Source organism: Somniosus microcephalus, chromosome 29 (genome assembly GCF_052327205.1).
Source record: "Somniosus microcephalus isolate GS21.2 chromosome 29, FLI_Smic_1.0, whole genome shotgun sequence".
Taxonomy (NCBI): domain Eukaryota; kingdom Metazoa; phylum Chordata; class Chondrichthyes; order Squaliformes; family Somniosidae; genus Somniosus; species Somniosus microcephalus.
Window position 1 is genome coordinate 14,522,382 of NC_141015.1, and position 72,089 is coordinate 14,594,470.

General features: G+C 49.5%; 1 pseudogene; it reads left to right on the top strand.

Annotated features, from left to right (window-relative positions):
• Positions 1–27,231: 27,231 nt before the first annotated feature.
• Positions 27,232–30,042, top strand: LOC147098475 (syncytin-2-like; annotated as a pseudogene).
• Positions 30,043–72,089: the final 42,047 nt, after the last annotated feature.

Below are 72,089 nucleotides of genomic sequence, written 5' to 3' on the forward strand. Positions count from 1 at the left end.
GACCCACTCACCAGAGGGAATAGTTTTTCTCTCTCTACTCTTATCAAAACCTCTCATCATCTTGACAGCCTCTATTAGGTCACCTCTTAACCTGCTCTGTTCCAAGGAGAAAAGTCCTAACTTTTCCAACCTCTCCTCATAACTGAGGTCTCTCATCCCTGGCAACACCTTAGTAAACCTCCTCTGTACCCTTTCTAATGCCTTTACATCTTTCCTGAAGTGTGGTGCCCAGAATTGTCCACAATGTTCCAGCTGAGGCCTAACCAGCTGTGGCTCAGTGGGTAGCACACTCGCCTCTGAGTCAGAAGGTTGTGGGTTCAAGTTTCACTCCAGAGACTTGAGCACAAAAATTTAGGCTAACACTCCAGTGCAGTACTGAGGGAGTGCTGCACTGTTTGAGGTGCCGTCTTTCAGATGAGCTGTTAAATCGAGGGGCCATCTGCTTTCTAAGGTGGACATAAAAGATCCCATGGCACTATTTTGAAGAAGAGCAGGGGAGTTATCCCGCTGTCCTGGCCAATATTTATTCCTCAATGGCAACACCTGCCTGGGGGCCATTACCAATTCTATTATGCCACATGGGAAGTGAACGTGAGAGTCAGTGCATCAGATCCGGGTGGACCATTCACCCGTCACCCTTGTGCTTGCTGACCTACTTCGGCTCCCAGTCCCGGCAACGCCTTGATTTTAAAATTCTCATCCTCATGTTGAAATCCCGCCATGGCCTCGCCCCTCCCTATCTCTACAACCTCCTCCAGCCCTGCAACCCCCCAAGATATCTGCGCTCCTCCAATTCTGGGCTCTTGCGCATCCCCAATTTTCATCGCTTCACCATTGTCGGTCATGCCTTCAGCTGCCAAGGCCCTAAGCTCCGGAATTCCCTCCCTAAACCTCTCCGCCTCTCTATCTCTCTCTCCTCCTTTAAGACCCTCCTTAAAACCCACCTCTTTGGTCACCTGTCCTAATATCTCTTTATGTGGCTCGGTGTCAAATTTTGTCTGATAACGTTCCTGTGAAGTGCCTTGTGACGTGTTTACGACGTTAAAGGCGCTATATAAATGCAAGTTGTTGTTGTTGGAGGCAGGCTCAACAACGCCCAAGACTGCAAGCCCAGAGGAATGGAAGTGGGGATTGACACAAATGGAGGCTTGACGGGAGCTCATCACCTAAATAGATCAGTAAATGATGATGGGGCTTGATGAATTCGAAAACAACAGGAAAAGGAATCAAAGAACAGAGATAAGCAGGACAGGAAGATAGAAGAATGAGAGGCGATCTTATCGAAACATATAAGATTGTGAGGGGGCTTGATCGGGTGGATGCGGGGAGGATGTTTCCACTGATGGGTGAGACTAGAACTAGGGGGCACAGTCTTAGAATAAGGGGCTGCCCTTTCAAAACTGAGATGAGGAGAAACTTCTTCACTCAGAGGGTAGTAAATCTATGGAATTTGCTACCTCAGAGAGCTGTGGAAGCTGCGACATTAAATAAATTTAAAACGGAGGTAGACAGTTTCCTAGCTGATAAGGGAATTAGGGGTTACGGGGAGCGGGCAGGGAAGTGGACGTGAGTCTAGGTTCGGATCAGCCATGATCCTATTGAATGACAGAGCAGACCCGAGGGGCCGTATGGCCTACTCCTGCTCCTACTTCTTATGTCCTTATGTTCTTATGTTCTTATGTTAAGATGAATCAAGGAAAAGGGAAGTCTGATAAAATGCTGTTGACAAAATTCGGAGCATAATTGTTTTGGCTAACTCGAGTATTTTTTTTGTTCAAACTCGAGTATTAACCTTTTTAAGGCAAAGTGGTTGACATCTATTCAGTGACCCCTGCAAGCAATTAATTGAATCAGCAACTCATTCAGTTGACAATTCATTAATTCCACGATCAATTCAGTAACTATCAGTCTCCTCAATGATCGCTTCAGTTAACCACCAGCTTATTCAACCAGTAACTGGATAGCTTATTGCTCAATTAAAATTCTTCAGCAACTTCCTTTCCATGCCCTGATCTCCATTAGCCGTTCATTTATCTAGTCTGAAAGTCATTCAATGAGTTATGCACAGCCTATGAAGCTCAGTTAATGATTAGGCCAATCCAAATGTAATTAACAAAGAATTAAATTATTTACCAAATTAACTATTAAGCACTGTTTCTTTTGGAATATTTCTGTGTGGAACTTGAAATATTGATTAATCCTTAAAAAGTCATTTATGTTAGTAAGATAAATTGACAAGCTAAACGTTAATTAGTGGTATGGCTTGGAGTTAAGACCAAGGGGTAGAAATTAGTCTGGGCTGTTCTTGGGCTAGCAGCACACGCCTGAACCAAAAGGCCCGAGGATTGATTGAAATTGGTCCTCGGGCCTCCTCTGCAAACCCTGGGTGAGTCCGAGGCAGAAACTGCTGATGTTACGGAGATGGAAGCAACATGAGACAAATAAAAAAATGGGCCCCATGAATTTACCTGTGGGACCAAGTCCTGCGCCGATTGGAAGTTTTAGTGATGTTGGTTGAGGGATAAATATTGGCCCGGGACACCGGGGAGAACTCCCTTGCTCTTCTTCAAAATAGTACAGTGGGATCTTTTGCATCCACCTGAGAGGGCAGACGAGGCCTCGGTTTAATGTCTCATTTGAAAGACGATGTAAGAATACGTGTGCTAGATTGAATTAGCCATATATTTCTTTAATATAAAATATATATCCAGATATTAGTACTTATTCTGCAATGGCTATGTAAGGCCAGGCCTGCAACCAGTAGAGACATTACCTCATCAACCATCCCTGAGAAGATACAGTAAATCAGTCAAGTAATTGTAGGGAGGTGAAGTGGACGGACTCGGCTTGTTATGCATGTACTGGAAGGAGATAAGGTGCAAGGCAATAACTGACACCCAAGGTTTCTCTTTAATGAGTACACCGATCTTATTGCACAGATTCGTTGAAGTGAGAACACATTGGCATAATGGCATTACTTTAGGACGTAATCACGCATATAAAAAGTACAGGCGCTGGGGCTCCTGGGGACTTCTCTGGTTTTGCTGAGGCTAGTGGAAGCAGTTAATGGTAACACGCTTTCGATCTCCTGAAGGGAGTCCCTGGTGTGTGAGGTGTAATGGTATAATCGATACCTATATATATCATAAACACTGCGTGTAAAGGGTTGTGTCTTATTATCTTATTGACTTGATTTAATAAAGAGTTAATACAAGAGTTTCAATGTTTTCTAGTCCTCAAAGTTGTATTAGGGCTCTAGTGATATATGACAATATTGTAGGAATGGCTAGATTCCTAACTAAAGGACTGAGGTCGAGTCAGTCTATCAAACAAACGATGTTTAATACTAATCAACAGAGTTTAAAACGAAAACACAGGAGAACTACATTACAGGTCTGTACTCTTTGCTGGCTCCACGAGGACTGGCTAGGGTGGCTCCCCAGCCTGATGTCTTGGCGTCATCACGTTTTTCCGCAGCTGGAGGATCACGTGATCAACGTGATGACGTCATCGCGTTTGGTCTCATTCTTAAAGGGACTGCGCTATGTACATGCAATGATATGAACAAAGATACAGATTCATTCTGTAGCTAATAATTTGTTAAAGATAATTATGTACATTAGATCAGAGTCCCCCTGGTGGCTCCGCCACAATATCCTATATAAACCCAACAGACGGCACCTCTGACAGTGCAGCACTCCCTCAGCACTGCATTGAAGTGTCAGCCTAGATTATGTGCTCGAACCTCTGGAGCAGAGCTTGAACCCACGACCTTCTGTCTCAGAGGCGAGAGTGTTTGTTCTGAGATGAGGGGGCGGATTCTCCTCTTTAGCACTTGGGCATGAAGCATCACATGGGTGCAGTTCCTGCAGGTAAATCAGGCAGGGCGATGGGATACCTGTACTGCAGCCCACCTGATCAACCTGCGGGCTACATTATGGCCTCTACGCACTCCACCCATGCAGTGCTTCACGCCAAAGGGGAAGACTTGAGCTGAGATGCTTGGTTGACCAACATTGCACCTCTTTGAAGAGGTCAGTGTCATTTGGCGTTAATATCTTGATTGCAAAGTGGTGAAGGAAGGACTCGTCCTTTCCAGCTGTCAACGAGATAATGCAGTATTATTTATTATGCTAGTGGAGTTTTTATTGAACACAACCAATGTTTGGAGTTTGGTTAAGTTATTCCATAAACAGATTGGCCTAACTTTTATGCAAACTTCCTGTTTTTGTTGAGTCTATGGGATTAAAGTCAGACTTAATTTCCTTGCCAGATGTTTTAGTTTTCCCAGAATGATATTCCAGAGACATTAGTGTCAGAACAGTGGGAGGCATTCAAGGAGGAGATTGTAAAGGTTCAGTGCAAGTATGTTCCCTTCAAGAATAAGGGTGGGACTAACACATCTAGAACTCCCTGGATGTCAAGGGGCCTACATGGTAGGATAAAGATAAAAAGGGAAGCTTATGACAGATACCGAGGGCTCAATACTGCAGAAACCCTGGAGGAGCATAGAAAGTGCAGGGGTGAAATTAAAAAGGAAATCAGGAAAGCAAAGAAAGGGCATGAAAAAATATTGGCAAGTAAAATCAAGGAAAACCCAAAGATGCTTTATAAATACATTAAGAGCAAAATGATAACAAAAGTAAGAGTCGGGCCTATTAGGGACCATACAGGTAACCTGTGTGTGGAGGTGGAAGACATGGGTATGGTTCTTAATGAATACTTTGGGCAGAATTTTCATTGGACCGTGGAGGCGGGATTGGAGGCGTGTGGGGGGGTTAAAATTGCAAAAACTGGCAGGCGGGCCCAACCCCGCCTCCATCCCGCCTCCAAGCAATTTTCATTAATTCGTGTCTAATGGTCCCATCTCCGTCACGCCTCCAAGAGGTGGGATAGGCCGTTAAGGCCCTTAATGCCATTTTGAAAGGCCTTTGCGATTTTAACCCTTTTCCCACATGAAACACGCCTGTTCTGAAACACGACAATGAAAGCTGGCGGGAGCACAATTGGATTGCTGACTATCAGCTGCAGCTTAACCATTAAAGAGGAGATTTGATCAGCCATCATTTGCAGGTGGCAGGACTTTGTTGTCTCAGGTCTGGGGGAAATTTTAGAAGGCATAACCACAGCTGTGGAAGTTTGGAGCCTGACACCCATCTCCAGTGTGAGCTCCTGGGAAACCCCTCTCGCCACCTTCACTGAGCGCTTCCTCAACTGAGGCATATACCAGAAGCATGGGAGCCATTTATTTCCTTCCCTTCTGGACATTAGATGAGGATGAAGACCAGCCGCGGCAGCAGCAGAACCAGGAACAACAGCAGCACCAACAGCGGCAGCACCAACAGCGGCAGCACCAACAGCGGAAGCACCAACAGCGGCAGCACCAACAGCGGAAGCACCAACAGCGGCAGCACCAACAGCAGCAGCACCAACAGCAGCAGCAACAACAGGAGCGCCAAGCTGCTGCTCACCCACCTGAAGCTGCACAGGCCAGAAGGGGCCAGCACATGGAAGCCCGTCGGCGCAGGAGATACCCCCCAAACAGGGTCTACAGACACAGGGTCAGCTACCTCAACATGTCTGAGCAGCAGTGCCAAAGGCGGCTCCGACTTTCGCGAGAGGTAGTGGGTGACATCTGCGCAATGCTGCAACAAGACCTGGAGCCCAGAGGACCAGGTGGACAACCCTTACCAGTGGCCGTCAAAGTCACCACCGCACTCAACTTCTTTGCCTCAGGCTCATTCCAGGGATCAGCAGCAGACATCAGCAGCATCTCCCAAGCGGCCGCACACACTTGCATCACGCAGGTAACCGATGCCCTCTTTGCCATCGCGCACAATCACATTAATTTCACCAAGGATCGAGCAAGTGTCACGACGCGTGCGGTTGGATTAGCTAATCTGGCAGGCTTTCCAAGGGTGCAGGGCATCGTTGACTGCACACACGTGGCCCTTAAGACACCCCATCGCAATCCAGGTATTTTTGTCAACCGCAAGAGCTTCCACTCCCTTAACGTTCAGCTGGTGTGTGACCACAAGACGGAAATTTTGCATGTTTGTGCCAAGTACCCTGGCAGTTGCCATGAGTCCTTCATACTGTGCCAGTCTAGTGTGCCTCCGCTATTCAGTCCGCCAGACCAACTTAACGGATGGCTACTTGGAGACAAGGGCTATCCCCTGAAGACGTGGCTAATGATGCCGTTGAGGAGCCCATCCAACGAAGTTGAGGAGAGCTACAACTCCAGCCACATGTCCACCGGAGCCATAATCGAGCAAACCATCGGTTTGCTGAAGATGTGCCTCAGATGCCTGGATAGATCCGGTGGAGCCCTGCAGTACTCAGCAGCCAGGGTCTCCAGAATCGCCGTGGTTTGCTGTGCACTTCACAACATGGCACAGCATCGTGCAGAGGAGGAGAGCGAAAACGAACATCTTGCCGAGGCCCATCAACCAGCGGCAGCAGTATGCGAGAACATTGCTGCCCGGGATGCAAGGAATGCACTCATCATGGCCAGATTTGCTTAGCCTAGCCAATCAAGCACTTTTGCCTCGCAGCTTCTTACCTGAGCATCGACAATGGCCAAGGACTAGCGGATTCCTAGCAATTTGACCACCATACTGACAATTGCAAGTAATCCTAAGCCTTCAATGTGAAAGTCCCATTCGCGAAATGACACACGCCACAACTACAGCAGTAGCCATCAGATTTTTTATTTACATTATTCATCTGATGGCTTTTTCAGAGAAAACATCAAATTTCACCCAAGTGACTACCGTTGTGACTATTTGTGCAGTATCTTTCTCTTATGCATGCTCCTACGTGGTGCCTCCCTTGTGGCTTCAGCAGATGTGGAGGCCCCTTGCTCACTTTCCTGCTGCTCCTGTCTCGACACCTTTGGCGGGCGTCCTCTGGGGTTGCGAACCTGTGAGGGCTCGGCAACAGTCTGTTGCTCCTGTGGCTGTGCAGGGGTTGAGATGCTGATCTCAGTTGGGTGTGGACTCTGGTGGGGCTCTGACTGAGGGCTCTGCAGTGGCATGGAAGTGTGAGCGCTTGGAGAGGAGCCCCCACTTCCTTGATGTCTGCCACCAACTTCCCTCTCATGGGTCAGATCCCCCTCAGCGCTTGCAAGTGGCTTGAGAGCACCTTGCTGCACATCAGGGGGGCCATGGGGACCTGTATCTGCACTGGCAGTCCTACTCAGAAGGACTTTCATGAAGGTCTGGTTTCTCAGTTCAATAGATGACCATCGCTCCTCCAGAGATGTCATTCTATTCTGAACACTCACCATGTTTTCTACACTCTGGCGACTTATCACCTCCATGGAGGTTGTCATCCTTTCCTCGGTGATGCGTTCACGTGCCAATGACTCCACAAAGGCTCTGCTCATGTTCGCTATGGACTCCTCCATTTGCTCCACACTCGCAGCAACCCTGGAGACAAAACCTGCCAGAGACTCCTGCATCTGTTCCTAGAGTTCCAGTACCGCTGATCTTATGGATGGACCCAGAGGCAGAGGGTCGACATGCAGCTGAGCCGAGCTGGCAGAGTCCTGCGCCCTCCGACTGGGACTCTCCACTTCTGTCCCTGTCTCCACAATCTGCTGATGCTCACTTGTGAGCTGTGATACACCAGGTGACAACACTACTCTATGTCCCGAAGGTCCCACCGAGGTGCAAGTGTCTGCGCTGGTGCTGGGTGCGCTAAATTCTGCTGACACTGCACGCTCCGAGGTGGCAGCATCCTCTGAGGAGTCTTGAGGCTCAGGCTGTTCCTCCTGGCTAGTGGGGACGGCTGCTTGCGATGGTCCTGTGGGGGAGTAAAGGAAAGTGTCAGAGATGTGATGCCAAGGTTACATGCACATTGTATATTGCAGATGATCATAAGTTCATCTGTTAGAGCTTCAGAATTATTATCAGCGACTCATGCAATGTCAATGAGAGAGATGGAAAACTATTCTGTCACCAGCTTGCTGTGATGCACCCTTCTGTCCGTCCACCACTTACGCATCTTCCTCCACTCCTACGATCTCCAGGACCGCCTCCTCCCAGGGGGTGAGGTGGGCTACTGAAGGTGGCCCTCCTCCTGTCCTCGCTCTTTCTCGCTTATTGTGAGCTCTCTTTTCCTGCAATGAGGGAGACAAGTGGAGGTTGAGTGAGAATGAAGGAGTGAGTGTAGAGAATCCATAGCATAGATACTTAGAAGGAGACAAAGATGGAGTGAGGTGACAAGACCAAGGGCCCTCCCTGTGTGTTGTCAGTTGTTTTCATAACATCACAGTGATAGGGAGTGTGAGGGCTGCATAGTCGAATAGTTAGGTGAATGTGACCATAGAGAGAGAGGGAATGGGTAAGGGTGCATGGATGTCGGTGTCAAGTGGGATGTGGAGGAAGAGATTGCTAAAGCTGAGTGCTGGTGAGGAAAGGCAATGGGGATCAGATTGAGGATGATGGGAAATTCATATTCACTTTTCCAGTGAGCAGAAGGTCATGAAATCTCTTCCTGCACTGAATCCAGGTTCTGCGGGTTACTGATAATGAGTTGACCTCCTCTGCCACCTGGACCCACACAGCCTTGGTCTGCTGGGGAGGCTTCTTCCTCCCTGAAGAAGGGACGAGCACCTTTTTATGAGCTCTTGCTCCCTCAACTAAAGCCTGCAAGGCAACGTCATCAAACCTCGGAGCAGACCTAGGTCTCTGGCTGGTCATTCTTCCTCCAGGTCCCTGTAGCATGAAAGGCCAAAAGGTTGGCAGTCTGCAGAAGAAGCAAGGCTTGTTGCAGACCTTAAATGCAGCAGCAACGATGAGGTCATCCGAGGCGACTTTCAGATTGGAAAAACTCATTGGCCATGGGTTCCCACACGTTGGAACTCAATTGGCCATTAAGTTAAAATTGCATCAATCTCCCACATCGATTTAGATTTGGGTGGATAACACGAAATGCGGATTACACGACCCCAGCCCGCCCCTGAATTAAAATCCAGCCCAATGCGTCTGTTTTCACAATAGAGAGGGATGATGCAGACACTGCAATCAGGGAAGAGCAGTGTGAAATATTAGATGAAATAAACATAGTGAAAGAGGAAATATTAAGAGGTTTAGTATCTTTGAAAGTGAATAAATCCATAGGCCCGGATGAAATGTATCCCAGACTGTTAAGAGAAGTAAGAGAGGAAATAGCAGAGGCTCTGACCACCATTTTCCAATCTTCTCTGGCTACAGGTGTGGTGCCAGATGACTGGAGGACTGCTAATGTGGTACCGGGAAAAAATTCTGAGGGACAGGATAAATCTTCATTTAGAAAGACACGGATTAATCAAGGACAGTCAGCATGGATTTATTAAGGGAAGGTTGTGTCTGAGTAACTTGATTGAATTTTTTGAGGAGGTAACAAGGAGGGTCGATGAGGGTAGTGCATTTGATGTAGTCTATATGGATTTTAGCAAGTCTTTTGATAAGGTCCCGCATGGCAGACTGGTCACAAAAGTAAAAGCCCATGGGATCCAAGGCAAAGTGTCAAGCTGGATCCGAAATTAGCTCAGAGTCAGGAAACAAAGGGTAATGGTCGAAGGGTGTTTTTGTGACTGGAATGCTGTTTCCAGTGGGGTTCCGCAGGACTCAGTACTGGAACCTTTGCTTTTTGTGGTATATATCAATGATTTGGACTTCAATGTTGGAAGTATGATTAAGACGTTTGTAGATGATAGAAAAATTGGCCGTGTGGTTGATAATGAAGAAGAAAGCTGTAGACTGCAGGAAGATATCAATGGACTGGTGGGCAGAACAGTGGCAAATGGAATTCAATCCAGAGAAGTGTAAGGTAATGCATTTGAGGAGGGCTAACAAGGCAAGGGAATACACAATAAACGGTAGGACACTGAGAAGTGCAGCGGATCAGAGGGACCTTGGAGTGCATGTCCACAGATCCCTGAAGGTAGCAGGACAGGTGGATAAGGTGGTTAAGAAGGCATACGGGATACTTGCCTTTATTAGCCGAGGCATAGAATATAAGAGGAGGGAGGTTATGCTTGAACTGTATAAAACACTAGTTAGGTCACAGCTAGAATACTGCGTGCAGTTCTGGTCACCACATTACAGGAAGGATGTGATTGCACTAGAGGGGCTGCAGAGGAGATTTACGAGGCTGTTGCCTGGGCTGGGGAATTTTAGCTATGAGGAAAAATTGGATAGGCTGGAGTTGTTTCCTTTGGAACAGAGGAGGTTGAGGGAAGACCTAATTGAGGTGTATAAAATTATGAGGGGCCTCGATAGAGTGGATAGGAAAGACCTATTTCCCTTAGCAGAACCGTCAATAACCAGGGGGCATAGATTTAAAGTAATTGGTAGGAGGTTTAGAGGGGAGTTGAGGAGAAATGTTTTCACCCAGAGGGTGGTGGGGGTCTGGAACTCATTGCCTGAAAGGGTGGTAGAGGCAGAAACCCTCATCACATTTAAAAAGTACTTGGATATGCACTTGAAGTGCCGTAACCTGCAGGGCTACGGACCAAGTGCTGGAAAGTGGGATTAGGCTGGAGAGCTCTTTTTTGACCGGCACAGTCAAGATGGGCCGAATGGCCTCCTTCTGTGCTGTAAATTTCTATGATTCTATGATAGTCTACATCTCATGACCAGTGATCCATTGTGTTGAAGCCCAGATGACACTGATACTGACCTTGGTCCTCAGTTCTGGCTCACCTGAATGACTCACTTGATAAAACTGAAGAGTATGTACAATACTGTACCCATCATTTGGTGATTTAGGCTAATGGTCTATGAAATTAACTGTAAAGGTAATAAATAAGAATCAATCAGAATTAATTACTTTAATGTAATCTATAAATGGAAACCACTTTCCATTTTGCAATTATGTGAAAACGTAGTGAGTGATGTACACCGGTAGCTCAGACTATTATCTCCTGATTACCCAGAAAAGTTAGAGATTAAAGAATTGAAGTGGAAATATCTATGATACGTTTGTAGCATTAAGTGATCTGTGCAATGTTTACACTTTTTTTTCCATAATTTTTGCTCCACCAAAACAGCTCATATTGGCCCAGAAATTCGGGTCTCTACGGGGTGCTGACCCGTAAGCCCAATGGAAGTGCCGGTTTCGTGCATGCACTGCGCATGCGCGGGAAACCAGCACTTCCGTTCCCCTGAAAGAAGGGGTTAAGAGGTGGAACGCGTGCGCGGGAGAGGCAGCGCGTGCGCATCGAACTTACGTTTTTTTTGCAGGTTTTCCCGGGAAGGTAAGTCTCCAGAAGTTAGACATGTAAAAAGCAGTCGCAGGGCCTGCTTTTTACAAGGTAAGTGGTGAATTAATTAAAATTAAAACATTTTTTCCACAGGTTTATTATTTTTAAATACTTTAAAGAAAAGTAAGTTTATTTTTAGCCCCGTTAGAAAATAAAATTATTTTTTTTCAAAAATTTAAGTTATTGTTTAAAATAGTTATTTCATGTAATTTATAGTTTATTTTAAAAATGTGATTTAAAAAAAAAATTATTTGAAGATTTAGTGATGTTTTGGGGCTTATAGTATTTATAGGTTTGTCCTGTCAAACTTATGAATGAAGGATTCCCTGCTACTGTTGTATCCGTGTGTTAATGGAGACACGGAATGCAGGAGTTGGTTTAACAGGTGTTTACTGGACAAAGTCTGGAGGTGAACTAAAAGATATACAGGCTTATATACCCGAGTGGTCACTACCGGTATTACAGTACACAGGGGCTCTTAAAGGTACATACACTACAATTCCTCCCCTTTTAGATAATTAGTACGTAACATTTTAAGTAATCATTAATTAACATGTTTACAAGAACAATAATCTACACATTTGCTGCAGTTAATCAATTATAAGTCAGTCTCTCTGGAGGCTTCCTGACTCGGTCCGGATAATGCCTCGGTGGTGTAATAGCTTTCGGTGGTGTAGGTTCTTTTGGCAAGGTCAATTCGGCTTGAATGCCAGTGTCGGGTTCATCTGGTTCCAGTATCACCGGATCGGAGGTAGATACTATGGGTATCTCTGCTTCATCATTAGGCGTATAGAGTTGTGGTGTAGGTTGTCCCTTTTCGGATGACTCTATGATCTGGTCAGCATGGCGCCTTATTATGCTTTCTCCAATGTCCACGGTATACATCAGCGGTCCTAGTCGTGTGCAAATAGTTCCAGGCTGCCATTTCTCGGTACGGTAGTCCCGGGCCAAAACTTGTTGACCTATCTGGAAGGTTCTAGTTGGCCTTTCATTCATGCCTTGAAATTGCCGGTTCTCTACGTCCCTTCTGATGTTTGGCTTGATCAAATCCAGCCGGCATCTTAGTCTTCTATTGAAAAACATCATGGTGGGAGTTTGGTTTGTAACCACATGTGTTGCATTCCTGTACGCAACCAAGAAGTTATCTACCTTATGTTGTAGATTTATGTCTTCATTACCCATGGCCTTTATGGCCTTCTTGAAAGTCTGGACAAACCTTTCAGCTAATCCATTGGTGGCGGGATGGTATGGGGCGGACGTGTAGTGCGTAACCCCATTGTTTTTTAAGAACTTCCTGAATTCTTCAAACACAAATTGCGGTCCATTATCAGAACAGATCTGTTCAGGCAGCCCATTCCTGGCAAATATGGTCCTTAATACTGTGATGGTTTTTTCCGTGGTGGTGGAGGACATCTTTATTACCTCCGGCCACTTGGAGTGTGCATCAACCGCGATTAAGAACATTGAGTCCATAAATGGACCAGCAAAGTCGATATGTACCCTTTGCCATGGAGATGAGGGCCACTCCCATGGATGTAGAGGGGCTTGTGGTGGGGCGTTTTGGACCTTCTGGCATCCTAGACAGCTCTTGGTCATTTCTTCGATGTCTCCATCGATACCTGGCCACCACACAAACGCTCTGGCTAGGTTCTTCATTTTCACTCCACCCAGATGCCCCTCGTGAAGCTCCTTTAGCACTTTATCCTGGAGTTTGGGTGGAATCACCACTCTGGATCCACACATCAAGGTTCCTCGGCACACTGACAGCTGTTCTCTTCTTTGCGAGAATGCTGGCAACAGTGGTTCGCCATGTGCTGGCCATCCCTTCACCGTTAAATCGTAGACTCATGAGAGAGTCGGGTCATTTCTCGTTTCCTTTTCAATGGTAGAATTTGTTACTGGTAGACATTCCACTATGGTTGAGTGGAACATCTCCACTGGGTCCACTGTAGGTGCCTCTTCTACCGTTGGCAACGGTAGGCGCGATAAACCGTCAGCATTTTCATGCTGTTTTGATCCTTTGTATTCTATGTCATATTGGTGTGCCCCTAGGAAAAGGGACCACCTCTGTAGCCTTTGCGCTGTCATAATGGGAACGCCCTTTTTAGGGTTGAATATGGAGACGAGGGGTTGATGGTCAGTCAACAAGGTAAATTTTTGTCCGTGTAGGTAATGGTTGAATTTCTTCACTCCCCACACCAGGCTGAGTGCCTCCCTGTCGATCTGGGCATAGTTATGCTCAGCTGAGTTCAATGAGCGTGACACAAAAGCTATCGGCCGCTCCGAGCCATCAGGGAATCTATGCGATAATACCGCTCCTACGCCGTAAGGGGATACATCGCACGCCAGTCTGATTGGCAGTGATGGGTTGTAATGAGCCAACACTTCCTTGGACGTAATCAAGCCTTTGCATTTATGGAAGGCACATTTACAGTCTTCGCTCCATTTCCAAATTACTCCCGTTTGTAGCAGTGCGTTAAGAGGGTGCAGAACAGTTGACAAGTTCGGTAAAAATTTATGATAGTAATTTATCAATCCCAGGAACGACCTTAATTGTGAAACATTTTCAGGTGCTGGGGCTTTTATGACCGCTTCAATTTTTTCAGGTGACTTATGCAACCCTTCTTCGTTAATTATATGGCCACAATATGATATTTGTTTCTGGAAAAATTCGCACTTGGGGCGATTTGCTCGTAGGCCCCGTTCTCTCAGCCTAGTGAGCACCTGCTCCAAATTGGCAAGGTGCTCGTTGTCGTTTTCTCCTGTTACAAGGATGTCGTCTAGGTAGCATTGAGTCCCCGGAATCCCTTGCAGGACTTGCTCCATAGCTCTTTGCCAGATAGCTGGAGCTGGTGCTACTCCGAAAACCAGTCGATTGTACTGGTACAGGCCTTTGTGTGTGTTTATCGTGAGATATTTTTTAGAGGCCTCCTCAACCTCCATCTGTAGAAATGCCTGTGCCAAGTCAATTTTGGTGAAACGTTTCCCTCCGGATAGTGAGGCGAAAATATCTTCTATCCTCGGAAGAGGATACTGTACCGTGTGAAGGACCGGGTTTACAGTCACCTTGAAGTCCCCACAGATGCGAATTTTTCTCTGTTCTTCAGATTTATCATTATACAACGTTTTCTTCATGACCGGGACGATGGGTGTTGCCCACTCACTCCAATCTACCTTGGATAACACGCCTGCTTTTTCCAAATTCTCCAGCTCTGCCTCGACTGCTGGACGAATTGCGTATGGCACCGGCCTTGCCTTAAAAAACTTGAGAATTGCCGCATCTTCCACTTTTATTGAGGCGGTGACGCCTTTCAAGGTTCCTAGTTCCTGTTGAAACAATTCTTTGGCGTTAGCCAAGATGTCTTTTAATCGTTCAGGTATGATGTCATCATCATTTTTTTTCTTACTGGTCACCGTCAGTGCCTGAATGGAGTGCCAGTCCAAACGTATCTTCCTGATCCATTCACGTCCCAACAACGGTGGACCACCATCTTGCAGAACGTATAAATACAACTTCTGTATTTCCTTGCTGTTGTGTACAACAGGCACCCTTATTTTCCCTCTGGGGTATACTTTCTGCCCCGTATATGTCTTCAAGATAATGGATGTGTCTTTCAAAGGTATATGCAGAAATAGCTGCTCGTAATCCCGTTGACTTATGATGGTCAGAGATGATCCTGTATCTAGCTCCATTTTAACTGGGGACCCCGCTATCATGAGGGTAACCCAAATGGTCTGGTAATCTTCTTTGGCAATTACATTATGTAATTTGAGACAGCTTAGTCTCTTGTTTCCGGAGTCGCTATCGCTCTTCTGGTCTTCGGAGCTACTGTCCGTCATCATTTGTACCTTTCTGTACTTTTCCTTATTGACCTTTTTTCTGTCAGTGGATTTTTTTCCAGATCGGCATACACGTGCAATGTGTCCCATCTTTCCGCATTGCCTGCATGCTTTGTCCTTGAACCAGCAGTCCCTCTGGTCATGGGTGGATCTGCCGCAGCGATAACATCTCTCGAAACCCCGTGTCATTTCATGGGTGCCGAAGTCCTGTGGCTTTTGCTGTATCTCTGCAGCTCCCCTTGCTGCTGCTTCGTATGATACAGCCACACTGAAAGCCTTGTCCAGTGTCAAATCTTTCTCAGAAAGTAGCCTTTTCTGTGTTCCTTCGCTTAGGAGACCACAGACGAATTTGTCTCGTAGAGAATCTGCCAGTCCTGCCCCAAATTGGCAGTGCTTTGACAGCTTTCTTAATTCGGTGAGGTAATCAGCGTTACTTTCATTCTTGTGCTGATTCCTCCTGAAGAATTTAAATCGTTCCGCTATCAGCAGCGGTGTTGGGTTTAAGTGCTCCTGTAGGGTATCAACAATCTCCTTAAAATTCTTGTCCATCGGTTTGGCTGGAGTGATTAAGTTTCGTAACAACCCGTATGTCCTTGCGCCCATCAGATTTAAAAGTACCGATGCCTTTTTATCATCCGCTACTTCATTCGCTGTGCAATATACCTCCACTCTTTCCACATATGTGGTCCAATCCTCTATATCACTATCGAAAGCAGTAATATTGCCAGTCTTAGGCATCCTGAAAATCAAAAATGGCGCCTCCCGTGCTTTCCATTTTTCCCTGCCGAGTAAAAATGGCACCTCCTGCGCTTTCCCGCCGCTGCCGCTGCTGACAATGCTGTTCTCCATGGTTTTTATTTAGACATATATTTTTAACAGTTGGAGACTCGTTCCCGCCGGACTCTCTGGAACTTTTCCCTCCCTCTGCTTGATCCGAACGCCGACCTGCTTTGCAGCGCCGGCCGTCTCCCGAGTGCTCCACCCTGCGTCTCTGTTTGCCTCCGCCTTCTGACTCGCTGCTCGGCCCCGCTGCAGAGCCACCCGATCGAGCCCCAGCCCGCCGCCCAGGAAGGATTAGTGCAGTACCTGCCACCAGCCCGGCTAGCTGGTGAAACCACAGTTTTTTTTTCTTCGACCTTCGTCTGAGGAATCGATCTCCTTGAGGTGCTGCCGAATTGCAGGTAAGTCCGTTTCCAATTCGTCGCCACTGTTGTATCCGTGTGTTAATGGAGACACGGAATGCAGGAGTTGGTTTAACAGGTGTTTACTGGGCAAAGTCTGGAGGTGAACTAAAAGATACAAGACGCTATACAGGCTTATATACACGAGTGGTCACTACTGGTATTATAGTACACAGGGGCTCTTAAAGGTACATACACTACAGCTACCATTGGCTCTCCATGGCCCACGTGATCCAGGGGACGCATCGAACTAACTGCGCCCCTGGGACACGCAAGCACTGCGCGCCGGCATTTGGAGGAGGCCCAGGATCGGAATCCCACGTGGGCCCACAGCTCAATGGCCGGCGCGCAAGGTAAGTGCAGGTCGGAAGCTTGCACCCGCGGAAAGCCCCCGACCCGAATTTCTGGGCCATTGTTTTGGTTTATAACCAGTGTTCAGAACCTAAACCTGCTTGCATTCAGGTTCCTACCAAGTGCCTCTGATGTGAAGCTCCCTCCCAATCAAGCCCTGAGTTGGGAGTTCCCTATCTCCATCTGATCTACTCTTCTATGGCTGAAGTCTTCCCCAACAGGTAATAGAAGCAAAACCTTTGGGGTTATTTGAGCTGCAATTAAATATTGTGATTGGAGAGTTAGGGAATAAAGTTGAGCTGTGTACTCTTTGTAAGGCACTGCTTAGTGTATCAAATTCTTGCATTTTAACAAAATAATTAACAAGTTGAAATTAAATCAGTTAATAACCTTATTAAAGTAGCAAACAAGAATTTGACACCACTGTGCTATCCAGTGTGATTGGAATAATTCACAGGGGAATTTCAACCCCTGATGTGCTAGAGGGATTGGTTTTGAGGGGCTGAATTACCTAGAATCATAGAATGGTTACAGCTCAGAAGGAGGCCATTCGGCCTGTCGAGCACTTCTGCTCGTCCCACTCCCCCGCCCTTTCCCCGTAGCCCTGCAAATTTTTTACCTTCAGTTACTTATCCAATTCCCTTTTGAAAGGCACGATTGAATCTGCCTCCACCATCCTTTCAGGCAGTGCATTCCAGATCCTAACCACTCGCTGCGTAAAAAAGTTTTTCCTCATGTCGCCTTTGGTTCTTTTGCCAATCACCTTAAATCTGTTGTCCTCTGGTTCTCGACTTTTCCACCAATGGGAACAGTTTCTCTCTATCTACTCTGTCTAGACCTCTCATGATTTTGAACACCTCCATCAAATCTCCTCTCAATCTTCTCTGCTCTAAGGAAAACAACCCCAGCTTCTCCAGTCTATCCACGTAACTGAAACGCACTCCTGGCTGGTCTCCCACCTTCAACACTCCGTAAACTTGAGGTCATCCAAAACTCTGCCGCCCATTTCCTGGCTCAACCCACGTCCCGTGCACCCATCACCCCTGTGCTCGCTGACGAACGTTGGCTCCTGGGTAAGTAACGCCTCAATTTTAAAATTCTCATCCTTGTTTTCAAATCCCTCCATGACCTTGCCCTCCCTATCTCTGTAACCTCCTCCAGCTCTACAAACCCCTTCATTCTCTGCGCTCCTCCACTTCTAGCCTTCTGCGCATACCCGATTTTAATCGCTCCACCATTGGTGGCCATGCCTTCACCTGCCGAGGCCCTAAGCTCTGGAATTCCCTCCCTAAACCTCTCCACCTCTCTACCTCTCTTTCCTACATTAAGACACTCCTTAAAACCTACCTCTTTGACCAAGCTTTTGGTCACCTGTTGCAATATGGGAACAGTAGCATAGTAGTTATGTTACTGGACTAGTAATCCATGGGACTAATGATCTGGAGAAGTGAGTTTAAATCCCACCACGGCAACTGGGGAATTTAAATTCAGTTAATTAAATAAATCTGGAACAAAAAGCTAGTACTGGTGACCATGAAATTATTGGATTCTTGTAAAAACCCATCTGCTTCACTGATGTCCTTTAGGGAAGGAAATCTGCTGTCCTTACCTGGTCTGGCCTATATGTGACCCCAAACTTTTAACTTCCCTCTGAAATGGCATTGCAAGCCACTCAGTTGTTACAAACCGCTACGAGAAACAATAATAAGAATAAAACCGGACGGACCACCCGGCATCGACCCCGGCATCGACTTCGGACATGACACGGCACACCCAGCCCAGTCGACCCTGCAAAATCCTCCTCATTAACATCTGGGGACTTATGCCAGAATTGGGAGAGCTGTCCCACAGACTAGTCAAGCACAGCCTGACATCGTCATACTCACAGAATCATACCTTTCAGCTAATGTCCCAGATTCCTCCATCACCATCCCTGGGTATGTCCTGTCCCACCGACAGGACAGACCCACCAGAGGTGGCGGCACAGTGGTATACAGTCGGGAGGCAGTGGCCCTGGGAGTCCTCAACATTGACTCTGGACCCCATGAAGTCTCATGGCTTCAGGTCAAGCATGGGCAAGGAAACCTCCTGCTGATTACCACCTACCGCCCTCCCTCAGCTGATTAATCAGTACTTCTCCATGTTGAACACCACTTGGAAGAAGCACTGAGGGTAGCAAGGGCACAGGATGGACTCTGGGTGGGGGATTTCAATGTCCATCACCAAGAGTGGCTCGGTAGCACCACTGCTGGCCAAGTCCTGAAGGACATAGCTGCCAGACTGAGCCTGCAGCAAGTGGTGAGAGAACCAACACAAGGGAAAAACCTACTTGACCTCGTCCTCACCAATCTACTTGTCGCAGATGCATCTGTCCATGACAGCATTGATAGCAGTGACCACCACGCTACCCCTGTGGAGATGAAGTCCCGTCTTCACACTGAGGACACCCCCCATTGTGTTGTGTGGCACTACCACCGTGCTAAATGGGATAAATTCAGAGCAGATCTAGCAGCTCAAATGTGGACATGCATGAGGTGCTGTGGGCCATCAGCAGCAGCAGCAGAATTGTATTCCACCACAATCTGTAACCTCATGGCCCGGCATATCCCTCACGCTACCATTACCACCAAGCCAGGGGACCAACTCAGGTTCAACAACGAGTGTAGAAGAGCATGCCAGGAGCAGCACCAGGCGTATCTAAAAATGAGGAGCCAACCTGGGGAAGCTGCAGCACATGCATGCTAAACAGCGGAAGCAGCACGCTATATACAGAGCTAAGTGATCCCACAATCAACAGATCAGATCAAAGCTCTGCTGTCCTGCCACATCCAGTCGTGAATGGTGGTGGTCAATTAAACAACTAACTGGAGGAGGAGGCTCCGTGAATATCTCCACCCTTAATGATGGCGGAGCACAGCACGTGAGTGCAAAAGACAAGGTTGAAGCGTTTGCAATCATCTTCAGCTAGAAGTGCCGAGTTGATGATCCATATCGGCCTACTCCTGAGGTCCCCACCATCACAGAAGCCAGTCTTCAGCCAATTCGATTCACTCCGCGTGATATCAGGAAACGGCTGAGCGCACTGGATACAGCAAAGGCTATGGGACCCAACAACATCCCGGCTATCGTGCTGAAGACTTGTGCTCCAGAACTAGCCGTGCCTCCAGCCAAGCTGTTCCAGTACAGCTACAACACTGGCAACTACCCAACAATGTGGAAAACTGCCCAGGTATGTCCTGTCCACAAAAAGCAGGACAAATCCAATCCGGTCAATTATTGCCCCAACAGTCTACTCTCAATCATCAGCAAAATGATGGAAGGTGTCGTCGACAGTGCTATCAAGCGAAACTTACTCACCAATAACCTGCTCACCGATGCTCAGTTTGGGTTCCACCAGGACCACTCAGCTACAGACAGCATAGAAACATAGAAGATAGGAGCAGGAGTAGGCCATTCGGCCCCTCGAGCCTGCTCTGCCATTCAATGCGATCATGGCTGATCATCCAAATTCAGTACCCTGTCCCTGCTTTCTCCCCATATCTCTTGATCCCTTTAGCCTTAAGAAATATATCTAACTCCTTCTTGAATATATTTAATGAATTGGCCTCAACTGTCTTCTGTGGTAGAGAATTCCACAGGTTCATCACTCTCTGGGTGAAGAAATTCCTCCTCATCTCAGTCCTAAATGGCTTACCCCTTATCCTTAAACTGTGACCCCTGGTTCTGGACTCCCCTGTCATCGGGAACAGCCTTCCTGCATCTAGTCTGTCTAGCCCTGTTAGAATTTTATAAGTTTCAATGAGATCCCCTCTCATTCTTCTAAACTCTAGCGAATATAAGCCTAATCGACCCAATCTCTCTTCATACGTCATTCCTGCCATCCCAGGTATCAGTCTGGTGAATCTTTGCTGCACTCCCTCCATGGCAAGAACATCCTTCCACAGATAAGGCGACCAAAACTGCACACAATACTCAAGGTGTGGTCTCACCAAGGCCCTGTACAACTGCAGCAAGACATCCTTGCTCCTGTACTCGAATCCTCTCGCTATGAAGGCCAGCATACCATTTGCCTTCTTAACCGCCTGCTGCACCTGCATGCTTACCTTCAGCGACTGGTGCACAAGGACACCCAGGTCTCGTTGCACTTCCCCTTTTCCCAATCTATTGCCATTCAGATAATCATCTGCCTTCCTGTTTTTGCCATCAAAGTGGATAACCTTACATTTATCCACATGATACTGCATCTGCCATGCATTTGCCCAATCACCCAGCCTGTCCAAATCGTACTGGAGTTTCTCTGCATCCTCTTGGAGATATTACATGTAGTCCCTCGTCTAGATCATTAATATATATTGTGAATAGCTGGGGTCCTAGCACCGATCCCTGCGGTACCCCACTAGTCACTGCCTTCCACTCGGAAAAAGACCCGTTTATTCCAACTCTTTGCTTCCTGTCTGCCAACCAGTTTTCTATCCAAATCAGTACTGTGGAAATGTGAATAAAATGGATGATGAATTGGCTTACAAAAATGGCTTCGCACAAGGGAAGTCTAGATTAGATTAAAGAGCAGCCCCAGCTTTGCAAAGTGCAAAGCTAGCAGAAAAAAGAGACACCTGCCCCAGCCTGCGGCCAAGTGTTAACGAGCAATAAAGGTCACTGAAAGGGCTTAACTGCTAGCTAGAAGATGATTGACTAGCTATTGTGCGGTGCCCAATCACGATCCGGTACTTCAGGAAGGCATATGCAGCAGTGAGACAAGTCAGGACTTACCCGCCAGACTGAAGACCAGACCATGGCCAAACTGAAAGGGCTTAAGTGATCCCCATTGGAGAACGCTTGTTGCCAGGGAAGTGATGTAATGGCCCTTGTCCCACTGTATAAAAGGGGCTTCCCTACCGGTATTCGCTCTTAGCCAGAAGACGTGTGGATCATCAAGAGAGTCAGACACCTCCCGGGGACGTAAATGCTGGCAACACGTGCCTAACCCGGTGTGACTCTCGGGACACGAATGTACCGTAAAAGACCTCAATATACTGTGTGACCACTGCGAACAGTTGGAAGTAATAAAATGTTGTTTTAACTCTCCGAACCCTTGAGCCTGAAATCATTCTTCGTACTACGGAACCCAAGACGAGGACCAGGAAAACCCGGTTCTAACAACTTGGCGTAGTCGGCAGGGTCGCAAGACATCAAGAAAGGGGAAAAAGGTAAGCACTATAATTTATTGTGCCCTTTTTGCACCCTGTCTCTGCGATCTTTATTGAACGAACCAACCGGGTAGCGTACCCTCTGGCTGGTGGTTAACGGAGCACAGTATCCCATTGCTAGCACGTGACAGAGTCCGGGACTCTGATCTATCGATAAACTTATTCGTTAAGTCTACGACCTGTGGCAACATGACAGAACCAAGTAAAAAACAAACGACGGAAAAAGGAGGCAAAGCCCCTCCTGAAACCACGTTAGAAGAAATAGTAATCCAACTTAAACAGTATATAGAAAGTACATTCGATGTCCCACAACATGAATATAATATCGAACAAAAATTTGGTGCCTCAAAAGGACAATGGTCCCTTGATGATATAAAAAGAGCATGGGGCAAGACCACCCGTATGAAAGGAGGGAAAAGAAAAACGGGCTGGTTATTGGCCACCTTGAAACAGTGTAGGCAGAGAGGAGAAATAACTCGGAAGGCGGCAGAGGCCAAAGAAAAAGAACAAAAAACAGCTCTCCATGAACAAATAACAAAATACAAAACCGAGTTAGAGAAACACCAAAAATGCCTTGAAAAAGCAAACCAAAGAGCAGAAAAGTGGAAGGCAAAAATCAAGAAGGAAAGGGAGGCACGCAGGGAAAGCCCAAAAGTGGTGACGATTACCCCGACTCCCTTGTACCCATCCTATCCTGCAGCACCCCCTACAGCCCCTCCGGCATATGAAGAGCCCACGCCCCAACCCCGATCAAACGAAGCCCATATTGCTAAAATAAATACTCCTCTTACGGACTCATCAGATGAAGAAGATATAACCGAGAAACCACCCCCACGCCTTGCCCCCATCAGGTTACAAAAGCATGAAGTAGGCGGCCGAAATCTCCGAATTTATACCTATTACCTGGCCAACCCAAAAGATATAGATCAATGGGCAACTGATATGCTGCACCCAAAGAAAAGCGGAGTAAAAGCCTGGCAGTTCTTGGAACGAAAAAGAACAATCAATAACCTGCACCCATTTGATGGATGCCAGGTTATAGCAATAGTAGTTAGCGCAAGAGAGTCGGCCGCCCTGACGGCAATAGTAAATATGGCCGTCACCAGACGAGCAAACGCCCTACTTAATGCAGCCAGACAAGCACACCAAGCGGCATTAGCGGCGCATCAAGCAGCCAACCCACCTCCAGCTGCCGGAGCCGCACTCCCTGCCGTACCACCTCCAGCTCCACCAGTCCTAATAGTCCCCCCTGACCTAGCTATGATAGAATCAGAAGCTGATAGGACAGAAGGGTGGACGGCCATTAGAAATTGGCTACAGGAAAGGGGCCCGACCAATCCAGACTGGTCCAAAATAGCCTCCTGTGTCCAAAAAGAAAAAGAAGACCCCAATGACTTCGCCGTTCGTTTCGCTAACCAGTGGGTAGAGTACTCTGGCATGGGACAGAATACCGAAGCAGAGGTGGATGCCTGCACCCATGAACCATTGAAAAACGCATTTATGAATGGTTTGAGACCTGACCTGGCAAAATTGGTAAAATTAACAATGGCAAACTGGAAAACAAACGCAGTTTCTTTTGCGAACCTGACCCAACAAGCCGTAACCCAGGATAGAGAACACTGTGCCAATCTCCGAGTCATGAAACTAAACCCCCCGGAGCGAACAAGCTCTGCACCCACCTCGGGAAACCCAGATAAGAAACCAGGCACTTGCTACAAATGTGGGAAAGAGGGACACTGGGCTAGAACATGCCGAGTGGGCAACAGGGGTAGAGGAAGAAGCAATAACGGAGGAAGAGGTGGGGGAGGACAATGGCAAGGACAGGCAGTCCCAGATAATCAACCCGGCACAAATCCGTGGCAGACCCTGGGTGCCTCCGGCCTGTATGACACCCAGACAGTTACCCCCTCCCCACCGACCCTTAGCCCTGGAGAGATGGCGATGGTAGAAATGTACCGGAACTCAAACTCCACCGGAAGGGAAACCTTCGATAGCATGGCCCGACAGCAAGTAAAAAACCAATAGACCCCACCAACGAACCCCCGAAGGTAGAGGTACCTTGGCAACTGAGAGCTTTAATCACCCAAGCCAGGGACGGCCTCTATATGACTTTGTTGGTGGGAAAAACAGATAACTCACCCCCACTGAAAGTACGATAGCAAAATACTGCAGATGTTGGAAATCCGAAATAACAACAGAAAATGCTGGAAAAACTCAGCAGGTCAGGCAACATCCGTGGAGAGAAATTTGAGTTGACGTTTCGGGTTTGACCCTTCTTCAAAACTGAAAGTAGACTGCCTATTGGACACAGGAGCAGAATTGACGGTCTTCCCCACACAATATGCCCAAGACTGCCCGCTAGATGGGAAAACTGAGAAAGCCTTAGGGGCCAGTGGAGAAGACATCATCTTACATAGAACCCACAAAATGACCTTGTGTTTCGGCCCCCATGAAACAAGGGAACATATATGGATTGGACCCGTCACCACCCCCATCATAGGCTTGGACATATTGACAAAGCTAGACTTTAGCCTACACTTCACTGGGAATGGAGACATAGGCTGGACGATCCAAAACAGCCCCCGCAGGATAAGAGCTGTGAAAGAGAATAGTAAGGATGAGTGGGGACTGAAGGACCATCCTATCTGGGCGCGAGATAAATATGAGTGCGGAACCCTACGGATAGACCCCGTAACGTTCACAGGGAAGCCGCCACCTTCCACAAAACAGTACCCTATAAGCCCCGCCGCCATCGCCGGCATTTTGCCTATAATCGAACAATTAGAAAAACGAGGGGTGTTAATTAAGACACACTCTGCCTCCAACAGTCCCGTGTGGCCAGTGGTAAAATCCAATGGACAATGGCGACTGACCATTGATTATCGAAAGGCCAACGAGTGCATAGAACAAAAGACCCAATTGGTGGCGGACCCATCAGTTATCTTTAACTCCTTGGGATCTGAGGAAGAAATCTTCTCAGTAATAGATATGGCCAATGGCTTTTGGGCCGTACCCTTAGCCAAAGAGGTGCAGCCGTGGTTCGCCTTTACGGTAAACCAACAACAGTACACCTGGACAAGGATGCCACAGGGCTTCCACAGTAGTCCTACGGTGTACCACCGAGCGATACAGATGGACCTACGAACACTGCCCCCTCTGGAATCTACGGTGATCCAATATGTAGATGATATCCTTATAGCCTCAAAGACAAAAGAGCAACACCAAAAAGACCTTCTGATAATCCTAGGGCACCTAGAGCGGGCAGGACACAGAGCAACGTGGGATAAAGCACAGATTAATAGAACCACAGTCACATACCTAGGACAACAGATATCCAAGGGAAATAGGGGACTGACGGAGGATAGAAAAAAGGCAATTCAAATGGCCGCATGCCCACGAACCATAAAAGCCCTGAGATCATTTCTAGGCCTGTGTAACTTCAGCCGCCTCTGGATAGAATCATACAGCCAAAAAGCGCAGCCTTTGACCAAACTGCTAAAGGACAATCCGGGTTCCAGGGGTCAGATCGCATTAAACCCAGAGCAAATGCGGACGTTCGAAGAACTGAAGCGCGCCCTATGTAGCGCACCGGCTTTAGCCATTCCCGATGCGCGGATGCCATTCCGCCTCTATGTACACGAAAAGGACGGGTATATGACAGCAGTACTAACCCAGGCCCACGGAGATAGACACAGGCCCGTAGTATACTATAGTACCCAGTTGGATTTGGTGGCCCAAGGATGGGGTAACTGTCTGAGAGCTATGCAAGCAACCTGCCTAGCAATAGAAGTTACAGCCCCGGTAGTTTTATCACAAAAGTTGGTGGTCCAATGCCCGCACACCGTCCATGCTATGTTAGGAATGAATAAGGTAGCTCAAGTGACCGCCTCTCGATGGACCCGATGGACCACGATTATGGAAACAGATAATTTGACCATTACTAAATCCGGGCCGGGCAATCCAGCAAGCATGATGCCCCTGACAAACCCCGAAGAACTAGAAAGTGATCACGACTGTGTAAACCTGTTAGACGCCATGCAGCAGAGGGCTGAGACGCAGGAACTACCCTTACACAATCCCGAAATGGTCCTTTACACGGATGGGTCATCCTTTGTGGAAAAAGGAACCCGATTGGCAGGGTGGGCGGTTACAACAGAATTCGCAGTAGTACGAACAGGAAGTATGGGAGGAGGGGCCTCAGCACAACAGGCAGAACTAGTCACCCTCACCCAAGCCTGTCTCTATGCTCGAGACAAGACGGCCAATATATATACCGATTCTAGATATGCCTTTGGCATCGCTCATGACTTTGGACAACTATGGAAACAAAGAGGTTTTCTGACAGCTGCAGGTACACCCATAAAAAATGGAAGAGAGGTAACAGCATTAATGGATGCCATCCAGTTACCCGAAGAAGTGGCCATACTAAAATTTAAGGGCCATAACAAAGAAGATACCCCTGAAGCTAGGGGCAGCGCTAGGGCAGACGAAGCAGCAAAATACGCCGCCCGTACCATTACCCCCCCAACACCTCAGGTGCGATATATCATGACAAACAACGACCAAGGGGACTTCCTACTAATGCAAAGAGAGACCCCAAGGGAGGAACAATTGACATGGTTAGAAAATGGGTTGCAACCCAATAAAGATGGCATATGGCAACATCTCAAAACGGGAGCAGTAGGATGCCCAAAGGAACTGATGCCGTTTTTGGCCCAACAAATACACTCGTGTGGACACATAGCCGCACAGTAAATGACAGCCAGATTCCAGAGAAACTGGTGGGCAAAAGGGTTTCGAACTCAAGCCCAAAGAATAGTGGAGCAATGTGTGACATGCCAAAAAGTAAATCCCGGACAAAAAATTGAAGTACCAATGTTAAAAGCACCTGCTCCGGCAGGGCCCTTCCAACATTTGCAGGTCGACTATATTTCCTTGCCAAAATGTCAAGGATATACAGATGTATTGGTGATGGTCGATCGCTTTTCACGATGGATCGAAGCCACCCCAGTTCGAAGCGCCACCGCTGCTGCAACCGCGAAAGTCTTGTGTAAAGATTACATTCCTAGATGGGGCGTGCCCTTATGTATTGACTCAGACCAAGGCACACATTTTACGGTGGAAACAATTAAAGAACTTTGTAGACTACTACAAATACAATGGTCATTGCATTGCCCATATGATGCGCCATCAATTACTCAAAAGACCGAGGTTGAGCGAGTAACAATCAGGCTTCTATTAACTAAAGAATGAAGGTCTTGTCTCGAGTGGTCGACCCGTCCAGAATACTAAGGGACTGGGAGGTAGTCACTTATATACCTGGAATAGTGGGAGGAGTCAGCCGAGGCATGTCCAGACCTGTACCTAGTGGAATACACATACAGACACAGACAGGTATGACAGTGGTTTACCACACCATACCACCCCCAATCATCGGGACAAGTGGAAAGAGCAAACAGGACAATTAAACAACGGCTCACTAAGTATCACTCTGAAGGAGTGCCATGGCCTCAGGCCCTACCCCTCGTCCTATGTAGTATTCGAGCCACCCCGAATAGGACCACTGGACTCAGTCCCTATGAGGTCGCTACTGGTAGACCAATGTCGCTACCCGGAACAATAGATCTACGTAGGGCTGACATTCATCTTCTAAGTGATACAGTACTAAAGTATTGTAAAGATCTAACAGATGCTGTCAGTTTTGCTTCCCAACAGGTCAGCGCAGCTTGGCAAGAACCCCCACCGGGAGGACACAGTTTAGTCCCCGGGCTACAAGTTTGGGTAAAGAAAATAAAGCCAGCCCCCCTGGAAGACAAGTGGGAAGGTCCGTATGTCATCCTGTTGACCACAGGAGCAGCCGTGAAAGTACAAGGAAAAAAAGCTTGGATACACGCGACACACGTGAAAAGAGATACGACAGGAGCCCCAACAGAAGAATAAATTGGACTTATTGTGTACCATGATTCCCATCAGCATATTGCTAGCCATCTCCTTTACCCTTTTTCTAACATGGGTAGGAGGTATAGAGAATAACTTATTTTATCAGACCCACCTACAGATACACGGAGACCGGAGTGTATGCTACCCTCTGGCCACATCAGTGGAATCCTTGTTTGCAGCCACACCAGGTTGGCAACCCCTCCCACTATATACCGCCGACACAACGAAACAGACATGCGAGGGTCAGACGGGCCGATATAGCCAGGGCATTCGAGGGCGATGCGTGCAGCTAATAAGCTCAACAGACCCCGTTTGCCGAGGGCTCGTGGGTAAGAATTGCACAACGTCAGGTAGCTATCCCCTGTGTTTCACGGGTAAGTGATGGGGATGCGTATATGCCCTTGTCCCCCAGGACAATACCTGCATACAACAACAATGTGCCCGACACCACTGCCAGGCACACAGGGGCCAGCTGACCTGTACATGCGATGAACAAAGGTGCTTTAATGTCACAGCAGGAAGACAATTCATTTGTGGTCAGTGTAATGGGACCCATGTATCATCCGGTAAATGGACCTTCCCATTTGATACATTCCAGCTGTCCGGGTCTGGGGGAAACTCAAATGACCCCCTTAACTATTATTATACACAGTTTGCGAAGGTTGATAACCGGGAGGTCAAATGTTACCGAGCAAAGAACGGATTCGCGTTCCTCCTCAATGGAACATACACAACAGCGACGCCAAAACTCCCCTCTCTCTTCGCAGTAGGAGTAATCGCCCCCGTAGCTGTTCCCTGCCCCACCAATACACCATCCAGACGGAAACTCCGGGCAGTCTCCGAGGAGTTCTGTGCAGATTGGCGGGATCCAACCACACTGGGAAGCTCAGTAGGGTGGGGTATTCTATTGGCCATATCATTGGGAGGGGGCGCAGGAGTGATAGCAGCCAAGAATAGGAATTATCTAATGTGCGGAATCACCCTCCTGGGCAATAGCACCATTAAAGCATTAACTGCCATAAATAAGGAAATGGCAACCCTACGCCTTTTTAGCATGCAAAACTGATATGCTTTGGACTACCTCTTGGCACAAGAGGGAGGTGTGTGTATGATTATAGGAGACAAATGCATCGCAAACATCAATAGTGAGAAACAAAATATCCAAGACGCTATAGACAAGATTAAAAATCAACTGGCCGACTTCATTGAAGCCGGAGGGGGTGAAGGATGGTTTGCATGGCTGAAAACATTGGGACAGAAATTACTGTATGGTTTGATTGTTATAAGTGGTGTAATTTTGGGAATTATTATTTTTGTAACTATTATCAAATGTTGTGTAAGTCATGCAGGAGCTACTATACTCCCTCGCCTCTCCCGAATTAGGATAGAAGTAGTCGCAGCAGAGGAGGGGAAACCCCCAGAGGAAGCCTGTTCGGTCCTACACAGTTATCTCTAAACTCGAAATTAAAACCCTTTTGGTTGTGTTCATGGCCAGAACACAAACAAAACGGAGCCACGGGGTATGGTCTTGATAAAGTGCACTATCAGGAGGATACCTTGTATATAATGATTCTTGGAGATTGTACAAATAATCAAAGGGAGGAATGTGGAAATGTGAATAAAATGGACGATGAATTGGCTTACAAAAATGGCTTCGCACAAGGAAAGTCTAGATTAGATTAAAGAGCAGCCCCAGCTTTGCAAAGTGCAAAGCTAGCAGAAAAAAGAGACACCTGCCCCAGCCTGCGGCCAAGTGTTAACGAGCAATAAAGGTCACTGAAAGGGCTTAACTGCTAGCTAGAAGATGATTGACTAGCTATTGTGCGGTGCCCAATCACGACCCGGTACTTCAGGAAGGCATATGCAGCAGTGAGACAAGTCAGGACTTGCCCGCCAGACTGAAGACCAGACCATGGCCAAACTGAAAGGGCTTAAGTGATCCCCATTGGAGAACGCTTGTTGCCAGGGAAGTGATGTAATGGCCCTTGTCCCACTATATAAAAGGGGCTTCCCTACCGGTATTCGCTCTTAGCCAGAAGATGTGTGGATCATCAAGAGAGTCAGACACCTCCCGGGGACGTAAATGCTAGCAACACGTGCCTAACCCGGTGTGACTCTCGGGACACGAATGTACTGTAAAAGACCTCAATATACTGTGTGACCACTGTGAACAGTTGGAAGTAATAAAATGTTGTTTTAACTCTCCGAACCCTCGAGCCTGAAATCATTCTTCGTACTATGGAACTCAAGACGAGGACCAGGAAAACCCGGTTCTAACAGTACCTTACCCCCAATCCCATGTGCTTTAAATTTGGACGCTAGTCTCTTATGCAGGACCTTATCAAAAGCCTTCTGAAAGTCCAAATACACCACATCCACTGGTTCTCCCTTTCCTATTCTAACAGTTACATTGTAGCGATTCGTGTAGATCGCCACTAAATAAGAGAGTTTGACTTCGACGAACTATTAACAAGTTGTTTATTTACAGGAACAGACTAATTACATCAGGTAAGGTGGCAGGTAAGATGGCTGACTGTAGGAGCACTGTGGTATAGGTCTTGTCCCAGCGGGGACTCCACGAGGACTAACTAGAAGTTTCCCAGCTCAACTGCCAGCAGGTTCCGAGCTCAACTGTTGGAAGGTTCCGAGCTCTGACGTCATGACGTCATGACGCAGAGTACAGGAGAGAAGCCTGAGTATAGTAACAGACACATACAGTAAGGTAAGTTAAAGGGAATTATGTATCTCAATGTAAGGGACAACCAGTGGTACCACCACATAGGCCCCCCCAGAATTCGCTTTAATGAAAGTCCAAGGATGAGATGGTCTGATGAGCTGGTGGTCACGGCGGTCTTGCTGTCTCGGCTTGGCGAGCGAGTTCCGAAGATGCTGCTCGTGAGGGGATCCGTACGCGCGTCGTGGCGAATAAAGTGTATCCGTCAGGCGAAGGACCGTGGAGACGTGCGAAACAGCAGGCCTTGTCAGAGTGACGGGCAGGTTGGGCGGACGCGGGCGATGACTCTTTTGATGTTGGAACAAGTCATTGTTATAACGAACTCTGCAGGAACGCCAAACGAAGGTTCCAGAAGGACTTGACAGGCGAGGTGAGTGAACTCGCCGACAGGTGAGCGAAACCTTCAGGAGGCTGGAACACGCAGAATGGTGCGTGCCATAGTGCTACGACGTTAACACAACAGAGGGTGAAGAGTTACTGCGTTAACCTGTGATCGGTGAGGCTAGCAACTTTCACGTGGCTGATCGCGGCCGCAGGATGCCCGTTGGACCCGTCCTCGATGTGTGCAGCTTCAGTAGACGTTTGCGTTTGTTAAAGGGAAAACTGGAGAAAGGGCGGCAACGGTCCAGGTTGTTGTTGCTTTCAGGAGGGGTTAACTCTGCTTAGGAGAACACAGCCGGGAGGGCAGCACGCTTTATGTTCACGCCGAATCGTGTAGTAGGTAACACAACCAGCAGGCTGAAGGGCTGGTGCGTCGTCGGCGGAGAAGGAGTCGTCGTTTTTCACGAGGGATGGGTCCTCGTGGTTCGCGAGGGATGGGTCCTCGTGCGCGAGGAGTGGGTCCTCGTGTTTCGCAGGGGTGAGTCCTTGTGGTATCCCCGCAGAGCGCGCTCCGATTTTGTGGGCCCGAACATGCTGTACCTCGCGCTTGGAGAGATTTATACTTGCTGTCGTTGTGGACGTAGAGGCGGATGATCCGTGTGGCGGTAGGAAAGATGAGTACGGGGACCGTGAGCAAGTGCGTGGTCGGCGCCGCATCGATGTTCTCGTTGAACGGGGCTTCTACCGGTATAAAGCACGAGGGAGACTGTGGCTCCCTGGATTGCGGTAGCGACAGCAAAACGTCTGGTGCTTCCATGGCGTGCTTCTTTTGTGAAAATTGCTCACAAAAAAAAATGAACGGGGTCCGGTTGAGGTTTGTCCGTGTCAAACGGGATCTGCTCCAGGCTGCGCTTACCTTGTGAATACGTTCGCAAATACGGGGTCGCCTTTGGAGGAATCGGTGTTAGGCAGTTGCTGTTCCGTGGTTGTTCGTCGGTTGTGCGTCGGTCGTCTTGTGGGAAGACGAGGTTCAGGCGCGCGTTGCTACCGTGAAAATCGTTCAAGGATACGGGTTCACCAATTGTAGTGTTGGAATTGATGAGCCCCCGTACTCACGTCGGTGGGTCACCAATGTAGCGATTCGTGTAGTTCGCCACTAAATAAGAGAGTTTGACTTCGACGAACTATTAACAAGTTGCTTATTTACAGGAACAGACTAATTACATCAGGTAAGATGGCAGGTAAGATGGCTGACTGTAGGAGCACCGTGGTATATGTCTTGTCCCAGCGGGGACTCCACGAGGACTAACTAGAAGTTTCCCAGCTCAACTGCCAGCAGGTTTCGAGCTCAACTGTTGGAAGGTTCCGAGCTCTGACGTCATGACGTCATGACGCAGAGTATAGGAGAGAAGCCTGAGTATAGTAACAGACACATACAGTAAGGTAAGTTAAAGGGAATTATGTATCTCAATGTAAAGGACAACCAGTGGAACCGCCACAACATCCTCAAAAAATTCCAGTAGATTAGTCAAGCATGATTTATCTTTTGTAAATCCATATTGACTTTGTCCGATCCTATCACTGTTTTCCAAGTGCTCTGCTGTTACGTCTTTTATAATGGACTCTAGCATTTTCCCCACTACCGATGTCAGGCTTACCGGTTTATAATTCCCTGTTTTTTCTCTACCACCTTTTTTAAATAGTGGGGTTACATTAGCTACCCTCCAATCCATGGGAACTGTTCCAGAGTCTATAGAATTTTGGAAGGTGACCAGCAATGCACCTACTATTTCTAGGGCCACTTCCTTAAGTTCCCTAGGATGTAGATTATCAGGCCCTGGGGATTTATCGGCCTTCAATCCCGTCAATTTCCCAAACACAATTTCCCTACAAATACTGATTTCATTCAGTTCCTCCCTCTCATTAGACGCTATGTTCCCCGACATCTCTGGGAGCTTATTTGTGTCCTCCTTTGTGAAGACAGAACCAAAGTATGTATTTAATTGGTCTGCCATGTCTTTGTTCCCCATTATAAATTCCCCTGATTCTGACTGCAAGGGACCTATGCTTGACTTTACCAATCTTTTTCTCTTCACATATCTATAAAAGCTTTTACAGTCAGTTTTTATGTTCCGTGCAAGCTTACTCTCATATTCTATTTTCCCCCTCTTAATTAATCCCTTTGTCCTCCTTTGCTGAATCCTAAACTGCTCCCAATCCTCAGGTTTGCTACTTTTTCTGGCCAATTTATATGTTCTCTCCTTGGATCTTATGCTATCCCTAATTTCCCTTGTTAGCCAATAGTGAGTCATGTTTTTTGTTTTATTTTTATGCCAAACAGGGATGAACAAATTCTGTAGTTCATCCATGCGATCTTTAAATGTTTGCCATTGCCTATTCACCATCAACCCTTTAAGTAACACTCCCCAATCCATCCTAGCCAACTCATGCCTCATACCATCGTAGTTTCCTTTATTTAAATTCAGTACCCAAGTCTCTGAATCAACTACTTCACTCTCCATCTTAATGAAGAATTCTATCATATTATGATCGCTCCTCTCCAAGGGGCCTCGCACAACTAGATTGCTAATTAATCCTTTCTCATTACATAATACCCAGTCTAAGATGGCCTGATCTCTAGTTGGTTCCTCGACATATTGGTCCAGGAAACGATCCCATATACACTCTAGGAATTCCTCTTCCACAGTATTGTTACTAATTTGGTTAGACCAATCTATATGTAGATTAATGTCACCCATGATAACTGCTGTGCCCTTATTGCACGCATCTCTAATTTCCCGTTTAATGCCATCCCCAACCTCAGCATTACTGTTTGGAGGTCTATGTACCACTCCCACTAACGTTTTCTGCCCTTTGGTATTTCTCAGCTCTACCCATACAGATTCCACACCATCAGAGCTAGTATCCTTCCTTACTATTGTGTTAATCTCCTCTTTAACCAGCAATGCTACCCCACCACCTTTTCCTTTTTGCCTGTCCTTCCTGAATATTGAATACCCCTGGATGTTGAATTCCCAGCCTTGGTCACCCTGGAGCCATGTCTACGTAATCCCAATTATATCAATCCGTTTACATCTATTTGTGCAGCTAATTCATCCACCTTATTATGAATGCTCCTCACATTAAGACACAACACCTTCAGGCTTGTTTTTTTAACACTGTTAGACCTTTTAGAATTATTGTTTACTGTGGCCATGTTTGATTTACACCCTTGATTTCTCTGACTGCCACTTTTCTTTTTTTTCTTCTTTTGCTTCTATCCTTGCTTCCCTTTCCTCTGTCTCCCTGCACAGGTTCCCAACCCCCTGCCATTTTAGTTTAAACCCTCCCAACAGCACTAGCAAACAGTCCCCCTAGGACATCAGTCCCGGACCCAGTCCTGCCCAGGTGCAAACCGTCCAGTTTGTACTGGTCCCACCTCCCCCAGAACTGGTTCCAATGTCCCAGGAATTTGAATCCCTCCCTCTTGCACCATTCTTCTAACCACGTATTCATCTGATATACCCTTCTATTTCTACTCTGACTAGCACGTGGCACTGGTAGCAATCCTGAGATTACTACCTTTGAGGTCCTATTTTTTAATTTACCTGCTAACTCCCTATATTCAGCTTTTAGGACCTCATCCCATTTTTTATCTTTATCGTTGGCACCAATATGCACCACGACAACTGGCTGTTAACCCTGCCCCTCCAGAATGCCCTGCAGCTGCTCCAAGACATCCTTGATCCTTGCACCTGGGAGGCAACACACCATCCTGGAGTCTCGTTTGCAGCCGCAGAAACGCCTGTCTATTCCCCTTACAATAGAATCCTCTATCACTATAGCTCTCCTGCTCTTTTTCCTCCTGGCCCATGCAGCAGAACCACCCATGGTGCCAGGAAGTTGGCTGCTGCTGCCTTCCCCTGATAAGCCATCCTCCCCAACAATATCCAAAGCAGTATATCTGTTTGAGAGGGGGATGGCCACAGGGGAACCCTGCACTACCTGCCTGCGCCTACTACTCTGCCTGGTGGTCACCCATTCCTTTCCTGCCTGTGCAGCCTTTACCTGTTGTGGTAAACCACTGTTTGTATTCCACTGTGTACATGCCTGGACATGCCTCGGCTGACTCCTCCCACAAGTCCTAGTATAAAGGTGACTGCTCCCCAGCCCTTTGTATTTCTGGACCGGTCGACCACTCGAGGCAGACCTTCATTCTTTTGTTAATAAAAGCCTTTAGTTACTCTCTTAACTCTCAGTCTTTTATGAGTAATTGATAGCGCATCAATTTTATTAACAAAATTTTTATAATGGAGAAGATCCTCACACCAGCATGCCTGGACTTAGATCATCGGGAGGCAGACTCATCCACCAAGTTTACTCACTGGCTTAAGTGTTTCGAAAAATTCCTGACCGCCTCCGCAGCAATCAAATCGGACGAGGACAAACTGGATGTCCTGACCTCCAAAGTGAACCACCGAGTGTACTCGGTCATCCAAGACGCGACCTCGTACGCGGACGCTATCAAGCTCCTCAAGGACCAGTACACGCGCCCAGTGAACGAAGTGTACGCCAGGCACCTTCTGGGGAGTCGTATACATAAACCTGGGGAATCGACCGTGGAATATCTTCAGGCACTGTCTGTGCTTGGCCGGGCCTGTGGTTGTAAGGATGTAAAGGCCGCCGTGTACACAGAGGAACTTATCCGGGACGCTTTTGTAGCGGGCCACAGATCCAATTACACCCGACAGCGACTGTTGGAGCAGAGTGACCTCGACCTCAACAAGGCCTCTGAACTCGCACTATCATTGGATGCAGCCTACCGGGGCATGGATGCCTACTCCTCTGCACCGTGGACGCCACGGGGAATGACAGCCTGGGACACGGTAGGACTGCCTCATAGCGCCGTGCCACCCCAGCCACACCCCAGCAACGGCCCAACTACCGCAGCAGTGTCCCAAGGTCAGACAGCAGTGCCCCAAGGCCAGAAATGCTACTTCTGTGGCCAGGCAAAACACCCCAGAGCGCGCTGCCTGGCGAAAAACGCGATCTGCTTGGGCTGCGGGAAGAAGGGACACTACGCTAACGTCTGCAGGGCCAAAGCCACCCCGAACCCCAGCAGCACCACATGTGGGCCATGCGGGCCGCCATCTTGGGCCTCCCCGGCCATGTGCGAACCACCAGTACAGCAGCCATTTTGGACGCCTCCAGCCACATGGGGATCATGGATGCCGCCATCTTGGATGACAGCCGGAATGCAGCAGGCCCCCAACACCGCCTCATCTGATACCCGCAGCGACACACCGGCCCCTATGCTGGCATCCGTTACACTGGACCAAGCGAGACCGCACCAGCTGGCCAGTTCCACAATGGACATTAAGGTAAATGGCCACGATACAATCTGCCTTTTTGACTCTGGGAGCACGGAGAGCTTCATCCACCCCGACACGGTGCGGCGTTGCTCTCTCCTAGTCCTGCCTGCGCACCAGCGGATTTCTATGGCCTCCGAGTCCCAGTCGGCGGACATCGGTGGCTACTGCGTAGTGACACTCGTAGTAGACGGGACCGTGTACGATCATTTTAAACTTCTGGTCCTGCCTGACCTCTGCGCTGCCGTCCTGCTGGGGTTAGATTTTCAGTGCCACCTTAAAAGTGTTACGATGGCGTACGGTGGACCCCTACCCCCACTCACAGTCCGCAGCCAGCAGCTCCCAAATTGCCCGCCGCGCACCAGGTGCAACCTCTCCACACTCAGAGTCACCCCCCCCCCACTGTTTGCTAACCTCACCCCCGACTGTAAGCCCATCGCCACAAAGAGCAGGCGATACAGTGCCGGGGACAGGGTTTTCATTAAAACCGAAGTGGAGCGGCTCCTGAAGGAAGGGATTATTGAGGGCAGCACCAGCCCCTGGCGAGCCCAGGTTGTGGTCATTAAGACCGGCGAGAAGCAGCGCCTGGTCATCGACTACAGCCAGACAATAAATCGCTACACCCTGCTGGACGCCTACCCACTCCCCCGCATAGCTGATATGGTCAACCAGATCGCGCAGTACCGCGTCTTCTCGACCATTGACCTGAAATCAGCGTACCACCAGCTCCCTATCCGCCCTGAGGGCCGCCAGTATACTGCCTTTGAGGCAAACGGCCGCCTCTACCACTTCCTTAGGGTTCCCTTTGGCGTCACCAATGGGGTCTCCGTCTTCCAAAGGGAGATGGACCGGATGGTAGATCAAAATGCGTTGCAGGCCACTTTCCCATATCTGGACAATGTGACCATCTGCGGCCGTGACTTGCAGGACCATGACGCAAACCTCGAAAAATTCCTCCGCACCGCCCAACTCCTGAACCTGACATATAACAAGGAGAAGTGCATATTCCGCACAAACCGCCTCGCCATCCTTGGCTGTGTTGTGGAACACGGAGTCATCGGCCCCGACCCCGACCGGATGCGTCCCCTTATGGAACTCCCACTGCCCCACTGCCTCAAGGCCCTGAAGAGGTGCCTAGGGTTTTTCTCCTATTATGCCCAGTGGGTCCCCTACTATGCGGACAAGGCCCATCCGCTGATCAAGTCCACCTCTTTTCCCTTGACGGCAGAGGCCCGCTTAGCCTTCCACCGTATCAAGGAAGACATTGCCAAAGCCACCATGCACGCAGTGGACGAATCCATCCCCTTCCAGGTGGAAAGCGACGCGTCCGACTTTGCCCTGGCCGCTACCCTCAATCAGGCGGGGAGACCCGTGGCCTTCTTTTCATGAACCCTCCAAGGCCCGGAGACCAGACACTCCGCTGTTGAGAAGGAGGCCCAGGCGATTGTGGAGGCTGTGCGTCATTGGAGGCACTACCTGGCCGGAAAACGATTTACCCTGCTCACTGACCAACGTTCAGTTGCTTTCATGTTTAACAACAAGCAGAGGGGCAAAATCAAAAATGACAAGATCTTGAGGTGGAGAATCGAACTTTCCACCTACAATTACGAGATCTTGTACCGGCCCGGGAAGCTCAATGAACCCCCGGATGCGCTATCGCGTGGCACCTGCACCAGCGCGCAGATCGATAGACTGCAGGCCCTCCACAATGACCTCTGCCACCCGGGGGTCACCAGGTTCTTCCACTTCATCAAGGCCCGCAACCTGCCTTACTCTATTGAGGAGGTCAGGACCATGACCAGGAACTGCCAAGTCTGCGCTGAGTGCAAACCGCACTTTTATAGACCAGACAGGGCCCACCTGATAAAAGCCACTCGCCCCTTCGAGCACCTGAGCGTTGATTTTAAAGGGCCTCTCCCCTCCTCCGACCACAATGTGTACTTCCTCAATATTATTGATGAGTACTCCCGTTTCCCGTTCGCCATCCCCTGCCCGGACATGACCAGTGCCACGGTCATTAAATGTTTGAACGACCTCTTCACCCTGTTCGGTTTCCCCAGCTATATCCATAGCGACCTGGGCTCATCGTTTATGAGCGACGAACTCCGTCAGTACCTGCTAACTAGGGGTATTGCCACAAGCAGGACCACCAGTTACAACCCCCGGGGGAACGGACAGGTGGAAAGAGAAAATGCGACAGTTTGGAAGGCCGCCCTGCTAGCCTTAAAGTCTAGGGGCCTTCCAACCTCCTGCTGGCAGGATGTGCTCCCCGATGCGCTCCACTCTATTCGGTCACTGCTCTGCACTGCCACTAACGCCACCCCTCATGAGAAAATGTTTGTCTTCCCAAGGAAGTCCACATCAGGGACATCGCTACCGCCATGGCTGACGTCCCCAGGGCCGGTCCTACTGAGAAGGCACGTGAGGACCCATAAAACGGACCCCCTGGTCGAGAGGGTCGACCTCCTCCACGCCAACCCCCAGTATGCTTACATTGCATACCCGGACGGGCGGGAGGACACAGTCTCCATAAGAGACCTTGCACCCTCGGGGGCCGCAGTAACCCACTACTCACTACCACCCCCCCCCACGATCCGATATCCAGCCCCAGCAGACGGCAGGCCTGGGCCCCGCGACCCGCTCGACATCTACGAGGACGACACGCCTGTGCCACAGCCCACGCAGGACTCGACGCCGGAAGCTCCACTACCCCTGCCGTCGCCACGCCGATCACAGCGGCAGACAAGACCTCCGGAGAGACTCCAATACACTAACTTTTAATACACTTCACCCTGCCGGACTCAATTTTAAACAAGGGGTGAATGTGGTAAACCACTGTTTGTATTCCACTGTGTACATGCCTGGACATGCCTCGGCTGACTCCTCCCACAAGTCCTAGTATAAAGGTGACTGCTCCCCAGCCCTTTGTATTTCTGGACCGGTCAACCACTCGAGGCAGACCTTCATTCTTTTGTTAATAAAAGCCTTTAGTTACTCTCTTAACTCTCAGTCTTTTATGAGTAATTGATAGCGCATCACCTGTGGTGTGACCAACTGATTAAACGTGATATCCACAACATCCTCAGCATCACGAATGCTCCAGCATGTATCCATTCACAGCCCCAGCGCCGCAATGCAATCTGCCAGTAGCTGCAGCTGGATACACTTCCCGCACACATGGTCGTGAGGAAATCAGGAAGTGTCACTGATTTCCCACATAGTGCAGGAGGAGCATGCCACGGGGCCGAGCTTTGCTGCCATGACTTACCCTTTAATTAATTTAAATTAAATCAATACCACCAATTATACTACAATTAAATGATATACTCAAGGGCCCTTGTTTCCTAGCACTCCCCGGGACACAACAGAGACCTTAGAAACTATAACCACAAAATTAAGACCTTCTAAACTTTATAAACTATGAACCTTAACTGTCAAACTATAGAGTAATATAAATACTCACCTGGCCATACTCACCCAATCAGCTGCTTCCTCCTGCCCGCATCACGTTTTGAATCGTGATGTGGCTCTGGAACGCCACCGGTCTGTGAGATTGGTAAGTCTCTGTAAAAAAAAGCCTGCGAAAGTGAGTTTAAATACTCACTGAAACTCCGCTCTCACCGCTCCCGACAATGGTCTCTGTAAAAAAGCCCACAAAAGTGAGCTTAAATACTCACTGAAACTCCACTCTCACCGCTCCCAACAATGGTCTCTGTAAAAAAGCCCACGAAAGTGAGTTTAAATACTCACTGAACCTCCGCTCTCACCGCTCCCGACAATGGTCTCTGTAAAAAGCCCACAAAAGTGAGTTTATATACTCACTGAAACTCCACTCTCACCGCTCCCGACAATGGCCTGTGGAAAAAAGTCATTACATTCTTGGTCCAAACTGTAATGTATTATCACATGGTTGGTCACATAGTTTAGTATGAGCCTGCTCAGTTCGCCCTGGCCTAGTAAAGCAAGCTCCTGGACTAGCAACTCATCCTGTCTCTGTCCTTCATTTGTTCTACCCACATATATTACACTTTTGGCTATGAGGGTGGGATTCCAAAGCCATTTTTAGGGATCATGGAAGGACACAGTGTTCAACCTTCGAGTGAACAAGTTTAAGGTACACAGGCAGCATGCTGAGTCACTGTTCGACGGGATCGGGACAATCATGGCCTTGCCTGCGGCATTCATCAGAAGCCTCGGCATGTATGACCGAGCTCGCGAACCATTCAGTTCTTACATTGAGCGGATGGAGATGTTTTTAAGGCCAATAACATTATTGATACCGAAGGTGCAGATGAGAATGTTCAAGCTCAAAATAAAGTAATTCGTGAACGGAAGAAAGCAATTTTTCTAACAGAGATCGGGCCGGATGTCTATGGAACGTTGACGAACCTACTCGCGCCAGGGAAAGCGAAGGATGCGTTATTTGAAGACATTGTCGAGAAACTCAAGGATCATTTCGACCCAAAGCCATTAGAAATAGCAGAGAGCGATAAGTTTGGTACCAGAAACCAAAAACAAAGTGAAACCATCAGTGAGTTCACTGTAGCTCTTAAGAACCTGTCTTTGAATTGTAAATTCGGCACATTTTTGGATCGTGCGTTGCGAGATAAGTTTGTGTGTGGACTGGTGGATGAGCGCGCACAGTCCAAGTTACTGAACACTCCAAACCTAACGTTTGACATAGCATGCAAAATTGCCCTATCTATGGAGATGGTGTCTATGAATGCTAGGGAGCTCCGTCCAACTTAAGTGACTAGTGCAGCTGAGGTCTACAGTCAAAGAGCCACCGCCAAATCTAAAGCTGTGAGACCGAGTCAAAAGCATGTCGGTGAGAGCAGTTCAGTGAATTGTTATCGCTGCAATGGAAATCACTCACCACAGTCCTGCCAATACAGAAATGCAAAGTGTTTTCACTGCCAGAAGCAAGGCCATATTTCAACAACTTGCAGAGCTAGATCGAAAGCAGGAAGTAAGAACCATTCTAGTGGCAATGCAAAGCAACGACAGCAAAAGGGAGGATTTCACAATATTGAAGTGAACACACCTGATGTTGAAGAACTAGGCATCCACAGTATCTATATCACTAGTGGCAATGCTAACAGTCATGAGAAGGACTTCCGTACAAAACTTTTGATCAACGAGCAATATATTGATATGTGTATCGACACGGCAGCGGACTGCTCTAGCAAGAGTAAGGACACATATGAGGGTAAGTTTAATCAAATACCATTTACAAAGAGTACCGTAGAGTTAAAAACTTACTCTGGAGAAATCCTAGAGATATGTGGACAAATGGAATGTACAGTAAAGCTGCCTATTACTGTAGCGAGCGACAACAACAGGCCAACCCTCATGGGCAAAGATTGATTGAGAAAGTTAAAACTAGACTGGAAAAACATCTTCAGTGTAGATGCTTCAAAGAAGCGAGTCGACACAATGCTGAACAAGTACGAAAGCATGTTCACAGACAGTTCTGAGGGCATCACTGGGTATGACGCGCATATCCGCATCAAGTCCAACGCGAAACCTGTCTATTGTAAGGCAAGGCCGGTCCCCTATGTGTTGAAAAGTCAGGTGGAGGAAGAGCTAGCGAAGCTGAGAGAGAACGGAGTGCGAGTAAAAACTGACCAAAGTGAATGGGCTACCCCGATTGTGGTCGTGCCCAAAGCAGACAAAACTGTCCGCTTGTGCGGTGACTACAAAATTACTATCAACCAAGCAGTTGACGATGAGCAGTACCCGTTACCTACATCACAAGATTTGTATGTAGCACTCTCTGGGTCAAAGGTTTTCTCCAAGCTTGACCTGTCGCACGCTTATGCTCAGCTGAATGTTGACAAAGTGAGTCAACAGTATCTCACCATCAACACACACAAGGGACTGGACTCATACACCGAGCTGCCGTATGGTGTAAAGTCCTGCCCAAAATCTTCCAGGCTACGATGGATAAGATTTTGCAAGGAACTCCAAATTGCTTATGCAATCAAGATGATGTGCTGATCGTAACAAGCAGTGAGGAAGAAAATCTAGAAGTGTTAGATTTAATGCTTCAAAGGTTGAATGCCCATAATGTCTAATTGAAAAGGAGCAAAATTACTTTTCTGCAGCCCGAGGTTGTGTACCTTGGTCTGAAAGTTGATGCAAATGGCTTGCAACCAGTGAAGGAAAAGGTTGATGCTGTCATCAATGCTCCAAAGCCACAGAATGTGTCTGAGTTAAGATCTTTTCTTGGAATGGTCCAGTACTACACACGTTTCCTACCTGAGTTAGCGACCATATTAGCTCCATTGCACGAGCTCCTCAAGAAGGATGTCTAGTGGAAGTGGACGAAAGTGGAACAGGAAGCTTACGACGCTTGTAAGAGAAGTCTCTCTAGCGATGCTCCACTTGTGCACTATGACACAGAGCATGAGCTTAGGGTGTGATGCTTCTAGCTACGGTGTGGGAGCTGTCATAAGCCACGTAATGGATGACGGCCAACAGAAACCAATCGTGTTCCCATCGCGAACCCTCAGAAAGAGCGAAAGAAACTAAGCACAAATTGAAAAGGAAGCACTCGCCATAGGGGTTGATTTTCAGTGTGCCGCGAGACGGGCTTTTAGGCATGCGGGGGGGCAAAAATCCCGAATTCGGGGGTCCCGACACCATCCCGCCCAAAACCCGCCTCCACATAAGTTTCAAAGGAGGCGGGTACCCGCCCCGCACTGGGACCCGCCGACTCGAGGCAGGAAGGGATTAGTGCCAATTAACTGCCTGTTAACAGGTAGTTAACAGGCAGTTTTTAGCCTAATCCCTATTTTGAGGGGTGTCGTGTGGGATTCCCGACGGCGCCAAACCATGCCAGGTTAGAGGAGGCGGGCTATCGGGTTGAAGGACTTGGAGGGGTCGAGATGTCGGTGTTCAGGTGAGTGATGGGTGCATGAGTGCAAAGGTAAGTGTGTTTGGTGTGTCTAAAGTGTGTAAAGAAGTTTAAATTACCTATACTTACCTTAACAGCCTTTCTTCCTCTAGGCTTTGGGAGTCCATCATTCAGCCGGCACAGAAAGCAAAATGGCTGCGAGCTGTCAAAAGTGGCAGCCTTCAGCTTTCAGTGCCGGCGAGATTTCTAACTGAGTCAGTGTTTGACAGTCCTGACGTCCTGACAGATGAAATTTTAGTCTGTGGCGTCACCTGTTGCTGGGTGGCTCTTAATTGGCCTGCTGAGCCAGCTGGGCGGGCTCAACAAGGTCAATCAAGGGAAAATCACGTTGATTGGCTGCATCTCGATGGAGGCGGGACTAAAACCCGAAAGTTGTAGTCCCGCCTCCTTCCCGACTTCTGAATGAAAATCCAGCCCATAGTGTTTGGAATCAAGAAATTCCAACAGTTCCTGATTGGCAGAAAGTTTACCCTGATAACTGATCACAAACCGCTCCCAGCAATATTGGGGCCCAAATCTGCCAACCCTGCAATGGCTGCATCAAGAATGCAACGTTGGGCAGTGTTGTTGTCACAATATGACTACTCGATTGAATATCGCATTTCAAAGCAAAACGCAATCGCAGGTACCTTGTCCAGATTGCCACATGAAGACTTGTGTTGGGTCTGAAGGTGAGATTTTCACGCTAGGTGCAATTGACAAAGACTTACCCGTGAATGCAACTGAGATTGCAGATGAGACTCAGAAGGACTCAGTACTGAAAAGAGTGTATGAAAACACCTTGAATGGATGGACTGATCAGTGTCTGGACACAGAATTGAAGCCATTTCATAACCGTCGAACTGAATTGTCCTGTGAGCAAGGTTGTATCAGTGGGGAAACAGAGTGGTGGTACCTACTTCTTTGAGAGATAGAATTCTGGCCAAACTTCATACTGAACATCCAGGAATCGTCAGCATGAAATCAATTGCAAGAAGCTTTGTTTGCTGGCCTGGATTGGACAGTGCTCTTGAATCACTTGATCATGAACACATACATGAGTTTAACTCAGTTCAGACTTCAGTGACTGAAGTACCAGGTTCAAACAAGTCTGAGATAGAAACAGGATCATCTTTGAGTTCGGAACCAAAACAAAACAGCCCAAAAATTGGTTCAGTGCCAAAACCTTCTGTAAGGAGATCAGGTAGGCTCCGCAAACCTGTTATTAAACTGGATTTGTAGTTCATTTAAAAGAAAAAAAGCCCGGAGTTTTTGTTATGAGGTGCATGTAATGCTGGGAAAGGTGGGACCATAGTTTTGTTGTATTTGAGAGGGGAATATGTACATTTTTTTTAAGGGGGAAAGCAGTGTAATGTATTATCACATGGTTTATCACATAGTTTAGTGTGAGCATGCTCAGTTCGGTCTGGCCTAGCAGAGCAAGCACATGGACAAGCAACTCACCCTGTCTCTGCCCTTCATTTGTTCGACCCACATATATTACATATAAACATGGAAAGTAAGAAAGAAAGACTTGCATTTATATAACGCCTTTCACGATCACTGGACGTCTCAAAGCACATTACAGCCAATGGAGTGTAGTAAGAGACAAAAGAGCTGAATGCCAGAGGTGAGGTGAGAGTGACTGCCCTTGACAGCAAGGCAGCATTTGACTGAGTGCGACATCAAGGAGCCCTAGTAAAACTGAAGCCCATGGGAATCGGGGGGAAAACGCTCCACTGGCTGGAGTCATACCTAGCACAAAGGAAGATGGTTGTGGTTGTTGAAGGTCAATCATCTCAGCCCCAGGACATCGCTGCAGGAGTTCCTCAGAGCAAGGTTCTAGGCCCAACCATCTTCAGCTGCTTCATCAATGACCTTCACTTCAACATAAAGTCAGAAATGGGGATGTTCGCTGATGATTGCAGAGTGTTCAGCGCCATTCACAACTCCACAGATAATGAAGCAGTCCGTGCCCGCATGCAGCAAGACCTGGACAACATTCAGGCTTTGGCTGATAAGTGGCAGGTAACATTCACGCCACAAAAGTGCCAGGCAATGACTATCTCCAACAAGTGAGAGTCTAACCACCTCCCCTTGACATTCAACGGCATTACCATCGCCGAATCCCCCACCATCAATATACTGGGGATCACCATTGACCAGAAACTTAACTGGACCAACCACATAAATACTGTGGCAACAAGAGCAGGTCAGAGGCTGCATATTCTGCAGGGAGTGTCTCACCTCCTGGCTCCCCAAAGCTTTTCCACCATCTACAAGGCACAAGTCAGGAGTGTGATGGAATACACTCCACTTGCCTGGATGAGTGCAGCTCCAACAACACTCAAAAAGCTCGACACCATCCAGGACAAAGCAGCCCGTTTGATTGGCACCCCATCCATCACCTTAAACATTCACTCCCTGCACCACTGGCACACCGTGACTGCAGTGTGTACCATCTATACGATGCACTGCAGCAACTCGCCAAGGCTTCTTCGGCAGCACCTCCCAACCCCACGACCTCTACCACCTAGAAGGACAAGGGCAGCAGGCGCATGGGAACACCACCACCTGCAAGTTCCGTCCAAGTCACACATCATCCTGACTTGGAAATATATTGCCGTTCCTTCATCGTCGCTGGGTCAAAATCCTGGAACTCCCTCCCTAACAGTACTGTGGGAGTACCACACGGACTGCAGCGGTTCAAGAAGGCAGCTCACAAGCTCCTTCTCAAGGGCAATTAGGAATGGGCAATAAATGCTGGCCTTGCCAGCAACACCCACATCCCGTGAATGGATTTTAAAAAATCTCCTTATGTGGCTCGGTGTCAAATTTTGGTTGATAATGCTCCTGTGAAGTGCCTGGGGATGTTATACTATGTTAAAGGCACTATATAAATGCAAATTGTTGTTGGTGCTGTTGCCACGAACACATGCTCCCTATTATTTAATCAGTTGTTGTTGTTGTAAAGGTGGCTGTTGAGTCTGTGTTTTCAAATGTAGTTATGCTGAATAACAGGACACAGACTACAGAAATAATTAAACAGGTCTTTAGTGATTGAGGGTCAGGGCTGAACTGGGATACACTTTGCTCCGCAGGGTTAATATACCGGTGTGGTCACCACCGGTACTACAATGTACAGGAGCCATCAAAAAGTAGTCCATCACCTTAAGGTATCCTCTTAAGGTGGTACAGGTTACATACACTACAATTCCTCCCCTTTTAGCTTAACAGTGTACGCCCCAAATTAAACATTACATGGATAACATATATACAATTTTCACACAACACTGTTCAAAGATTCAGTCTCTGAGGAGGCCTCCTGATCCGGGCCGGATAAAGCCTTTCAGGGGTCTCTGGTTCTCGTTGCTGGGATGACTCATCCATTTGATCTCCTATGGATTGAACATCATCATGTATGTTCGAGTCTGAGGTAGATGCTATAGGCTCAATAAATTCTTCAACTGGTGTCTCTGCCGTAGACATGGGGTCGACCCTTGTTCTCGATTCCACAAGTTGGTCAGCATGACGTCGTATTACGTTCTCTCCAACGTCTACCATGTACATCAAGGGTCCTTGTTGTTGTGTATGTAATATGTGTGCTACTTTGAACCTATGGACAGGACTGCACTACTTGTTGGGCGTAGTGATACGCAGTACCACTCCTGGCCATAGGGGTATAAATAGTACTGTGGGTACTGATCCCCCTCAGTTCCCGCCTGTGGGCATGAAGTAAAGACCTATGTATAGTCCCTACCTCCAACCAGTAAAGACCTGTTTGAGTTATACGTTTAAGTCTTTGTGTTAATTGTTCAATACAATACACATACTTAACACTGGCGACGAGTCGGTTCGAACCCTGCGGCAGTTATTCCACAGCGGCTTCGTCCAAAGACAGGACGTTGAAGAGAGGTTCCAATCCTCAACACCCCACTGAAAACTGAAGGGCAGCAGAAATCCTGACAGCTTCCAGCGACTGGAAGCGACAGGCATTAGGACCCTGAAGCCTCCATCAACGACTGAAAACGGGAGGACAGAAGAAATCCTGCAGCTTTTTCAACCTCGGTGGTGGGTAAGCCAAGCAGCGTTGGCTGCAAAGACAGGGCTGGGGGAAGTCGGAGGTAGAAGGGCAATCGATCGAAATCCCTGATAAGGGCCGCACTCGGGCTGGAAGGCGCAGCGTCGGCAGACACTGAGGGCGCGAGCGGGTAAGCCAGAGCCCGGGAGGGAGCGAGCAAGAGCCGCCGAGCGGGTGAGCCAGAGGCCGGGAGCCGCTTCAAGCGGGAGGCGCTTAGCGGGCCAGCGATCGCACCGGTGATAAGGGCTGAGAACCGTTTCGGGCGGGCGGCGCACCAGCGATCGCACAGGAGATAAGAGCCGCAGTCGGGCTGAAAGTCAGCGACGAGAAGCGCGGGAAAACCGCCATTGAAGTGGGCGGGGAGAGCGAGAAGCGCGGGAAAGCCGCCATTTTTCGCGGGAAAACCGCTGGGGAAGAAGGCAGAAGCGGGAAAACCGCCATTTTGTGGGCGGAGGACGACGGCAAGAGCGGGAAGCCGCCATCTTGGATAACAGTAAAAAAAAAAAATCTGAGAAATTGCAAATCTGATAAAGTACTACAATGCCTAAACACGGGAATATTAGCAACTTTGATAGTGACATCGAAGATTGGGCCATATATGTTGAACGAGTTAAAAATTATTGTAAGGCCAATAAAATTCGTGAGGCTGATAAAGCACTAACATTATTAAATTTAATGGGTGCGAAGACATACGGGCAATTGAAACACCTGTTATCACCAGATGAACCGGCGGATAAGACGTTCGATGAGATTGTTACTGTCCTGAAAGATCATCTAAACCCCACGCCGCTGATGCTAGCGGAACGATTTAAATTTTACGACAGAAGGCAGCTACAGCATGAAAGCAATGCTGATTATTTGCTGGAATTGCGTAAATTAGCGAAATATTGCCAGTTTGGAACGGGATTGACAGAGGCACTTCGAGACAAATTTGTGTGTGGTTTATTTAAACAGGATACACAAAAGCGACTGCTCGAGGAGAATGAGCTGACGCTTGAGAAGGCGGTCACTATGGCAGCAGCACACGAAGCCGCAGCGAGAGGCACGGCAGTAATGCAGCTACGGTCACCGGAGCTCAGTGCACACAAATTGGGTGTGAGTTCTGGCAAATGTTATCGTTGTGGAAAGACAACGCATGATCAGAACCAGTGTTGGTTTAAAAACCAAGAATGTAGAACTTGTGGTAGGCTTGGACATATAGCTAGAGTATGCAGGTCAGGGAAGAAGACCAGCAACAAGAAGTCACCGCAAGGAAAATACGCAAAGGTACACAAGGTGACCGAACAGGAGTCCGATTCAGACGCTAGCAGTAATGAACTGGCTAGCTTAAGCTGTAATGAACTGGCTAGCTTAAGAGTACTCAACGCTGGTAAGGGTGCAGACCTCCAGACAATTTGGGTCACTCTTCAGATAGAAGGAGTCCAAGTAAAACTGGAATTGGACACTGGATCGGCATTGACGGTCATAAATAAGAAAGATTACGGAAAGTTATTCCAACATATTCCCCTACAGGATACGGGGATTAGATTGAAAACATACACGGGGCAAAGAGTGTACCCCATCGGGAAAATAGAGGTTGCAGTGGTCCACAAGGGCGAAGACAGTCAAATAATGGACTTATATGTGATATCTGAAGGAGGTCCTCCACTACTAGGACGGGAGTGGATTAGGAAAATGAATATGGACTGGCATTTCCTACAAACAATAACGAGTGAGAACTCGGTGAAGATAGTCGGCCCAGACTCTGGAACGGATGATGGTAAGCCCAACTCAGGTGCAAAAGACAAAGTTTCAGCACAGAATTCCACTGAGCAACAACAACATAGTTTAACGGTGGATTCTGAGTCTGGCAAGTCTACTGATGTGCCCATTTCTGAGGGACACCGGGCTCGAACTCAACTCCATTTCAAACTACAACAGCAATTAGAACAAATGCTTCGCCGTTTTGAGCAAGAGTTGAATGCAACGAAAGAGTTCTTTGATATAGAGTTGGAGAATCTGGAAAGACAACAGAAGCAACTGATGGAGAAAATGGAGCAGGAGCACACAAAACGTCTGATGTCAGAGGAGTTAACGGTCAGCCAACTCCTGCATATGCTGAAGGACAGGACTCTGAAATGGGAAAAACTTGAACATGAACTTCAATATTCAAACGAAAGGGGTTTGGAGCTCTCAAAGGTTATTGGAAGAGCTGAGGTGGCAACACAGACTGAGATGACTGCAACAGAGCAGCCCTTGGATGCCAAAAGTACGCTGACTCACGTCAACGTAGAACAACAGACCGCTGAAACAGCTGCTCCGGTAGAGGGATTGCATAGTCCGATCAATCAATCTCCAAAGGAAGTTGAAGTATTAAAATCACAAATGAGGTCACTAGTAAACGACTTGCTGAAAGCCCAGAAAAAGCTGGATGCAGAGGTACACATGAAGAAGTCTCTTCAGGAAAGATGTCTGGATTTGGAACAAGAGCTGGCTAACGTCCAGCTGGGTATGGAGGAAATAGACGACCCTCTCACTGGTCTAGCTCAGGACGACACCGAATATTACGATGTCCTGTCCTGCCCAGCTTGTAACTTCGACTCCCAAAGTGCAGAAATCATGGAGGAGCACCAAAAGTCTACGGAACATCGGGAGAAGCTGGCTCTACGACGGAAACAGGAGGAAGAGAAGGAGGAACTGCGCATGCAGCTGGCAGCTGTGGCAGCTGACAATGGAGCCCAGAGAGTCTCCAAGAAGCAGAAAAGGAAAAGTAAAAACAGAAGATGACCCATCTGAACCATTATCACCTCTACCAGATCACACACGTGGTCCCTCCGAACGGAGCCAATTCAGTTCGGAAGTTCAAACTGTTAAATCCATGGAAGGACTATTGAATGAGTCACTCCAGCAACGTGAACCGACTACACCACAGAGATTGAATCTGTGAACTGTTTTCCGCAGAGACTGAATCTGTGATCTGTTTTGACATGAAGTTATCTATGTATCTATGTTATTCTGTTATGTAAACCTGAAGTTATATATGTATATATGTTATTACGTTATGTTAAATGGGGAGATGACTGTAAAGCTAGGAAGGGAGGAATGTTGTGTATGTAATATGTGTGCTACTTTGAACCTATGGACAGGACTGCACTACTTGTTGGGCGTAGTGATACGCAGTACCACTCCTGGCCATAGGGGTATAAATAGTACTGTGGGTACTGATCCCCCTCAGTTCCCGCCTGTGGGCATGAAGTAAAGACCTATGTATAGTCCCTACCTCCAACCAGTAAAGACCTGTTTGAGTTATACGTTTAAGTCTTTGTGTTAATTGTTCAATACAATACACATACTTAACACTTGTCATGCACGAATTGTTCCAGGTTGCCATTTATCATCCCTATAGTCCCTGGCCAACACTGGTTGTCCTATTTCGAAACTACGAGTGGCCTTGTTATTTACATGCTGGAATTGCTTGTTTTCGACTTCCCTTCACACATTGGGTTTTAACAGATCCAACCGGGACCGCAACCTCCTGTTATAGAACATTATGGCAGGGCTTTGATTTGTCACTGCATGCGTGGCGTTTCGATACGCCATCAGGAAATTGTCCACCTTGTGTTGTAGTGGAATATGGTCTTCGCTCATGGCCTTTATTGCCTTTTTGAACGTTTGTACAAATCTCTCGGCCAACCCATTTGTAGCCGGATGATATGGGGCAGATGTATAGTGTTTCACCCCATTCTTTTTCATGAATTTCTGGAATTCTTCTGACACGAACTGTGGTCCGTTGTCTGAACATATTTGTTCCGGCAACCCATTCCTTGCAAATATGGTTCTTAGAACTGCGATCGTCTTCTCAGAGGTAGTGGTCGACATCTTAATCACTTCTGGCCATTTGGAATGTGTGTCTACTGCTATCAAAAACATGGAATCCATGAATGGACCTGCAAAGTCGATATGCACACGTTGCCATGGGGTTGAAGGCCATTCCCACGGATGCAGCAGTGCAATTGGAGGTGCATTTTGAACTTTCTGCCACCCTGAGCAGCTTTTAGTCAGATCCTCTATTTGTTTGTCGATACCTGGCACCACACATAAGCCCTAGCAAGGCTTTTCATCTTGACTCCCCCCAGATGACCTTCATGCAATTCTTTCAGAACTCTCTCCCTTAATTTAGGAGGAATAATCACCCTTGTTCCATACATCAATGTTCCTTGACATACGGACAGCTGTTCTCGTCTGGCTGAGAATGCTGGTAACAGTGGTTCGCCATGTGCTGGCCATCCCTTCACTGTCAAGTCGTAGACCCGAGACAGTGTCGGGTCGTTTCGGGTCTCTCTCTCAATACCCGCATTGGTGACTGGTAAGCATTCGATGATGGTCGAGTGAAATATCTCGACAGGGTCAACTGCCGGTGCCTCTTCTGCTGTAGGTAGTGGCAGGCGCGACAGCCCATCAGCATTACCATGTTGCTTTGTACCTTTGAATTCAATATCATATTGATGTGCCCCTAGGAAAAGGGACCATCTCTGAAGCCTCTGCGCCGTCATTACCGGAACACACTTCTTATGGTTGAAGATGGAAACCAACGGCTGGTGATCTGTCAGCAGCGTAAACTTTTGGCCTTGCAGGTAATGGTTAAATTTCTTAACTCCCCACACGAGGCTGAGAGCCTCCCTATCTATCTGAGCATAGTTGCGCTCAGCGGAGGTCAATGATCTGGATGCGAACGCGACTGGCCTTTCCGAGCCATTTGGAAACTTATGTGAGATCACTGCCCCGATACCATATGGAGAAGCATCACAAGCTAAGCGAATAGGCAGCGTTGGGTTAAAGTGAGCCAACACTTCCTTAGAGGTGATCAGTGCCTTGCTCTTTTGAAAAGCCCGCTTACAATCATCGCTCCACTTCCATGGTATTCCCATTTGCAAAAGAGTGTTTAGCGGGTGTAACACCGTGGATAAATTTGGAAGAAACTTGTGGTAATAGTTAACCAACCCAAGGAACGACCTCAACTGGGATACATTTTCCGGAGCAGGAGCTTTCACAACAGCTTCGATCTTGTCAGGTGACTTATGGAGCCCCTCCTGGTCAATGACGTGGCCGCAGTACGAGATTCGCTTTTGAAAGAACTCACATTTCTGGCGATTAACTCTGAGCCCATATTCTTTCAATCTGATGAGCACCTGCTCCAAATTCGCGAGGTGATCCTTATCGTCATCTCCTGTAATCAGGATGTCGTCCAGGTAGCATTGTGTGCCTGGGATTCCCTGCAATACCTGCTCCATGGCCCTTTGCCAAATCGCTGGAGCTTATGCCACTCCAAAAACCAGTCTATTATACCGATATAAGTCCTTATGTGTGTTGATCGTGAGCTACTGGCGTGACGCTTCATCAACTTCCATCTGTAGGTACGCCTGCGCCAGGTCTATCTTGGTGAAGTGTTTTCCGCCAGACAGCGAAGTGAAGATATCTTCAATCCGCGGAAGCGGATATTGCACCGTGTGAAGAACCGGATTAACAGTGATCTTGAAATCGCCACAGATGCGAACCTTCCCAGGTTCCCCCGGCTTGTTGCTCAACGAACGCTTCATGACAGGAACAATGGGTGTGGCCCACTCGCTCCAGTCCACCTTGGACAGTACCCCTGAACGTTCTAGCCCTTCCAGCTCTGCTTCCACAGCAGGTCATATCGCATAAGGTACCGGTCTGGCTTTGAAAAATTTTGGGTTTGCATGTTCTTCAACTTTGATGTTTGCCGTAATTCCTTTCAGTGTTCCCAGTCCCTGTTGGAACACCTCCTTAGCATCGTCTAATATTTTGGACAGTCGTTTAGGTTTGACGTCGTCCTCCTTACAGGCATCTACAGTCAGTGCTTGTATGGAATGCCAGTCCACATTTATTCTCCGGATCCATTCCCGTCCCAGTAGTGGCGGACCTCCATCAGGTAACACATACAAGTCCATTTTCTGACTTTCTTTACCATTGTAGACCACATTTACTTTTATCTTTCCTTTGGGGTATACTATTTGCCCCGTGTATGTTTTCAATACAATCTCCGTATCCCTCAGGGGAATGTGCGAGAATAACCTTTTGTAATCTTGCTTATTCATGACCGTTAATGCCAATCCAGTGTCCAATTCCATCTTCACTTGGACTCCTGCTATCCGAAGCATAACCCAGATAGTCTGGTGGTCTGCTGTGTTACCCACATTATGTATTTTTAGACAACCCAGTTCCTTACTGCTAGAGTCTGAATCCATCTTCTGTTCATCCGAACTGTTCTCTGTCACCTTGTGTACTTTTTTGTACTTCTCCTGCGGCGACTTTTTGCTGCTGGTCTTCTTTCCTGACCGGCATACTCTTGCTATGTGACCAAGTTTGCCACATTGCCTGCATTCTTTATCTTTGAACCAGCACTGGTTCTGGTCATGCGTTGTCCTTCCACAATGATAGCACTTTACTGCGCCCAATGCCATTTCATTGGTGCTGAATTCCAATGGCCTTTGCTGTATCTCTGCAGTGCCTCGTGCTGCTGCCTCGTGCGATGCTGCAATGCTGAAAGCTTTGTCCAGCGTAAGGTCCTTTTCCTCTAGCAGTCGCTTCTGGGTTCCTTCCCTTAGGAGCCCACACACAAACTTATCTCTCAGTGCGTCTGCTAGTCCTGTACCGAACTGACAGTACTTTGATAACTTGCGCAGTTCGGTTCGGAATTCAGCGTTGCTTTCTTCTTTAAGTTGAATTCTTTTGTAGAATTTAAATCGTTCCGCTATCAGCAGCGGCGTGGGGTTTAAATGCTCTTGCAGGATAGTAACAATATCCGCGAAACTCTTCCCTCCCAGTTTATCTGGTGTTACAAGGTTCCTTAATAACCTGTACGTCTTCGCACCCATCGAGTTTAATAGGGTTAGTGCTTTCTTATCCTCCGGTACCGCATTCGTTGTACAGTAAACTTCGATGCGTTCCACATAAGTGGCCCAATCTTCCACATCGTTATCAAAAGCAGTGATGTTACCCGTTTTTGGCATCCTTGTTGAGTTTCCTTTCCTTCGATGATTATTATTTTATTTTTTTATTTTTTTTTCAAAATGGCGGCTTCCCGCGCTTGGCGGCTTTTCCTGCGCTTGTCTTCTTCCCCCGCCGACTCAAAATGGCAATTCCCGTGCTGTTGCTGTTCACGCCTCCCAGCGGTCCTTTATTTTCCCCTACGCTGCTGCTCTTGTTCCCCGCCGCTCCCGCGGTCCTTGTGGTCATAAACGCTTTCCTGGCTGCTGCGCGTCTCTGCCCCGATTGCAGTCCGGCCCCTGACACCAGCTGCGGTTGTGTTCTCCGCCCTTTTCGTCGTTTCCCTCCCCTTCTCTTACTGACAACTCGGCCGACTTCCCCCCTGTGCCACTCAATCGGGCTTACCCGCCGCTGTCGTCGAAGGGATGTTCACTGATGTTTGACTTCGTGGCCAGAAACCAACCCGGGTTCCCGATGGCCTCCCGTGCGATGCAGTGTCCAGCAGGATGTTGAGGGTGGATGTCCTTGTTCGACGCCCATTTCAGAGGACGAAGCTTCCTTTGATGCAACTGCCGCTAGGTAAGATCAGACTCGTCGCCACTGTTGAGTCTGTGTTTTCAAATGTAGTTATGCTGAATAACAGGACACAGACTACAGAAATAATTAAACAGGTCTTTAGTGATCGAGGGTCAGGGCTGAACTGGGATACACTTTGCTCCGCAGGGTTTATATACCGGTGTGGTCACCACCGGTACTACAATGTACAGGAGCCATCAAAAAGTAGTCCATCACCTTAAGGTATCCTCTTAAGGTGGTACAGGTTACATACACTACAGTGGCAGCTGATGAAATCACATACGCCTTGCTGGATATCTTAAGGAGATCCTTAAATGTGGGAGTGGTGCCAAGCGACCATGAGAGAGGAGAAATGTCAGGCCAGTTTATAGAAAGGGGCAAAATCATGGCTCAGGAACCTTTGACCTGTGAGCTTGATGTTAGTAGTTGGAAAAATAATGGAAAGAATTCTGAAAGGGAAAGTAGTCAAGTTAAACCAGTCAACATGGATTTCCAGGTCGTAAATCTTGCTAACTGAGTTAGTTAATCCCTAGACTATAGCCAGGCTTTGATAAAACGCCACATAGGAAATTACTTTACAAGATAGATAGATACAGTAAAGGAGGGAAGCTTTTGAACTGACTGGATAACTAACTGGTTGGGTCAGAGGATGCAAAAGGATGCAAAGTCTAGGCTGACACTCCAGTGCAGTGCTGCACTGTCGAAGGTGCTGTCTTTCAGATAAAGCGTTAAGCTGAGGCCCCGTCTGCTCTCTCAGGTGGACGTAAAAGATCCCATGGCACTATTTTGAAGAAGAGGAGGGGAGTTCACCCTGGTGTCCTGGCCAATATTTATCCCTCAATCAACATGACAAAAACAGGTTATCTGGTCGCTATCACATTGCCGTTTGTGGGAGCTTGCTGTGCGCAAATTGGCTGCCGCGTTTCCTGCATTACAACAGTGACTACACTCCAAAAGTACTTCATTGGCTGTAAAGTGCTTTGGGACGTCTGGTGGTCGTGAAAGGCGCTATAGAAATGCAAGTCTTCTTTTCTTTTTTTTGGATTGCTCTATTACTCTAGCAAACAGCTAGCACAGACATGATGGTGCGAATGGCCTCCTAGGGTGCTGTAATACTCTAGGGTTCTATGGTTCAAAAGCACATTGGTGACTCGGGTAGATCACGAATCAGGCCTTGGGAGGTGCAACATCAGGAAGTAGGACTTGAGTGGTGGAAGATATGGAGGGAGAACTTGGAAGGAGGTTTGAGAAGTTGGAAATTGAATGACAGCGAGTCAAGTTTAAGAACTGGGATGGACCATCTAAACTCACTTTTGACACTCGTCAACAGCTGAAATTGGAAGGGAGAACATTTGCAATGTGAAAGGTTTCGTTCATGTGTTGTGGTGGAGCATGGAATGCACAGTGTCTCCTGGGAATTGTAGTCCATTTCTTTAGCACCATTTCCCAGGCTGGAATGCCCTTTTTATGTAATGTCCACAGCTGTTCGCCTGAGATTGGAGCCTAGACCCATGGTCGTTGTTATTTAAAAACCCAAATATCATACAACTAGCTGTGCATTGTAAAGCATTGAAGACATTAGAAGAAAAAGTGAACCTGCATTTATATAGCACCTTTCACAACCTCAGGATATCCAAAAGCACTTTACAGCCAATGAGGCACTTTTGAAGTGGAGTCACTGTTGCAATGTAGGAAACGCGGCAGCCAATTTCGGCGCATCAAGATCCCACAAACAGCAATGTGATAATGACCAGATAATCTGTTTTAATTATGTTGGTTGAGGGATAAATATTGGCCAGGACACCGGGGAAAACTTCCCACCTCTTCTTAAAAATAGTGCCGTGGGATCTGTTCCATCCACCTGAGGCGGCAGACGGGGTCTCAGTTTAATGTCTCATCCAAAGGACGGCACCTCCGACAGTCCAGCGCTCCCTCGGCACCACACTGGAGGTCCAGCTCAGATTATCGCCTCAAATACCTGAAAATTGCAATCAGGGTCCTATGACTGGCGGAGGACCCCGATTTCCATATTTAAGCAGCCTCCGCTGGCTTCAGGTGGGCCTGCTGCTCACCCATTGACAGGCCTGCCTTAGGCATCAATGGGGGTGCTCTGATGCCCCACTCCCCCAATTTGCAACAGCTGGTCACCCGGGTTTCAAGTGAAAATTGCCGCTAGTATTTTTTTTTAACTGTTTGGTTTTCAGAAAATGGGGCACTTGGGCCAACAGGTCTGCTCTGCACGTTGGATACTGTTCCATGTCCTGTGGACACTTCTGCTCTTCAAGACAGGCAGCCAAAGCAAGAGTGTCACATTTATATATTTAGTATTAGTTAGAGAGCTCCAGAATACCGTCAGCCTGTAACTAGGGATGGGCAGTGAATGCTGGTTTTGCCAGCGATGCCCACATCCCATGAACTAATTTTAAAAAACTTCAGTTAGGCAACTGCCTGGGCGGGGAGGAAACAATTAATTGAGAGGACGTGGAGGAACATGAAAAGTCTCAAATCATTGAGAACTGTCTGTACTGCGGTCAGAGTAAGAGTGTAGTTTGAACTTTTACTAAAATGTCAGCCTTGGTTCAGTCAGTAGCGCTCTGAGTCGGAAGGTTGTGGGTTCAAAGTCCCGCTCCAGGAACTTTGGCACGTAATCTAGGCTGACTCTGCAGTCTAGCACTGAGTGAGTGCAGCAATGTCGGAGATGCTGTCGTTCTGCTGAGACATTAAACCAAGGCCCTGTCTGCCCTCTCCAAGTGACATAAAAGATCCCACAGCACTATCTGAAGGTGATCAGGTGTCCTGGCCAATATTTACCCTCAAACAATATCTCAAAACCAGATTATCTGGTCATTATCACACTGCTGTTTGCAGGAATTGCCTTGGGGACATTGGTTGCTGTATTTCCTACATTACAGTGACTATACTTCAACTACACTTCATTGGCTGTAAAGTGCTTTGGGACATCCTGAGGTCATCCAAGGCACTATAGAAAGATGCAAGTCTTTTTTTTGAAGTAAATTTTCCCAACAGTTAGAGTTTTTTTTATATATTTACAAAACTGGGCTGTCTCTGGGCCAACTATAACAAGCACATATTCTACATTCATAATCCACTGCCTTACTGTGCCAAAGTAATGAATCGCTTGCTCAGATGGGAACCAAGGAACCGTTTCGAAGGGTTAGGCCCACTGACCTTTCTATTTAAGTTGCACCAAAAAGAAAAATAATAAGGGGCAGGAAAGATCGGAAAGGAACTGTGGAATATTTATATCTATACAACAGGCACATCTAATTTAATTTGCCCATCGCGTTGGTTCAGTTGCAGAAGTTAATAAACAAATGATTGCAGCATTACGTGGGAGAGATTCTTTTCATTTGCTTAAATCGCTGGATTTCAGACTGAGATCTGCTGGTCTTAGGGAGTCCCCCAAGGGGATAGCAGGAGGTATGGTGAGGTCATCAGATTTCTGTTTGCTGGGAGTAGTATACTACACCCAACAGCACCACACCTTTCCAATTGGGACCTGATTGAAGACGATTTGGGTTTCTCCCCTGGCTTTGGTTTTATTTAAAGAAAACTCCCCTGTCTTCTTTGCGTGGCGCAGTGGGACCTTTTACATCTGCTTGAGAGAGCAGACACACTCATGTCAGAGCATGACACTGATTAATGTTTCACAGGAAAGACAGCACCTCCGACAGTGCAGCTGGGATATTGTAGATGAATCTTAATCCAGCTGGAACAGAGAGGATCAAAGGCTTCTCTACGTATCTGCTGTAAGACTCTGTGTGACATGAAGTTGAACAGACAACTAGCGCCAGTCGATGTTGGCCAACAGCACAAAACTGTCCCTAATTAGCCACTATTTGGACTAAAATTTATAATCTCACTCAGGAAGGCCTTTTCCGTAAGGGTGACTCCACGATCTGGTGATCTCCTAATCTAATTATTCCATGACCTTGTGGTTCCAAAAAGAGGTGATTCCATAATCCAGTGATTTCATGATACAGTGATTCCACCAGGTACAACCAACGCTGCCTCCGCAAGATCCTGCAAATCCATTGGCAGGATAGGCGCACCAACGTCAGTGTTCTTGCTCAGGCCAACATCCCCAGCATCGAAGCTTTGACCACGCTCGATCAGCTCCGATGGACGGGTCACATTGTCCGCATGTCCGATACGAGACTCCCAAAACAAGCGCTCTACTCGGAGCTCTGGCACGGCAAGAGAGCCCCAGGTGGGCAGAGGAAACGCTTCAAGGACACCCTCAAAGCCTCCTTGAAAAAGTGTAACATCCCCATCGACACCTGGGAATCCCTGGCCCAAGACCGCACAAAGTGTAGGAGAAGCATCCGGGAAGGTGCCGAACACCTCGAGTCTCTTCACCGGGAGCAAGCGGAAGCCAAGCGCAGGCAGCGCAAGGAGCGCACGTCAACCCAAGCACCCCACCCACCCGCCCCTTCAACCACCGTCTGCCCCACCTGTGACAGAGACTGTAGGTCCCGCATTGGACTCATCAGTCACCTGAGAACTCATTTTTAATGTGGAAACAAGTCATCCTCGGTTCCCAGGGACTGCCTAAGAAGAAGAGAAGAAGATTCCATGATCTGGTGATCTGCCAACCCAGTGATTCCACGGTCTACTGATTCCATGATCTGGTGGTTACTTGATCCAATGATTCCAAGATCTGGTGATCTCAAGGTCTGGTGATACCATAATCCGGTGATTCCAAAATCTGGCAGCCCTAGCAGGGAGGTGCGCTTGTGAGGAGCATGGATCAGAGATTGAGGTCTACACCTTGTCTCCATCATGTGTTCTCTGCAAGTAGCAGGATCCCAAAGTGGGAGCATGCTATCAGCCCTTATATTTGTTGGTTCACAGGCCCATCTCCTGCTATTGGAGACACAGGTAAAACTGTCTTTTGAAGTTATAGCAGTTTTCTTTTGGTTAACTGATTCTATCTTCTAAAAGTTAGGACAAGGCTTCCAGTAGGGCCCTGCCTCCCTCTCGGGGCACTACCTGGGAAAATCGGCTGCGGGGGTGCTAACTTTTTCGGGACGCTTAAATTGATATTTACAGAGGTCCCCCATACAGAAAAGTATCATTATTCAACAAGGCTCCTTTCTCATCCAAGCCTCATTTGTATTACAGATACGGATCTTGTTTCATTTTAAATTTACTCTGTAAACAGCGCAAGTTAATTTACATTAATGACTGTAAATGCCAATAAACAGGTTTGAGATGAGCTCAGATTGCATTGTTTAAATACACCTGGTGGGGTTTGGGTGATGCACTGCATTCCCTTGTTTCACTTTTGGGACATGAATCTTAATCCAGCACAAACAGAGAGAATCAAAGTCTTCTCAGTGTACCTACTGTAAGACTCTGTGGGCTAGATTTTCAGTATAGACAGTTTTGGGGCGCTAACCTTAGCGCCCGCCCGAAGTTAGCGCCCGCCCCAAAGTAGCGCCCCGTTGCCGGAAATTCAGTGGCTTCGCCCTAAGAGAGTGGTGGAGCGCTAAAAGAGGCGTTGCACTCCTACCTTTAGGCGCTAAGCCGGCGGTCCAGAGGGATAGCGCCCAGGCGGGGCGCAGCACGGGTGCGGTCATTTTTGCACTGACAGCAGACCCCGTGGTGCCGACCAGCTCTTAAAGGGGGAAGGGACGAATTGGTCTGCTGCCACGCCCTGCACACTGCAGCCTTGCAAAGAGTCCTCAACACTACTGCTCAGCCCCAGGGAGTCATGGCAACGCCAGAGAAGGCCCGTCAGCGTGCCCTGCGCTTCTCAGAGGGTGATCTGGACATAATGGTCACAGCTCTGGAGGTGAGGTGCAAGATCTTGTTTCCAGAGAGTGGGAGGAATCCAACCCACCATGACTACACCAAAGCCTGGAAGCAGATCGCCCAGAGGGTGACGTTCACCGGCGAGGCCCCCAGGACCCACGTACAATGCCGTAAGAAATACAACGATCTGACCAGGATTGTGAGGGTGAGTAGCCTTTCCAGTCTCCTCCTCATTCTTGCATGTACACCTGACATGATGGGCAAAGGGACCTGAAAGTCCTATTGGCCAGCCCTCAGCCAGCAGCATTGGGACAGTCATGAGCATCAAATAGCCATTCGGCACTCTACACTTTGGCCAAGCTATTCCACCATGGGAGGCAGTGCACAGTGCATCAGGGCTTCACTCTGTCCAAGCTATTCCACCATGGGAGGCAGTGCACAGTGCATCAGGGCTTCACTCTGTCCAAGCTATTCCACCATGGGAGGCAGTGCACAGTGCATCAGGGCTTCACTCTGTCCAAGCTATTCCACCATGGGAGGCAGTGCACACTACATCAGGGCTTCACTCTGTCCAAGCTATTCCACCATGGGAGGCAGTGCACACTACATCAGGGCTTCACTGCGCACTTACAGCCCGTCCTTTCTCTTGCAGGCTAAAGTAGCGTTTAATCGCCAGGCCCGTGCCAGGGGTGGCCGCGCCAAGCTGCAGAAGCTCACTCGGCTGGAGGAGCGCGTGTGTGTGCTCATGGGAGCCCGTGTGATTGTCCCCACAGCGTGCGGTGTATCCGACCCTCCACTGCCCGGCAATGGTAAGGACCTCGCCTTTTGGCCCTCTCGCGTCGCACTGGCCCATCCGAGCTACCTCCTTTGCCACTGTCCCACCAATGCGCTGAATCCCACCAGTCCTAACACCCTCGCTGACGCCGTCTCCTCACTCTGAAGCTACTCTTGTGCATTCCTGCTTTCAGCTGGTGACGGCCAGGACCCTGAGGCTGCCAGTGACAGCACCTCCGACCAGGAGGAGGAGGAGGAGCAAGCCGGACCTTTGGGGGAACAGTCACGTCCCGCAGGAGAGGAGGAAATGCTTGACACCTCCTCACTGGACGAGTGCCTGGAGGAACTGTCGCAGGGCAATGCAGCTTCTGGGACCAGTGGCGTCCAGCCACCCAGCAGCCGTGCGCGTGGCCCGCGGCCTTTCCCCAAAGGGGGGAAGGATCAGAGGGGAGTGCTGCTGCTCGGCACACTTGCCGTCACCAACGCGGCAAGGGTTCCCTAGTTCGGCCCCCTCCTCCCCAGCGGGAGAGTCGCGACTCCAGTCCGGACACCTTCACTTCGGAGGAGGTGCGGAAGCTGGATAAGATGGCCGACGACTCGGACCGGCGCCACACGGAGCTCATGAGCGTGGTGGGGCGCATGCCTGAGGCCATCGAGTCGCTGGCGACCAGTGTGCGTGAGTTCGGGGCAGCAACTGCCGCGACTGGCCGCATGCTGACTGATGCCGTCAAGACCCTGGCGGATGTGATGCGCGCGCACACCAGGGCCACAGGGCCACTCACTGCTGCCACACGCGCTGTCTCAGGCAGGCATCGCCAGGGCAGGCGCCGCGCTGGACCATCCCAGCAAGCCGCCCGTCGGCTGATTGCTGCGGATCCTGCAGTGCGGGCCCGGCCGAGTGCCACCGCGCCACAGCACCAGCCAGCGCATCCCAGACGCCAGCTGGCCCACATTGCGCCATCCGTCGCCGCCATTCCCCCACTGGGGCGTCAAGGGCAAGCGGCTGCAGCTGATGGTGGCCAGGCTCAGGTGCGCCACTCAGCAGATGGCCCCTCGAGGCCCAAACGCCGTGTAGGCCGCCCCCCAGTGGCATCTGGCGGAAGGGCATCTGAGCCTCAGGCGCCTTCCCCCAGCCTCGCAGCAGCCACTGGGCAGAGCTTGCGAAGGAGCAGCAGGCAGGGCAGGGGAGGCAAAATGCTGGCCAAGGTCTCGCCCTCGCGGGCCACTCAGTAGAGGGTGTGGCCAGCTTTCCTTTAATATGGCGGTGGCCATCTTTATTTTGCCCATGGTTGTGCTTTTGGAGGGCTTTTTTTTTGCGTTAGGCCGACGTTGAGGCCCGGTTTCAATAAAGGTGGAGTGGCTCCTCCCCAGTTTGTGGGAGTGAGTCGTTTGTTGGGCTTTTTGTGGGGCCCGTTTATTGTTTTTGGGGATTCATGTGGGAAGGGCTTTTCATTTTTGTGCAATAAAAAATTATCTTTATTCATGCAGTCTCCATGGTTGTTCTTCTTAGTGTTTGTTGGCTTCGCCGGCTGAGGGCTTGCGGAGCGGCTGCATTCATCTTCCCTCATGGCCCCTGGCCATTCCCTGACAGGGGGCTTAGAAGTACCGTGTAATAAGGTGGCGTCGTGCGGCCCTTGGCCCTGGTCGCTCCCTCCTGGGAACGTACTCCTGCTCCTCCTCCTCCTCCTCCTCCTCCTCCTCATGCTCCTCCTGCTCCTCCTCCTGAGGTGCTGGTCCAACGTCAGGTGGCAGTGCCTGAGTCCTGCGGATAGCCAGGTTGTGTAGCATGCAGCAAACCACCACAAATTGGGAGACCCGGTCCGGCGAATACTGGAGAGCTCCTCCGGAGCGATCAAGGCAGCGGAACCGCTGCTTGAGGACCCCAATAGTTAGCTCGATGATGTTGCGGGTGGTTTGATGGCTCTCGTTGTAGGCCTCTTCAGCAGCGGTCCTGGGCGCGCGGAGCGGGGTCATGAGCCAGGTGCACAAAGGATAGCCTTTGTCCCCGAGTAGCCATCCTCTTGGGGGAGGCTGTGCCTGGAACATGTCATGCACAGTACTCTGCCGCAGGATAAAGGCATCGTGGCTGCTGCCTGGGAAGCTGGCATTGACTGCCATGATGCGCTGCTTGTGGTCACAGACCAGCTGCGCATTCAGAGAATGGTAGCCCTTCCTGTTGCGATACTGCTCGCCATGCTCCAGAGGGGCCCGCAAAGCCACATGCGTACAGTCAATGGCGCCCTGCACCAAGGGGAATTCCCCGAGTCTGGAAAATCCCAATGCGCGCTGATGCTGGCTCTCCAGGGCCATGGGGAAGGAGATGAATTGGCTTCTCCTTCTGAACAGTGCTTCGGTCACCTGGCGGATGCAGCGATGCGCGCCGTACTGGGAGATGTTTGCTATGTCCCCAGCAGCGTATTGGAAGGAGCCGGTGGCATAGAAATTCAATGCCACTGTCACCTTCACTTCCACCGACAGAGACGTCCTGCACCTGAGCTTTGGCCGCAGATCTCGGCGAAGCAGGTGGCAGATCTCTGCAATCACCCCCTTCCGGAATCGGAGCCTTTTAACACATCGCGCGGCACTCATGTTTAGGTAGGAGCGCTGCTGGCGGTATAGCCTGACTGGGTAAGGCCTACGTGGCCGACGCCTGTAGCCCCCTCTGCCTCTAGCCAGGGCTGCCCCTCTCACAATACGTCTGCGAGCCCTACGGACATGGAGCTGCAGCTCCGCGTTGGCACCCCATGCAACCCCCATCAAATCCTGGCAAACACTCTAATGTCCAAATGGCCACTTGCAGCGCTGTTGCCTGAGTCCAAAAATACCTGGCTCTTGCTGCTTGAAACCAGTTAGCTATCCTCCTTGTTGTGTCTCCAGAAATGCGTTGCACAAGACTGTTTTCTGAAATAATGGATGGCCTTTATACTGGAGAGGACGTTCCCTTTAATTAGCGCCCCCCGGGGCCCGCGCTGGTTGTGTTGCGTTCCTTTTTCCAAACGCTCCGGCCGCCCGCCGCACAATGGGGCGGTCCGACTGAAGTTTGCAATCGGGGCGGCCAAAGGGCGTTGCACGAGGATGTGACGTCATTTTCTGCGCGCGCATCCGGGCGGGCGCTAAACTTTGCGCCGGCGCTAACGGGCAACTTAATTTGGGGCGGGGCGCAAACTGCGCTGCGCCCGGGCGCTACACGCATAGCGCCCGGAAATCACTTCTCTTAAGGCGCTAACTGCTGGCGCAAGCAACTGAAAATCTAGCCCTGTGTATCTGCTGTAAGACACTGGGGCCTAGAAATTCAGTTGGGCGCGCCAGCCGTTAGCGCCTTAGGAGGAGTAGATCTCGAGCGCTAGGCGCTTATCGCCCGGGCGCAGCGCGATCTGCGCCTCTCCCCAACTTCAGGATACATTTAGCGCCGGCGCAAAGTCTTAGCGCGCGCCCTGCTGCGCGCGCAGATCATGACGTCATTTAATAGTGCAACGCCCTTTGTGCGCCCCAAACCGGAACTTCACTCGCGCCGGCCCATTGTGCGCCGGGCGGCCCGAGCGACTGTGAAGTGGAACGGTACACAGGCCAGCCGGGCCGCGGGGAGCGCTAATTAAAGGGCACTTACCCAGCAGTATAAAGGCCAGCCATTTTGCAGCATTCACTCTTGTGCAACGGTTTTTTGGACAGAGACCAAGGAGGAGAGTTTACTGGTTTGGACCAACACTTGGACAGGTATTTTTGGCTCAGGCCAGAGCTTACCAGTGTTTGCCAGCATATAATGGGGGCTGCATTGGGTGGCAACGCTGAATTTCAGCCTTATGCCAGAAGGGCTTACAGACGTCGTGAGAGAGTGGCAGCCCTGGCTAGACGCAGAGGGGGCAACAGGCGTCGCCAACTGAGGCCTTACCCACGCAGGGTATACCGCCAGCAGACCTCCTATCTGACCATGTCTGCCGCGATGTGTGTTAGGAGGCTGCGATTCTGAAGGGAGGTGATTGCAGACATCTGCCGGCTGCTTCAGAGAGATCTGCAGCCACAGCTGATGCGCAGGACGTCTCTGTCGGTGGCAGTGAAGGTGACGGTGGCTCTCAACTTCTATGCCTCCGGCTCCTTCCAATCCGCTACTGGGGACATCGCTAACATCTCCCAGTTCGCCGTGCATTGCTGCATCCGCCAGGTGACCGAAGCCCTTTTCAGAAGGAGACATCAATTCATCTCCTTCCCCATGACCCTGGACAAGCAGCAGCAGCGTGCAGTGGAGTTTGCAAGAATAGCGGGCTTCCCCATGGTACAGGGCGCCATTGACTGCACGCATGTGGCTTTGCGGGCACCTCTTGAGCATGCCGAGGAGTACCGCAACCGGAAGGGCTACCATTCCCTCAATGTACAGCTGGTGTGTGACCACAGGCAGCGCATCCTAGCTGTCAATGCCCGCTTTCCAGGCAGCAGCCACGATGCCTTTATCCTGCGACAGACAACTGTGGCTGACATGTTCCAGGCACAGCCTCCCCCAAGAGGATGGCTTATCGGGGACAAAGGCTATCCTTTGTGTACCTGGCTCATGACCCCGCTCCGCGCACCCACGACCCCTGCTGAAGAGGCATACAACGAGAGCCATCAAGCGACGAGGAACCTCATAGAACAAACAATCGGCATGCTCAAGCAACGGTTCCACTGTCTCGATCGCTCCGGGGGAGCCCTCCAGTATTCGCAGGATCGAGTCTCCCAATTCGTCGTCGTTTGCTGCATGCTGCACAACCTGGCTATCCGCAGGACTCAGGCACTGCCACCTCACGTTGGACCACTACCTCAGGAGGAGGAGCAGGAGGAGCATGAGGACGACGAGGACGAGGAGTACCAGCCCAGGAGGGATGCACAAGGTCCAAGGGCCGCCCGTCGGCGGCTTATTGAACGTCACTTCTAGGCCCCCTGTCAGGGAATGGCTTGTGCCAATGATGGAACATGATTGCAGCCGCTCCGCAAGCCCTCAGCCGGTTAAGGCAACAAACACTTCAAAGATCAAACATGGACAATGTGAATAAATAAAATGCTTTATTGTACAAACTCTGGGCCCTTCCCACATGAAAACCAAAAACAGACGAAACCCCCAAAAAACACTCAAACACATTACTCGCTCCCACAACCTGGAGAGGATTAACAAAATAGGGCAACTAAAATGGCCGTCATTCTCGGCCTTCGTCAAAAACAAACATCACATCATCGGCCTTCAAAAAACAAACATCCAATTCTCGGCCTCAAGAAACAAACACAAATGGCCACACATTCGACTATTTGGCCCGCTAGGGCGATGCCTTGGCCATCTTTGGGTGGCCCCTGCCCGCCCTGCTGCTCCACCTCAAAGTAAGGCCATTGGCTGCTGCAAGGCTGGGGGCAGGCTCCTGAGGGGCACATGTCGTGACGGCAGATGCCCTTGGGGGTCGGCCTAGTCGAAGTCTGGCCGTCGAGCGGGCGGCTGTTGATTGCTGCAGCTGTGGCTGGCCAGCATCAGTCGCTGCAGCAGCTCCTGGCAGCTCCACTGGGGGAGTGGCAGTGGCGGCTGGAGGAATGGCGGCAAGCTGGCGGATGGCAGGCGCTCGCTGGTCGCCTGAGACACTGGCACTAGCCCAGGCCAGCACTGCAGCATGCGCACCAATCTGCCGAGGGACAGACCGCTGTGCTGCTGCAGCGCGCCGGGTGCCCTGGCGATGCCTGGCTGACACAGCGAGTGTGGCAGCAGTGAGTGCCCGTGTTGACCTGTTCACTGACCGCATCAGGGCAGCCAGTGACTGGATGGCACCACTGATCACCTGGCCAGTCGCTGACAGATCTGCCCGGTATTCCGCCGGACTGGTAGCCTCTAAGGGCCCGAACTCGGCCACACTCCGAGAGAGGGAATCGATGGACTCAGGCAACCGTGCCACTGCCGCCATGAGTTCCGTGTGCCGGCGCTCCGAGTCCGCGAAAAAGTCTTCGAGGTGTTCCATCTCCTCGGCGAAGAGCATCTCCTGACTGGAGGCCAGACTCTCCATCTGGGGAGAAGGCCGCCGAGCTGGCCGACCCTTCCTGCGTTGCTGGAGGCCGCTGGGTCCAGCAATTGGACTCCCCTCCGACACATCCCCCCTCTGGGGAGAAGGCCGCCGAGCTTCCACCCCCCTCCCGCCTTTCTGCAGCACGCAGGTCCCAGGAGCTCCCCTCCCCTTCGACACTTCCGCCACGCTGCCCTCCAGGGAAGACGTGTCCCCTACATTGGCCTGGGTGGCCGCGGCTGAGGGTTCCCCTGATGGGCCGCCTTCCTCTTGCCCCTCCTCCTGCTCCTCCTCGGAGGGTCTGTCACTGGCAAGTTGAGGGACCTCCTCCTCACCATCTGAAAGCAGGAAGGCACAAGAGTAGCTTTAGAGTGAGGAGAGGGTGTCAGTGCGGGATGCATGAGTGGTGGCATTCAGCGCATTGGTCGGACAGTGGCAAAGGATGTAGATCTGATGCGCAAGTGGGACGAGAGAGGTGCAAAAGGTGATGTCCTTACCATTGCTGCCCAGAACAGGGTCGGCATCTCCACATGCAACGGGCCCAATCACCCGGCCACCCATGAGGCGCTCCACGCGATGTTGCAGGTCGGTGAGTGGCTGGATATGGGGTCGGCCTCCCCCGGTCGCAGTCCGGCTCTTGCGATTATTCGCCAGCTTGGCCTGCAAGAGAAAGGACGGCCTCTAAGTACAGTGTGTCGCCGTGATCTTGTGTGCACTGCCTCCCATGGTGGAATAGCCTGGCCAGTGTGTCGCCATGATCTGGTGTGCACTGCCTCCCATGGTGGAATAGCCTGGCCAGTGTGTCGCCATGATCTGGTGTGCACTACCTCCCATGGTGGAATAGCCTGGCCAGTGTGTCACCATGATCTGGTGTGCACTGCCTCCCATGGTGGAATAGCCTGGCCAGTGTGTCGCCATGATCTGGTGTGCACTGCCTCCCATGGAGGAATAGCCTGGCCAGTGTGTCGCCATGATCTGGTGTGCACTGCCTCCCATGGTGGAATAGCTTGGCCAGTGTGTTAAGTGCAGAATGTGCAATTGATGCTCATGCCTGTCCCATAGCTGCTGGATGAAGGCTGGCCATTAGAGCTTTCAGGTCCCTTTGCCCATAATGTGAGGTGCACATGCAATGATGAGGAGGTCATTGGAAAGGGTACTCACCCTGACAATGCGTGTGAGGTCATTTAACTTTTTGCGGCATTGGGCACCGGTCCTGGGGACGTCGCTGTTGGCTGACAGCTTGCTGGCGACATGCCTCCAGGCTCTCCTGTAGACGCGGACCGTCGCCTTCTTGCCATTGTCCGGGTACAAAACATGGCGCCTCTTCTCCACAGCAGCAAGCAGCACACTCAGATCACGCTCTGAGAAGCGCTGCACACGTTCACGGGCCTTCTCCATGTCTTCAGGCGCTATTTGGGTCCAGCAGCAGTGTTCAGGCCTAGCTGGAGGGCTCCACTATCCAGGGCGTGGCAGCAGACACAGTCGACCCTTCCCCCTTAAGAGCTGGCCGGCGCCAGGGTGTCTGCTGTCAATCACGAGATGGCCGCACCTGCGCTGCGCCCGGCCTCGGCGCTATCGATCACCACCTCCGGCTTAGCGCCCAAAGAGAGGCGTCCAGCAGCAGTTTTAGCGCTCGCCCGAACTAGTAGGGCGAAGCTAATGAATATCGGAGAAGTGGCATAGATTTGGCGGCGGCCGCAAACTTTAGCGGACGCCCCACTTTAGCGCCCCAAAAGTGGCGTCAATGAATTTCTAGGCCTGTGTATCTGCTGTAAGACTCTGTGGGCTAGATTTTCAGTATAGACAGTTTTGGGGCGCTAACCTTGGCGCCTGCCCGAAGTTAGCGCCCGCCCCAAAGTAGCGCCCCGTTGCCGGAAATTCAGTGGCTTCGCCCTAAGAGGTTGGTGGAGCGCTAAAAGAGGCGTCCCACTACTATCTTTAGGCGCTAAGCCGGCGGTGCAGAGCGCAACACCTGAGCGCGGGCGCAGCGCACGGCAGACACTCTGGTGCCAGTGAGCTCTTAAAGGGGAAGGGTGCATGTGTTTTTTTCAAAGGCAGAGTCTGGGGGGGGAAAACAGGAGGTGGTGGTGGTGGTGGTGGTGGTGAACATAAATACACCGTTCACAACACCACACTGGATCCTTCCACACAACACATGCAGTCAGGAGGAGTGCCCTTTAATTTGCGCTCCCCAGGGTGTGTTGCGTTCCATTTTACAAACGCTCTGGACGCCAGCCGCACAATGGGGCGGTCCGACTGAAGTTTGGATTCGGGGCGGCCAAAGGGCGTTGCACGAGGATGTGGCGTCATTTTCTGCGCGCGCATCCGGGCGGCCGCTAAACTTTGCACCGGCGCTAACGGGCAACTTAATTTGGGGCGGGGCGCAAACTGCGCTGCGCCCGGGCGCTACACGCATAGCGCCCGAAAATCACTTCTCTTAAGGCGCTAACTGCTGGCGCAAGGAACTGAAAATCTAGCCCTGTGTATCTGCTGTAAGACACTGTGGCCTAGAAATTCAGTTGGTTGCGCCAGCCGGTAACGCCATAAGAGGGGTATATTTCCAGCGCTAGGCACTTAGCGCCCGGGCGCAGACCGATCTGCGCCAACGCCCAAATTCAGTTGACATTTAGCGCCGGCGCAAAGTGTTTGCGCCCGCTCAGCTGCGCGCGCAGCTTATGACGTCATCTCGTCGTGCAACGCTGTTTGTGCGCCCCAAACCGGAAATTCAGTGGCGCCCGCCCAATGTGGGCGTGGCGCTGCTAAGAACTGTGAAGTGGAACGCAACAGAGGCCCTGTGGGCCTCGGGGAGCGCTAATTAAAGGGCACTTACACTGACCTATAAAGCCCAGCCATTTTGCTGCAATGACTTTACTGCTTTGGATTTCTGGACAGAGACCAAGGGACAGAGCTTACTGATTTGGGACAACATAGGAGAGGTATTTTTGGCTTCTGGCCAGTGCTTTGACATTTGATTCATTTGATTTCACTGTTTTCAACTTTATTATGGGGGCTGTATGGGGGTCCAACCCTCAGTTGCAGCATTATGTGCGAAGGGCTCGCAGACGCTGTGAGAGAGGGCCAGCCATGCCTAGACGCAGAGGGGCCATCAGGCGTCGGCAACGTAGGCCTTACCCACTCAGGCAATACCGGCAGCAGGTGTCCTATCTCACCATGACTGCGGCGCATTGTGTTAAGAGGCTGCGCTTCAGAAGGGAGGTGGTTGCAGAGATCTGCCAGCTGCTTCACAGAGATCTGCGTCCACAGCTGATGTGCAGGACGTCTCTCTCGGTGGAAGTGAAGGTCACGGTGGCTCTGAACTTTTATGCAAGCGGCTCCTTCCAAGCCGCTGCTGGGGACATAGCGAACATCTCCCAGTTCGCCGTGCATCGCTGCATCCGGCAGGTCACCGATGCACTTTTCGCGAGGAGACACCAATTCATCTCCTTCCCCATGACCCGACAGAGGCAGGAGCAGCGTGCAGTCGGATTTGCCAGGATCGCGCGCTTCCCCATGGTGCAGGGCGCCATTGACTGCACGCATGTGGCTATGCGGGCACCTATCCACAATGCCGAGGATTACCGCAACTGGAAGGGCTACCATTCCCTAAATGTACAGCTGGTGTGTGACCACAGGCAGCGCATCCTAGCTGTCAATGCCCGCTTCCCAGGAAGCAGCCACGATGCATTTATCCTGCGCCAGACTACTGTGGCTGACATGTTCGAGGCACAGCCTCCACCAAGGGGATGGCTTATCGGGGACAAGGGCTACCCTTTGTGTACATGGCTCATGACCCCGCTCCGCGCGCCCAGGACCCCAGCGGAGGAGGCATACAACGAAAGCCATCAAGCCACAAGGAATATCATAGAGCAAACGATAGGTGTCCTCAAGCAACGGTTCCGCTGCCTAGATCGTTCCGGCGGATCTCTACAGTATTCACCGGATAGAGTCTCCCAGTTCGTCGTCGTGTGCTGCATGCTGCACAACCTGGCTATCCGCAGGACTCAGGCACTGCCACCTGACATTGCACCACCACCTCAGGAGGACGAGCAGGAGGACCATGAGGAGGAGGAGGAAGAGGAGGAGTACCAGCCCAGGAGGGAGCCACAAGGTCCAAGGGCCGTCCACCGGGGGCTTATTGATCGACACTTCTAGGCCCCCTGTCAGGGAATGGGCTGTGGCAATGAATGCACCTGAAGGCAGCCGCACCGCAAGCCCTCAGCCGGTTAACGCAACAACCACTTGAAACCTGAGACGTGGACATGCTGAATAAATAAAAAGCTTTATTTCACAAACTCAGGGCCCTTCCCACATGAAACAGAAAAACAGACAAGACCCCCAAAAAACAGTCAAAAACATCTGTCACTCCCAAAACCTGGGGAGGACTAACAAAACTTACCCATCCAAATGGCCTTCATCATCGGCCTTACAAAAATAAGACCCCCCTCCACAACACAAACACCCCCATAAAAACAAAAAATGCCTTGATCCTCGGCCTTACCAAAATAATGCCCCCCCAGAACACAAGCCCCCCAATATAAAAAAAACCGCTATCACCACACTCTAATGGGTGTGCCGAGAGGGCGAGTCCTTAGACAGGCTTCTCTGGCCCCTGCCCGACCTGCTGCTCCGCCTCAACCTGGGCCCTGCGGGTGTGGCAAGGCTGGGGGAAGGCTCATGAGGGCCACAATGCGTGTCGGCAGATGCCCTTGGGGGTCGGCCTAGACGAGACCCGGCCCGGGAGGCGCCGGCTGCTGACTGCTGCAGCTGTGGCTGGCCAGCATCAGTCTCAGCAG